The 70,139-nt window shown below is 46.0% G+C and overlaps 7 protein-coding genes across 10 annotated transcripts; 3 read left to right on the top strand and 4 right to left on the bottom strand.

Moving 5' to 3' along the window:
• Nucleotides 1-5,047: 5,047 nt before the first annotated feature.
• Nucleotides 5,048-5,995, top strand: LOC110255251 (olfactory receptor 56A3-like). Its single transcript, XM_003129436.5, has one exon. The coding sequence runs from the start codon at nt 5,048-5,050 to the stop codon at nt 5,993-5,995; it is 948 nt and encodes a 315-aa protein (XP_003129484.2).
• Nucleotides 5,996-17,016: 11,021 nt separating this feature from the next.
• Nucleotides 17,017-17,958, top strand: LOC100514479 (olfactory receptor 56A3). Its single transcript, XM_003129435.5, has one exon. The coding sequence runs from the start codon at nt 17,017-17,019 to the stop codon at nt 17,956-17,958; it is 942 nt and encodes a 313-aa protein (XP_003129483.3).
• Nucleotides 17,959-20,696: 2,738 nt separating this feature from the next.
• Nucleotides 20,697-28,827, bottom strand: LOC100520924 (olfactory receptor 56A3-like). Of its 2 annotated transcripts, none has more exons than XM_084978179.1 (2): nt 28,450-28,827; nt 20,697-23,960 (listed from the first exon to the last, which is right to left on the bottom strand). In XM_084978179.1, the coding sequence occupies exon 2, from the start codon at nt 22,946-22,948 to the stop codon at nt 22,277-22,279; it is 672 nt and encodes a 223-aa protein (XP_084834305.1). In that variant the 5' UTR covers nt 22,949-23,960; nt 28,450-28,827; the 3' UTR covers nt 20,697-22,276. The 2 variants fall into 2 exon arrangements, with proteins under 2 accessions (XP_084834305.1, XP_020958317.2); XM_021102658.2 differs by lacking the exon at nt 28,450-28,827 and having other exon boundaries at nt 22,206-22,972; nt 23,688-23,936.
• A 4,096-nt stretch (nt 28,828-32,923) lies between these two features.
• Nucleotides 32,924-33,865, bottom strand: LOC100520757 (olfactory receptor 56A4-like). Its single transcript, XM_021102719.2, has one exon. It carries the CDS (start codon nt 33,863-33,865, stop codon nt 32,924-32,926), a length of 942 nt encoding a protein of 313 aa, XP_020958378.2.
• A 5,871-nt stretch (nt 33,866-39,736) lies between these two features.
• On the bottom strand, nt 39,737-46,759 carry LOC100520396 (olfactory receptor 56A4-like). Of its 3 annotated transcripts, XM_084974979.1 has the most exons (3): nt 46,531-46,759; nt 44,311-44,361; nt 39,737-41,355 (listed from the first exon to the last, which is right to left on the bottom strand). In XM_084974979.1, the coding sequence occupies exon 3, from the start codon at nt 41,318-41,320 to the stop codon at nt 40,379-40,381; it is 942 nt and encodes a 313-aa protein (XP_084831105.1). In that variant the 5' UTR covers nt 41,321-41,355; nt 44,311-44,361; nt 46,531-46,759; the 3' UTR covers nt 39,737-40,378. The 3 variants fall into 3 exon arrangements, 2 of the variants coding, with proteins under 2 accessions (XP_084831105.1, XP_084831106.1); XM_084974980.1 differs by lacking the exon at nt 44,311-44,361 and having other exon boundaries at nt 46,531-46,718; XR_014814517.1 differs by lacking the exons at nt 39,737-41,355; nt 46,531-46,759 and adding an exon at nt 44,467-44,638.
• Nucleotides 46,760-52,119: 5,360 nt separating this feature from the next.
• On the bottom strand, nt 52,120-58,260 carry OR56A1 (olfactory receptor family 56 subfamily A member 1). Its single transcript, XM_005667068.4, has 2 exons — nt 58,042-58,260; nt 52,120-56,031 (listed from the first exon to the last, which is right to left on the bottom strand). The coding sequence occupies exon 2, from the start codon at nt 53,062-53,064 to the stop codon at nt 52,120-52,122; it is 945 nt and encodes a 314-aa protein (XP_005667125.2). The 5' UTR covers nt 53,065-56,031; nt 58,042-58,260.
• Nucleotides 58,261-63,739: 5,479 nt separating this feature from the next.
• Nucleotides 63,740-64,735, top strand: LOC100520039 (olfactory receptor 56B4). Its single transcript, XM_003129465.4, has one exon. The coding sequence runs from the start codon at nt 63,740-63,742 to the stop codon at nt 64,733-64,735; it is 996 nt and encodes a 331-aa protein (XP_003129513.3).
• Nucleotides 64,736-70,139: the final 5,404 nt, after the last annotated feature.

The following is a 70,139-nucleotide window of genomic DNA, read 5'->3' as shown; positions in this document are numbered from 1 at the left end:
ATAATAAAAGATAAGTTAATGCCAAGCCACTCAATTGCATGATTTTGGATGTCCCTATCTATTAAGCATGTGCAAGAAAATGTGACAACTTCTCAGTGAGTTTACAGGCTCCGTGGACAGTGTCAGGTGTGTACATGCAAACAGGTATGAACATGTAAGGATGCAGGTAAGACACTCACAACCAGGAAACGGACTGCCTGCAGAGCACATGTCAAAGTAGGGCTGAATTCCCAAAAGGTCCTTTCTCTTTTTTTGGCTTTTTGCCTTTTCTAGGGCCACTCCTGCGGCATGTGGAAGTGCCCAGGCCAGGGGTCCAATCAGAGCCGCAGCCACCGGCCTACGCCAGAGTCACAGCAACGCGGGATCTGAGCCGCAGCTGCAACATGCACCACAGCTCACGGCAACACCGTATCCCAAACCCACCGGGCAAGGCCAGGGATCGAACCCGCAACCTCATGGTCCCTAGTCAGATTCCTTAACCACTGAGCCACGACGGGAACTCCGGTCCTTTCTTTCAGCGAGAAAGACAATCATTTTCTTTCACCATCTGCCAGCCTGTGTGAACTCCGATGGCCTTTGGGGCCTAAGGGAGCGGGTGAAGAGGAGTTCCCAAAGGGCAGAGCCCCTGAGGCCCTGCAGTTATAACCACCCGGGTAGTCAGCAACTTTGCAAGCTCCAGTGTGAGTAGAGCCAGACCCCCATCTTCACATCCTCGGCGAGTGAGTCTGGGTGACGGGTGCCCGGGAGGCAGCTATTCTGAGATTGACCAGGAGGCAGGAGGGACCTGCCTCATCCCTGGAGATCTGTGTCCTTCTCCACTGCTGAGTCAGTGCTGCTGAGACCATCTGCAGGCGGGATTTTGGATACTGCTTCCTACCTCAGGCGAGTGGGCACGGGGTGAAGCCTGTGTTCAGAGAATTCTCTGACCCTTTGCTCGGTGGTGACAGAGATGCAGAGGAGCGGGAGTTTGTCTGTGGGAGATTAGCGGGTGGGGGGAGCTGAAAGTGCCTCATCTGGAGCCCAGGCATGAAAATATGGGCATTTCTATGAGGAACACGGAAACTGGGGGCAAAGCCTTTGCCCGCAAATGCTGGGCTCCTGGGGCGGGAATGGAGTCTGTTGCACATAACATAGCAGGTTGAAGATAGAGTGCACACCCGGGGACCGTGGCAAGTCAGAAAGAAGATCCTCAGATTTCGGCTCAGTCTAAATCATTTCCAAAAAGCCACAGCTGCCCCAGCCAGAAAACGATGTCAGAAGATCAATGAGGCACCTGTCTGGATGCCCTTGGTCACATGTCTAACTGCCCTTTGGAGAGGTGTCTGACAGGTCTGTCTGAGTCTGGGGAGGTAGTTGGTCCCTAACAAGCTTCCGCTTCTTAAAGCAGAGCTTCCCAGTGCTGCGCTGTGGGCCAACCTGCCGGGGAAAAGCTTGGCGGCTGGGTCTCCGCCTCAGCCTTGGACCATCCGCCTTCTCGGGCTTCGTCCTCACCTGGCTGGAACCAGTAACAATTGGCTCCAGGTCCTCAGCCCCAGGGCTACCACTGGCAAGTTCTGACTGCAAACAAAGATGGAAAGAGGAGAAGGGAGAGCTTGATGCTTCCTTCCTCGACCTCGGAGGCTGAGTAGGTGGTGCAAGGCTTCTTGAATGACCCATGGATGGAAGAGCTTTTAGGAACAAACATTCCAGAGAAAAGCAGAGTCGGTGAGTGGGGGAGAGAGACCAAACAATCCTCTAGCATTGTTCTTAGAAATTTCACTCTCCAGTTAGAAGCCATTATCCCCAAACTCTTCTAGAAACCGAATCATGCCTCTTCGCCAGGCTCCCCCGTGGATACACGCACGTCTGAACCACCAGTTGGCTGTACCCTCTGAAGGTCATTCCAAGCTTTTCCCTGCTCTGTGCAGAGAATTCTTATTTCTTTCGGGATGTCCTTTGAAATCCCTAAATGATAAAGCTTCTCGAGGGTAGTGAGATTTGGGACCATGACTTGTAAGACTTAAATGTGACACTTTTGCAGAGTAAGATCAGAGGATGAGATGAGCAAAGGCCAACTGACAAAAAAAGGCAGGAGGTGGTGTTTAAAGGGGACTTTAGGAATTCCACAGCCTGAAGTTGTACAAGGTGTGGATACAGCAAAGCTCACAGGACTTCCATCACTGCAGCAAGTGGTGGGCTTCGTGGGTTTTATGCCTCGAATGTAGAAGCCAATGAATGCATTCCAAGAGGAAGAGGGAGAGCAAAGTGAGTTGAATGCACGGAGTGCCCAGAACATGGAGAAGGTCCTTTGGCCACAGCTCAACACTGGAAGTTGTATTTCTATGGACTCTTATCTTAATGACACCCTGTACTTTCATTAACGCTCACTCTTGGTGGGCAACTCCACCCGGCAAATCCCTGAACTGCTAGACAAGATGAACTAAGTTGCGATGAAGAGGGTGAGGTATGAATTAGGGGGAAAAAAACAGAAAAAATGTGACCATGAAAGTTGCTTTAGAACTTTTATTGACTCCTGAGGGGTTGCCACTTAGAGGGCAAACCCAAGAAAACAGTAATAAGAGTCACTACATGAGTCATAAAGGACAGAACCTCTAAAATTCATCCCCAAACTGTCAACGTCATTGCTAAGTGTATTCTGCTATGAGCAAGAGAAGAAGAATTGGAAGACCACCTGAATCTCTTCTGAAGGTCCGGTGGGCAGGCCGTGCCAGGCAGGCACCAGCTGGACAGGACGCTTTGCCTGGGGAAGCTGAGGACCAGGAGACTGGGGGCGGCCCGCCTCCCTCCTCTGAGAGCCAGCCCAGGCTCCTAACCGGGACCCTCTGAGGAGGAGCCTCCGGGAGCTGCTGGATGAGCAGGGCTGGAACTGCATTGGGACCACAGAAATCGGAACTGGAAACGAAAACACGATTTGAACCTCAACAAAAACAAAGTAGGTTCCTACTGGCATGAACATAGCGCTCAGTTCTGGGCCCGCGGTGGCATTAAAGCCTCCTTTCCATCGTCCCCCTGCCTCCCCCCAGAGCTCTCTCTCCTCCACCAGTTCGAGTCTCAGAACTAGTAATTTTGTCATGAGTAAGGTTTGTTTTTTAAAGAATAATTTTGCGGAGGAAAGCTCGTCATCATAGAATTAGCTATGAGCGCCAGAGCGAACCTCGAGCCTAGAAGTCACGCAAATCTAACACACTGGATTAGAATTACACAGGACTAGGGTGAGCCTAATGCTGTATGAAAGGTTATGATTTTGAAAATCAGTTCTCTTGTTTGTAACGTGGTGATAATATTTAATCTCCCAGGAAGGTGAACGATTACAGGCAATGAAGCCCTAGATGTTAGGGAACAATTCCCACGAGGTGGTAGGAGTTCAGAAACTACACCGCATGTTATTTTATATCATGTTAGCGAACCTGGTGGGACATAAAGAGGGCAGTTCCTAAACGCCTGAGAAAAGTTTCTAAACTCATGAGACAGCACTTTAACAGAGACCCCCGGTCAGTGTAGACAGATTTGAATGCAGTGGGCCACGCGATTGAAGGACCCCAGGACGACCTGACCTGTGCGTTCTGCCAGGCTACAGCCTTCTTTGGACTCCGTCACGACTCAGGCGGAGGAGAGCCTTAGATCCTTCCTCTAGTGTAAATGAGGGCACCACATCCCTTTATCCACAATTCTTTTCTCCAGACTCTTCTCCCCCTCAGCCAGTCAGCCTGGCCCACACTCTCACGACAGTTTGGGCGAGACCCTGCGGTTGCCTGCAGTCCTTGGTATTATTACCTGCTATCCCCAGAAGGGCTCTGGTTTTACCTCCTTCAGAGTTAAAGGACAGGTCTCAATTCAGTTATCTGACCCTGGTACCTGACAGCATGTGGTGGGGGCGGGGGCGGGGGGAGGGGTGGGGTGTTGGGGGGTGGGGGTTACATCATGAGAACAATGGCAACCTTGAACTACTGCCTGGAAGGCTGGGGGGAGTGTGTACCTGGATCTCTATACAGAAGATGGGAAGGGGAGCCAGAAAGGAGAAGGCAGGGCTTGACAGGTGGACTTCACCACTCTCCCACTGACGGAATTGGGAGAGTCAACTTTCATCCTCTTCAATAATAGGTATCCGTACAGCATAGCTGGGTGGGCGTTGCTCATTCTCCTTTTAAAGTTGGCTCTTCCAGCAGGTAGGAATGCTACCAACATGAAAAGCTAGAAATAGAGCAAGCATAAAGCAATCTTTAGGTAGAATCCATACGTGCTCAATCAAACAACTTTGTAGATAAAATGCAAAGTAACCAACGCTGCTTTCAGTTGATAATGTTTAAACATCTATATTTAAAGCAAAATAAATACAGCTGAAAGCTCAGATTGGTGTGGCTGGGGGTCTGGGGCCATTTGTCTGGTGCCTAGTTTGTGCCGGGCTCTGCTACTTATTTGCGGGTGTTGTTATAGTTAAGTTGTAGATACGGTAGTCCATGTCTTCATTTTTTTTTAATGAAGAAGGACCATGAGTACAAATTTAGAGACGCCCCTGGTGTAAACAGCTCTCTAAGTAAGCTCCTCTTAATTTCTGTAAAGTTTCAACTACTCTACCAAAAATTAACCTTGAAGTCAAATATTTATAAAGAAATCATATCACCTGATCCTTCTACATTTGTTTGTTTGCTTGTTTTCTGTTTTGGTCGCCCCACGGCATATGGAGTTCCCGGGCCAGGGGTCAGCTCTGAGCTGCTGTTGCTACCTATGCCACAGCTGTGACAGCACTGGTACATTTAAACCATTGTGCCGAGCTGGTGATCAAACCTGTGTCTTGGTGCTGCAGAGACACCAAAGAGCCCATCACGCCAGGGTAAGAACTCCATCCTTTTGCACTGTTTTAAGATAATAAGAGTAGGGCACAAAGAGTAGACAAATGATTTCACTTCGTGCTGGAGACTCTGCTAAAATCCACAAGTTTCACCTAAGTAAAGGCAACTTCTTCTGTCTTCGTGACACTTGAATCAGTAACTAATTTCATCCTTTCTACAGATCACTAAAAGGAACCTGCAGGAATATTTGACACAATATGACAGCCCACCAAAATGGCACCATCGCCACTGAGGTTTCACACTTCCTCCTGAATTGTTTTGTCAGGTCCCCCAGCTGGCAGCTCTGGCTGTCCCTGCCCCTCAGCCTCCTCTTGCTCCTGGCCCTGGGGGCCAACGCCACCCTCCTGGTCACCATCCGGCTGGAGGAATCTCTGCACGAGCCCATGTACTACCTGCTCAGCCTCATAGCCATACTGGACATGGTGCTCTGTCTCACCGTCATCCCCAAGGTCCTGGCCATCTTCTGGTTTGACCTCAGGGCCGTCAGCTTCTCTGCCTGCTTCCTCCAGATGTTCATCATGAATTGTTTCTTTGCCATGGAGTCCTGCACCTTCATGGTCATGGCCTACGACCGCTATGTGGCCATCTGCCACCCTCTGAGGTACCCATCCATCATCACTGACCAGTTTGTCGCCAAGGCAGCCATCTTTATTTTGGCCAGAAATTTCATTTTGACACTGCCCATCCCCATCCTCTCTGCTCGACTCCATTACTGTGGCAGAAATGTCATTGAGAACTGCATCTGTGCCAACATGTCTGTCTCCAGGCTCTCCTATGATGATATTACTATCAATCGCCTCTACCAGTTTGCTTTAAGCTGGACTATGCTGGGCTCTGACCTCATCCTCATCTTCGCCTCCTACACCCTCATCCTGCGGGCCGTGCTCAGACTCAAGGCAGAAGGTGCCGTGGCCAAGGCCCTGGGCACCTGTGGCTCCCACTTCATCCTCATCCTCTTCTTCAGCACCGTCCTTCTGGTTTTTATCTTCACTCTGCTTGTAAAGAAGAAGGTGCCCCCGGATGTGCCCGTCCTGCTCAATGTCCTCCACCATGTCGTCCCGGCCGCCCTCAACCCCATCGTTTATGGGGTGCGAACCCAGGAGATCAAGCAAGGAATCCAGAGGTTGCTGAAGAAAGGGTGGTGATGAGCACAGCTGAGGCTCTGCCCCCCACAGTAGGAGGAGTTTTGGATCCATAATGGATGAGTGGCTTTCTAGGCCTGTAAGTCTGTTTGAGTTTTTCAAGTATGCTCATTTGTACCTTTTTTTTAAGATTTCACATGCAAGCGATATCATGTGATATTTGTCTTTGTCTGGCTTAATTCACCTGAAAAGCGAACTTGTGGTTACCAAAGGGGAATGGTGGGGGAGGGATAAATTAGGAGTTTGGGGTTAATTTATTCACACTACTGTATATAACATTGATAGCCAACAAGGACCTACTGTAGAGCACGGGGAATTCTACTCAACGTTTTGTAACAACCTGTTAGCGAAAAGAATCTGCAAAAGAATAGATGGTGATTGATAGACAGACAGACAGACGGATATAAAGTTGAATCACTGTGCTGTACACCTGCTGAAACGAACACAACATTGGACTTCATGTTTTAAGAAAAGAAAATATAAAAGGAAATATAATGAATGAGTGAGCTGAAATTTCTATCTGTGAGTTTTAATCTCAAACTGGATAAACTGGATCCTGTGTTCTCTTCAGGACAACGTCAGTTTCATTTTAAGTCTCTTCCTCTCAGCCTTCATCAGGCATCTCCTTAACCCTTTCTCCTTTTCTCCCAGACATGTAATCCAAAATTGCCCAAAACCTGAGACTCCTGGGCACATGCTAAAGTTGGACATTTCTACAACTGTTAATCTGTCAAGAGTCTTATATTCCTGAATACACAGCTTTGCAGATTATGTGGGCTGCGTGGTGCGATGTGTTCTTACCCTTGTTTCGACAGAGGGTCCTGAATGGGGGAAAGTTGCAAATGGTGGGAAATTGACTCTTTTTCTCTCACCCTCGACCACCTCATCCGCAGACCTGGTGATCTTTTGTAATGTGCATGGCAAGAGGACAGGATTTTTCCTGCAACAATTAGCAGAGTTTTACTAGATTTATGTACTTATTTTTTTGTCTTTTTGTGGCACGTGCAAGTTCCCAGGTTAGGGGTCGAATCCGAGCTGTTGCTGCCGGCCTACACCACAGGCACAGCAACCCCAGATAAAAGCTGCATCTGTGACCTACACCACAGCTCATGGCAACGCTGAATCCTTAACTCACTGAGCGAGGCCAGGGATCCAATCCTCATCCTCATAGAAAATAGTCAGGTTCGTTAACCACCGAGCCACACGGAAACTCCGAGTTTTACTAGATTTAAGAGACTCCCAATTCTCCTCCCCAGTAGATCTGTGCTTTGGACTTTTGTCTTTTGGATTCAGAGTGTCACAGTTTATCGTATGCAAACACCTCCGCCAATGTGTTAAAAGAGTGTAAGGATTGTTATATGTGATCCAGGAATGATACTAACATATGCATTAGACTATCTGAAGGTTGCTTTTTTATTCTATACACAGATTCTAAGCACATTTTGTATCTTGGGAGTTCTGAAGCTCTTAACACAAAAATGAATAGGAGGTTGTTACCCTCAGAAGCTCACATCTTGATTAGGATAAATACAAATCTGATTTTCCTTGTAACAGGAGATAAGAACGGTACCTGCGGGGCAGAAAGACACAGCAACATAGGAAAGCAGTGGCTAGAGAGTTAGAAGGCTGAGGTGTAAGCCTTGCAACCCCCCCACAAAGGGTTCTTGGGGAAAAGAGGTGTTTCACATACTCACCATCTGTAACCTGAGAACAGCGAACAATTACTTTTAGAAGATCTTTTCTCAATACGAGCTTTTGTGCCTCCACAACAGCTTCTAAGGAAGATCTCTCCATGGTCCAAACCAAGACTGTCTCCAAAGCCTGAGCCCCTCCCTCTTCATTGGAAGCACTTGCAATACATCCTTGGTGGACTTAAGCCTTCATTCTGCCAAGCTCTGCCCATTTCGTCTTCTTCTTCATCTCACAGTAAAGAATAACAGACTGTGATTTAAATTACTGCCCCTTCATAACACTGGGAAGTACTACCTGAAAAACGAGCAGGTGCTCACATTTAAAAAAAATAATTAATGGTACATAATTCATACTTTAATTGGGGTTAATACATTTCTCAAAAGTGAAAAAACAGTCTGTCAAGATCCAAGTTCACACAACAGATAAGCTTTTTCTCTGTTACTTGAAGAGAAACTCCCCCAAATCTCATTCTCGCAAATATTTGACATAAGAAGAATGGTTTGGTTTAAATGTGCATGAATGGATACTGACGGGGGTCCTACAAATAGAAAGATGTGTTTCCAAGGTAAATGTAAGCTGCTCTCTCTTAGGAAATACAAATCGTCCACAAGTTTTCGCACTATTGTGTATAAACACCTACTCATCGAGGGCCCCCAAATTGGGAGCCACCCTCTGTACCAGGGTCACCCCGCTTGTTTATCAAACCCAGATCTTTCAAATTAGCTGCGAGATGAAACATGAATGTAAAAAGGGGCACACTGGGGATTTAGAGCCCATACCCCCACCCTCCCAGGACTGAGGAAATTTTATACAAGCTTTGTCTTCCAAGGAATACTGATAGTTACATTTTTAAAAATACTCGTTTGATGGCTTTGCATCTTTTTTTGCAACTTTTACACAGATAGAGGACCCATATCAGAGCATTACTGATAGAGTCATCTGATAAACAAGGTGAGCAGGTTAACAATGGCTTTAGTCCACAAAAATTAAGAATTTCCTCTGAAACAGTCCTCTCCATAAAAACCCACATATTTTTAAACTTTCACATGACCAAATTTAAAAAAAAGAAAGCATTCAATTATTTCCATAATGCATTTTATTTAATCTAGTATACCTAAAATATTATTTCAACAAAGAATACATGTAAGATCATTTAATAACAAATACTGTGCATGCTTTTGCTGTGTGCTGGGTCTCTGAAATCCAGTGTGTATTTTACATTTGAAGGATGTTTCCCTTGGGACTGCCTGTTTTGAGGACTCAATCACCACGTGTGGCCACTGGCTGCTATATTGATCAGTGCAACACTGAACGTTTGCTTTTCAAAGGCAAATAAAAAATGGGTAGGAGAGTAATTGGGTTGGGGAAAAATGTACCCTTCTTGGGAAAGAGTTACAGCTGCATTCTTTTTTCTTGGCTGGGATCTTGCCCTCTTTTTTATGTCTCACTGTGTGGAAAAAAGGAAAGGAGGATTTTAGAAGAGGCGTGATGACGTCTTTGCCTTAGAACGCCGGCTGACGTGAGCCTCAACCCCAGACCTCCATGTGTGAAGACGAAATGAAGAGAGTGTTCATTTATTGGGTGTTTACAACCTGCAGTCTTCAAATCTTGCAGTGACAGAGCTGAAATGGAGCTTTGGCAGTCACAGAACTTAGTGAAAGATGTAAACAGAAACTTTACTCATGATTAAGTGAAAGCTAATAGCGCTTAGAGTAAACAATGGATGTTACCGTCAAAGGTTTATCAGAAGGTAGATGATAGTAATCATAATTTGTACTTTTTCAACTTCTCTTTATGCTCTTTTGTTTCCATAAAACATATGTTCTATGAAATATTTAATAGTGAGATTATTATAATTTATTACAAACATGTGAGCAGAGGGAGTTCCTGTTGAGGCTCAGTGGGTTAAGGACCCGACATGGTGTCCATGAGGATGCAGGTTCGATCCCTGGCCCCGCTCACTGGGTTAATGACCCAGCACTGCCACAAGCTGCCCCATATATCGCAGATGTGACTTGGATCTGGCATTGCTGTGGCTACAGCGTAGGCTGGCAGCTGCTGCTTCAATTTGACCCCTAGCCCAGGAACGTCCATATGCCGTGGCTGTGGCCTTAAAAAGGAAAAATAAAAAGCACATAAGCAGGAAACCTGTCTCTTTAAACCAAATCGCCATTATCTATAAAATGTCAAATCTCAGATTGGGTTGGTGGACCCTTGCCGTCGGCTCACACATTACCCATATTTAGACACTTCCTCCTTTATCCAGAAAGATTAAGACAGACGTTTGCGAGAAGACCCAGCCGGCCCTGGACGTTGGGCTGGGAGAGCACATACAGGGAATGGTCATGACCCTTGAGGCCAGTATTTAGCACCATGTCACCCCCCACATCTGCTTTGACATCTCGTGGCGAGAGATCCTCGTTTGCTCCTAAGGTTTGAGCAACGAGTAAATGGGCAAGGTCCGTGTTTACAAGTGCAAAAGCCCTGAACCTGGAAGAGGTGGAAGTCCAAGAACATCCATGGGTAGGAAAGACGTAGCCAAGGAGAGTCGAAGGCAGGGATCCAAGAGGGTCACCGCTTGGAAAAGAAAACATTATGAACAATCTTATGCCAATAAATTTGACAAACGTTTGGCAACGAAACAAAATGAACAGATTCTTGAGAGACACAAAGTATTACAACTGAGTATGGTAACTAATTTTATGTGTCAAATTGTCTGGGCCTCGAGATGCCCAGGTATTTGGCCAAGTATAACCCACCCTGAGTGTTACTCTAGGTGTCTCTGTGCAGGTGTTTTCGAGGAGATTAATATTTAAATCAGTGGACTTTGAGCGAAGCAGTTCACAGTGCAGGTGGGCTTCACCTAATCAGGTGAAGGCATGCCTGGACCAGAAGGTCGGCTCTCACCTTGAGCAGGAGAAAATTCTTCAGCTGACGGTCCCAACTTCATCTGCAGCCTTGGCTCTTCCTGATTCTACCTGAGATGCTCATCATGGAACATTAGCCCTCCGGGGTCTCCAGCCTCATCACCCTGTCGGTTTTGGAAATGCCAGCCTCCATATTCATGTGAGCCAATTATTTTATTAATATACACTATATACAAAATACTGTATGTATTTTATGTATAGTATAGATTATATAGATATGTATGTGTGTTCCACACATTTGCACACATACATAAGTGTCCATAAATATATACATTATATATACAATATGTAAATAATATCCCATTGGTTTTGTTGCGCCAAAGACCCTTGGCTGATACACTGACATGAGGAGAAATAGAGGATGTGAATAGAGGAGTTCCTGCTGTGGTGCAGTGGGTTAAGAATATGAATGCAAAGGTTCTGGATCTGGGGAGGTGCAGGTTTGATCCCTGGAGCAACGCAGTGGGCTAAAGGAGCCAGCACTGGCACAGCTGCAGTGTAGGTCCTGGCTCAGAAACTTCCATATGCCATGGGTGTGGCCATTAAAAAAAGAGAGAAAGAGAAGAAGATCTGAGTGGAATTCCCTCTACTAAAAAATTCTATTTGATAACCTTTCCATAAAGAAAAGCCTGCATGTGACTTCCATGATGCATTCTAGTAAACCTTTAAGGACAAAATAATAGTCCTCCTTCAACAACTTAGAAAAGAAAATCATTCTTAAGTCATTTGATGAGACCAGATTTACCCTGATAACAAAACAAGAGTTCCCATCATGGCTCAGTGTTAACAAATCCAAGGAGGAACCATGAGGTTGGGGGTTCGATCCCTGGCCTCGCTCAGTGGGTTAAGGATTCAGCATTGCCATGAGCTGTGGTGTAGGTCGCAGACGGAGCTTGGATCTGGCATTGCTGTGGCTGTGGTGTAGGCCGGCAGCTGTAGCTCCAATTCGACCCCTAGCCTGGGAACCTCCATATGCTGCGGGAGCGGCCCTAGAAAAGACAAAAAAAAAAAAAAAAATGCTAGCATAAAGCTACATCAGGATCATGATATTAATATGCCACAATGTGAAGTGTGCAGGTTCCTCAACTCTGGGCACCAGACATCCCAAAAGAAAACAAACAAATAAAGGAAAACTCCATTTTCCATAACAATTATCAACTCAAGATCAAACGGCACTTTGTAATCTTTCATTGTAGCAAAAATACCTCTGCCTGAGTAGCCTCTTTGAAAAATGCATTTCATTTCTCAGTAACTAAGTTTTTGTTTGTTTCATTTCACTGTTATCACTATAATGTCACAGTTCAGTCATAGCAAGTGGTCACTGTCCATATTCAATAACGTTCATGCACGATACCCGTTCTCCCATGAGAATGAGCTTGATGCCCACAAGAACACGTGAATGCAATTATTGCAGCCTTGGAGGGACGTGAAAGCAATACTGCCTGTACATGTGTGAATATTCGGTTCTATATGTAAGTTCTTGGTCTCCAGAGAAACGACGCCCTCACAGCAAGGCTTGGAGACAACGTAGCACCTCGGAGGGCTGGGCTCCCAAAAGCTCTTTCTCTCGGCTCAGACACCACCATCCTTTTCCCTGAAAGAGTACATCCCAGTGGTCCCCAAAGGGCCATAAGTGCTTCCTTGTCTTGATTTCCACCTCCTCTCGAGGGAGTAGGGTGGGCAGTGTCCCCCAGGGCAGGGTCCCTGAGGCCATGGAGGTTATAACAGTCTCAGCTTATGTGGGTTACAGCTCCAGCATCAGCGGAGACCATCCCGGTGCGACTGCATCCTCTGAAAGTGAGTCGGGGAAGGAGATCGTGGGGAGGGGCCTGAGGGGCACGGGGAGATTCGCCAGGAGGCCGAGGGGCCCTCTGTCTTCAGCCCAGACCTGTATCCCCGAGCTTCTGCCAGCCAGGCGTGCTTGCGCGGTCTGAGCAGAGGTGGCAGAATCAGTGTCCTGTGTGACAAGAGGAGTCTTCCTGACTGCCTCGGCCCCAGCTGGGGGGTCGTGCACCATACCGGGGTACACGTTAAGCTGGGGCTTGTCCTGGGAAAACGAACGGATGTCTCGGGAGAGCTGAGGAATAGGACCTAGTGGAATGAATTGGGCGCTTTCAGTCTGAGGTCTGGAAATTTAGAGATTTCCCTGCAAGAGAAAATCTGTGAATACACACTTGGTGAATCAGGGGGAGGAATAAACTCGCTGTGGTGACCCATCAGAAAACAAAGATGTGTGTGTGAGGGCAAGGGGAGGGAGAAGCGAACTCAGTTCATCGAAAGCATTTCTAGAAGCCGAAATGCTAGTACTAGAACGATCTGCCAGGGGGGAAAAAAAGTACTTTTTTTGTCTCTATATCCAGTCTGTAAGGTTAATAGACAGACTGGTGGCTTGTAAGTCAAATATACTCTGATAAATTTTTAAAAATACAAAACGCATTGGGGGAGGGAAGAATTGGGAGGGCAGGAATAACACATACGCCCTCCTGTATAAAATAGACGATTAATAGAAGCTACTACAGGATTGCACAGGAAAAGCAACTCAGAAGTCTGCATCACCATATAAGGGGGAAAAGAATGGCTGTATTTACATATATGCCTGATGCACTTTGCTGCACACCTGAAGCAAATACAACATCGTAAGTCAACTACCCTCTAATAAAAGAACATTGGAAATAAATAAAATAAAATCAGCTTTAAAAAAAGGAAAAAACAAAAATAAGAGACAGACTGGTGGGACGGCTTCACATTTAACCAAACAGCATGGGGCAGTGTCCTGGCAGTGGTTGTGTCTCCTGGTCAGCTTTGGCCAGGCACGTCTGGCCCCTGGTCCCCCACTTCTCCAGGTGTCTGGCACCAGCCCATCTCTGAGCTGCCTCTCACTATCCTTGCTCAGTTTCCCAGCTCTTCGATTTCCTGGGTAAGCAACCCCTAGTACTAAGTTCCTTTTCCCAAAAAAAAAAAAATCTTAGGTTTCTATTTTCAAGCTTAGAACCTGACTGATATATTCAAAATATCAGGGACACGGTATATGCATCATATGAGAGAATAAAATGTTGAATTCACCATTGATGAATCGAGTAAAATAAAAATTTTAATAAGAAAAATAGCATGAGGCTAAGCAATCCTTTTCATCCCTTCCACATCTCAGTCTGTGCTTCCAGGGTGCTGTGACATAGCTCCGTCCTGGACCCTAGGCATGAATTCGTTCCCCGCATTGGTCTCCAGCTTCACCTGGCTTCCTCAGCTTGACCCTGATGAACACAAGAAATAATTAGCTCTGAGGGCTCAGTCCTGCTCTTGCCATCAACTGTCTCTGATTACAGAGGGCGACTGAAAAAGGCAGAGAAAAATATACACACACATCCAAGTCATCCAAGTGCTTTAGCCCCACAGATGATAGATTCTCATTGTTTACTGGAAATTATTGTCTGAAGAAAGAAAAGAGAAAAAGGCCAAAAATATTCTTTAAAAAAAAATGGAAAATAAGATGGACAGTTTTTCGCTTCTACTCCCCAGAAATTCTACCCTAGTGCTGGAATAATCTTTCCAAGACGCTCCAGGAATTTTTAAAATATTTTATTTCTTTTAGGTTTCCTTATGGATCCTCTTTTCCGACAGGTGCTTCCCTGTGGCCGGGTCCTCCAGAAATCAGGCAGGGGTCTTTCATCCAGCCTAATCACGGTGAGATTTGGGATTCTGCTAAGAGCAAAGTGCTGGAATGTTACGGCAGTGGACGAGTGGAGGAGGAGCTGAAATGCCAAGTGAAGTGCAAATGGCAAAGTCCTGATGGAAGGAAGGTGTGTCAGAATTTGACGCCGAAATCTGCATGTGCTGTGACAAAACTAGCTGGTACGACGGCACCTCTTGCATTGGCACAGATGAGACCATTTTAAAGCCACTTAGAAGTTTACCAAGGCATGCTTAACATGCGCTATTTCTAACAACACGAAAAGAACTGAGAGGTAACATACACCCCTGGGGTGTCTTGAACCCATTTTTGCTTCCAGGGAGAAGGGCAGTTCCTGGCAGACCCTGATAAGACAGGACTCCCTGGATTTTTATTTTTTATTTATTTATTTATTTATTTATTTTGTCTTTTTAGGGCCACACCTGCAGCATATGGAGGTTCCCAGGCTAGGGGTCTAATCAGAGCTGTAGCCGCCGGCCTACACCACAGCCACTGCCACAGCCACACGGGATCTGAGCCGCATCTGCGACCTACATCACAGCTCACAGCAACGCCGGATCCTTAACCCACTGAGCGAGGCCAGGGATCAAACTCGCAACCTCATGGTTCCTAGTCAGATTCGTTTCCGCCGCGCCACAATGGGAGCTCCCTCCCTTGATTTTTAAAGCTAAACCTCAAACACGATGGAGGATGATGTGGGAAAAAGAATATATGTATCTGTATATCTGGGTCACTTCGCTGTACAGTAGAAATGGACAGAACACTCTAAATCAACTATAATGCAGAAAACAAAAGTTGGAAAAAAATAAAATAAAATAAAGCAGGACATCAAAAGGAAGGAAGAGAAGAATTGGGGAAGAGGAAGATCATGCCCGCTAGCTTTTGCCGACCCAGCCATTCCCAAGGCCACTTGGTAGGAAGGCTGCGGTCTAAGAAAGACCCAAGGGCACAGGCCTGGAAGTGTGGCATCGAGGCCGCACATTAGACGGGGGGATGGGTCATTTTAAAGTTACATCAGATTAGGGATTTTGTGCTTGAGAAATCATTTCAGATTCTTACTTCTATTAAAAATCCTTTCCTGACCACGTAACTTCTATCTAGCCCCATCCCATTCCAGAATTACTTCTCTACCACTGTGTTTAAGTTTCAAAAGCTGTCATGACCCTCGAGGGGCAGATCTGTTCTCTTTTCAGAGGAACCAGATACAGTATGGTAGCGTGATAGGGCTCCGAGGAATCCTGAGGTCCAGCCAGGGCCCCTTAGCTAATTAATGTACCGCAGCCGAGGTGACAGAGGTTGCGGTTTAAAATCAGTAGGATTTTGCCTCTCGATGGAAAGTTCTGCTCTCTGTGTGATCTTGGAATTTTCTCAAACGTCCTCTATCTCGTTTCCCTCATTTGTAAAGTCACAGAAGACGTATTTCCCAGGGTCGTTTTAATAATGGAGTTAACGCTCCTCGTACACGTTAGCACAGTGTCTGGTGAGTCCATTTAATACACCGCAGTCATGTTCACAGTTTACCAGCCAGCCAAACAGATGCAAAAGGGTGACAGTTTTGTTTTGGGGAGGGGGGGTGTTGGTTTTGGTTTGTTTGGTTGCTTGTTTCTGTTTTTTGCTTTGCTTTTTAGAGCTGCACCCTCAGCATATGGAAGTTCCCAGGCTAGATACCAAATTAGAGCTACAGCTGCCAGAGGCCCACATCATAGCCACAGGCAACACCAGATCCAAGCCCGAGCTGCATCTATGATCTACACCACAGCTCATGGCAATGCTGGATCCTAAACCTACGGAGTGAGGCCAGGGATTGAACTCGCACCCTTATGGATACGAGCCAGATTCTTAACCCACCGATCCACTACGGGAACTCCAAACAGGGAAGTTTAAATAGGGATGACTCAATTTATACTCATGGAATGACACCCAGGCCAACAGCCATACAAAGTAGAGAGATCTAGGACTTTACCCAAAATGATTTTAAAGATTCCAGAAATTCTGATCTCAAACGTCGCGTAGGCATCTCTCACTGCAGAGGAAATGCATGTTTCGCAGGCTTCTTTGTACCTGCCTTTCAAATCTAGCAGGAGGGTGGTCCTGGGAGCATTTTACTTTCATGTGCATGAAGTTAGTGCTCACTGACACTCAAAATATTCTGCACATGGCTCTGTCCTTATCTTACTGCTTTGTCTTACAATCGACCATCCCCGGGGAAGGTGCACATCCTTGAGAACAAGGATTATACTTAATCGTTGTGTTCCCTCTATGTAAAGAGTAAATAAAAGGTAAATAAGAAGAAAGGAGTGGCAGCATTTAACAGGATCTGATGTGGATGTTGGTGACATTATCCGGGCACCTGGGCAAAGAGATTCAGAGTGGACTCACGGAAGACACCCATTGAAACCACAGGACCTATTTTTATCCCAACCCTCCACCAAAAGGACATATCCTATAGCTAATTGTTTAAAACTCATGCTCTTTCTAAGATTTTTTTTATTCGAAAATTAGAAAGAGTTCACAAATGGGGAGACATAAAAAATGCAAAAGATTGAAGTGAATTTATTTTCTGTAGTAACATGCAAAATCTTCAATTAAAGAAAAAATGACCAGCTAAAAACCGAAGATTACTCCCGATTAAGTTGAATGATTCTTCCTTTGTTAGCACACTCAGAGGTTAATTTTTTAGATCATAAAAGGGCATCTGTAAAAACAAAATCCCCAAGATGACACCTCACAGAAATGTCTCCACTGAGGTTTCAGACTTCCTTCTGAATTGTTTTGTCAGGTCCCCCAGCTGGCAGCTCTGGCTGTCCCTGCCCCTCAGCCTCCTCTTCCTCCTGGCCATGGGGGCCAACGCCACCCTCCTGGTCACCATCCGGCTGGAGGCCTCTCTGCACCAGCCCATGTACTACCTGCTCAGCCTCCTCTCCCTGCTGGACATGGTGCTCTGTCTCACCGTCATCCCCAAGGTCCTGGCCATCTTCTGGTTTGACCTCAGGGCCATCAGCTTCTTTGCCTGCTTTCTTCAGATGTACATCATGAACAGCTTCCTTGCCATGGAGTCCTGCACCTTCATGGTCATGGCCTACGACCGCTATGTGGCCATCTGCCACCCTCTGAGGTACCCATCCATCATCACTGACCAGTTTGTCGCCAAGGCAGCCATCTTTATTTTGGCCAGAAATTTCATTTTGACACTGCCCATCCCCATCCTCTCTGCTCGACTCCATTACTGTGGCAGAAATGTCATTGAGAACTGCATCTGTGCCAACATGTCTGTCTCCAGGCTCTCCTATGATGATATTACTATCAATCACCTCTACCAGTTTGCTGGGGGCTGGACTATGCTGAGCTCTGACCTCATCCTCATCTTCGCCTCCTACACCCTCATCCTGCGGGCCGTGCTCAGACTCAAGGCAGAAGGTGCCGTGGCCAAGGCCCTGGGCACCTGTGGCTCCCACTTCATCCTCATCCTCTTCTTCAGCACCATCCTCCTGGTCTTCGTCCTCACTCATGTGGCGAAGAAGAAGGTGCCCCCGGATGTGCCCGTCCTGCTCAATGTCCTCCACCATGTCGTCCCGGCCGCCCTCAACCCCATCGTTTATGGGGTGCGGACCCAGGAGATCAAGCAAGGAATCCAGAGGTTGCTGAAGAAAGGGTGGTGATGAGCACAGCTGAGGCTCTGCCCCCCACAGTAGGAGGAGTTATAAACCAGCTCATTAGAAATTGGCCGAAATCCATTGCTTAGAGATATAAGAGCAGAAAATATGTTTAAGTCTGAAGCAATTTCCTGACTTTATCCTTCTTCTTCAAACCTCAGTGCTTGCTGCTAAATGCCTGACACTTCTGAGACTTTTAAAATGTTTTCCCAATACTTACTACTTTGCTGTGTCTAATATGAGAACATATGGAGGAGAAACTCTACAGTGGAGAAATAAATCTCAGTTAATACTGTATTTACTATGTCTGCATGTGCACTTTTTAAAATTATATATAATTAGGGATATAAATATCTTTGCGTGTCCTTACTATTGTCAACTTGTTGTTATTAATTCAGTGACATAATGCAGTTGCGAGAAGATCACAGTATTTTAAATGTCAGCCCTAAATGAAGAAAAGTAGCTAGAGTCTCTATGTGCATCTCTTTCACTTGCCTCCAACCAGGTCCTCCTACTCTTTGTATCAAGCAAAGCCTGTATCTTGTTATCAGGTGCAAGCCTCCAAAGGACAGAGCTCTTGCAAGAACTGCTCACATGTGAAGAAATGGGACTTCCTGTGTTTAGGAGAAGGAGTTGTACAAGGCTTCTTCCTCAGTGTCTTGGCACCATTGTCTACACTCGAAGCTGCCTTTTTAGGATTCAAAATGAATCCGTTTGTGATGTGTACACCGAGCTCTGCTTTAGGGTACTAACATGTCACAATGTCAGAAGATGTTCCAGGAATGACACTGAAATATACTACGGCTTATTATTAACTGAAGAAAGATGTTCCATTCAACGGCTGTGGTGCAGGAACTCAAGGGAACGAAGATGCGTAGAATGAACATGCAATCACTGAGGAACTCACATGTTGTCCAAATGGAATTAAAGCAGTCTAGACCCTACAATGCTGAAGGAGTGTTTTCTTCTACGTAGAAGGGAGTAGAAAGAATGAGGGGGAGGTCCCATTGTGACTCCTCGGGTTAAAAGCCCAACACAGTGTCCATAAGGATAGGTATATATGTATACCTATATATGTGTGTGTGAATATATATAAGTATATATAGGTGTATATATATAGGTGTATATAGGTATACATACATAGGTATATAGGTGTGTGTGTGTGTATGTGTTCGATCCCTGGCCTTGCTCAGCTTCCAGCATCACCCCAAGCTGTGGTGTAGGTCAAAGATGCAGCTCAGGTCTGGCATTGCTGTAGCTGTGGCATAGGCCATCATGGCAGCTCCGATTGACCCCCAGCCTGGGATCTTCCATGTACTACAGGTGCATCCATAAAAAAGAAAAAAAAAAGAGAAAAAACAAGATAGAAATACAGTAATTCGAAACAAGAGAAAAGCCTGAGACCATGCCTTAGATGGTCTTCTGCGTTCTGGGCCTTGCAAACCACAAATAAGACATGTGACCAGGAAGAAATCAGCAGCCTCGCTGAATTTCAGGGTCCTCATCTGTTGCATAAAGACAAAGAACCAGTTGTTTTAAAACCCATATCTAGTTCTAATAATCCCTGAAAGCGTGCCCTGCTTTCAGACAAGCATGACTCATATCGTTGAGTCTCTTTTCCACACTTCTCCCCTCTAAGCCATTGGGGTGGACCTTCCCACATTCCGTCATGATAAGTGGAGACTGACCTAAGAATAGATTTCAGAACTCCACAGGGCATGGCGGTGGCCATACACACCAAATTTTGGCAACATTTTTCCCTTATCTAATATGTATTCAACACCAGCAATATGCCAGATATAGCAAGATCTAGGATTTGAGGATAGCCTCGCGAGCAAAAGAGACTTAGATCAAAGTACATTTCAAGGGAAATTCAATTATTAAATAAATAAATAGCTTTAGCAAGTGATAAGTTCTACAAAGAAAAAAGACGGCACAGCGTTAGAGTGATCTAACAGAAGGAAGCTACTTTGGGTGTAATTATTAAGGAACCTCCGTGCAGGTGATTTTTGAATTGAGATCATAAATGTTAACAAGTTCATCATTTGAACATAAGGGTAAGATTGTTCCAATCAGATGCAACAATGACTATGGTGGCTTAAAGCCGAGAACAAGCAGAAGTCCAAGAAGCAGTGGACATCCCAGCAGGTGTGTGGGATACAGCGATGGGGAGGGGAAGGCAGAGCTTACAGGGGAGATCTGACAGCAGGTAGCAGAACCTCTAGCTCCAAACAGACAAAGAAGGGCTGGCAATGGGAAGATGGCTATCACTTTAAGCCTGGCAATAGACTGGAGGTCCATGCAGAATAAGAGAAAGGGAACTCAGCTCAGAACCAAAGCGGGAACCCAACCCTACAAACCAGAGACATACCAAGAAGAGGCTGGGATTTAAAGGTCAGATCCTATTGTCATAACGGTACCAGAGAGGGAACGTTACAACAGAGACCTTATATCCTGGGCAAGTTTAGCTGGAATGGTGCTCAGCACTAAGGCGTCTTCTAATATTGATGGATGATGTAATTTCATCCTCATTACTCCAGGACTGGATGCAACTGGAGGCAGAACTGAGCCACATTGTAGAAGATAATTGAATCTGGCTGGAGTAGCTGTAAACAAAAAGGCTTAAACCAATCGCCTTCCCCATGCACTTTGTCAGGGATTCCAGGATCTGCGACAAGGTGGTGGGCGGGGTGCACAGGTTTCAAGTTTTCCCTCTGTTGACGAAGTATTCAGTAACATCCTGCTGGTTGCATCTCTTTTTTATTTTTTATTGAGGTCTAATCGACATATAACACGTTAGTTTTAGGAGTATAACCTAATAATTCAACACTTGTATATACTGAGAAATTATCACTACACTAAGTCTAGTTAACATGTATCATCATATACAGTTATACCTTTTTCTCGTGATAAGAACTTTCAAGATCCACTCTCTTAGCAACTTTCAAAATGCAATAAAGTGTCATTAAGTAGAGTCTCCATGCTATACATTGCATTCCCCATGACTTATTCATTTTTAAAATGGAATTTAAGTACCATCTATACTCTGATAACTCAAACGCCTGTCCCCATTGTGGATCTGGCCCCTGAAAAGTGCCAGTCGCTTACTTTTATTTCTGTTTGGATATTTAATAGTCACTTCAAAAGTAGAGTCAAGGTTAAGAATCCGGTGTTGTCACTGCTGTGACATGGGTTTGATCCTTGGCCCTGGAACTTCTGCATGACGTGGGCACAGCCAAAAAACAGTAACAAAAACAAAATACATCATTTTTTAAAAGTAGAGTCAAGGAGTTCCCACCGTGGCTCAGTGGAAATGAACCTGACTTGTATCTATAAGGACACGGGTTCTATCCCTGGCTTCACTCAGTGGGTTAAGGATCTGCTGTTGCCCTGAGCTGTGGTGTAGGTTGCAGACATGGCTCAGATACTGCATGGCTGTGGCTGTGGTGTAGGCTGGCAGCTGTAGCTCCGATTGGACCCCTAGCCTGGGAACTTCCATAGCTGCACGTGTGGCTCTAAGAGAAAAATTTTTTTTAAAAAAAGAATCCGTTGTAGAAATAGAGTTCAGTGTGTTTAAAGTCAGACTTTTGATATCACATATAAAGGTAGATAGTCAGTTAACGTCACTCCTCTTTTCCGGTGTTCCAGATACTCCTGAAAAATACCTTAGTGTCATCATTTCTCCTCCATCTTTTATGCCTACAGAGTAACTCCCAGCAAATCTTGGGACCGATGACTTCAGTTTCCACTCATCGCCTTAGTCCAAGCCATGACCCCTTTTCACCAGAATGGTTGAAATAAAGTCCTCATTGGTTTCCCCAGTCCTGCCCACCCCCCATGTCCTGTCTGAAGCACTGTCCATCCCTGCCCTGTGAACTAATTTATTCATTTTTTGGCTGCACCCGTCACATACAGAAGTTTCCAGGCCAGGAATTGAACTGAAGTCACTGTAGCAACCCGAGCCACAGCAGTGACAATGCTGGATCCTTAACCCACTGAGCCACACGGGAACGCCCACCCTGTGAAGTAAACGTGAGAGGCATTCAGAATGTCAATACTGAGAAGTATGTGAAAGCTACTAAATACTTATTTAATGAACGAGTAATTGAGGAACCACAGTAGCAGGGAGTCAGAATGAAGAAAATAATGGATACCAAAACATGGATTTGATGAAGATTTGAGGAGGGGGCAGTAGTTAAGGGAGGTTTAAATTCAAGATGAGGACAGCAGCATGGACGTTACATTGTGTTCCTTGTGGGCATGCCGTTGAAACATCACTAAAATGCTCACACTTCCATAATCCCTCTTCTTTGACTCACGTCTCTCAGCGATGGTACTTGAGTAGCTTGATGATCCCTTGCTTGATTTCTTGGGTTCGTACTCCATAAACAATGGGGTTCAGGGCTGGTGGGATGAGGTGGTGCAAAACATTGAGGAGGATGGGCACCTCCGGGGGCACCTTCTTGCCTGCCTTGTTTGTGAAGATGAAGACAAGCAGCAAGGTGTAGAAGAAAAGTATGAGGATGAGATGAGAACCACAAGTGCTCAAGGCCTTGGTGGCTGCACCCCCCGACTGCAGATGCATAACAGCCCTCAGGATGAAGCAGTAGGATAGCAAGATGAGGACCAGATCAGAACCCAGAAGGCACCAAACACTCACGAACTGGTAGAGCTTGTTTAGGTGAATATCCCCACAGGAGAGCTTGGCTACAGAAATGTTGGCACAGATACAGTTCTCCACCACATTGCTGGCACAGTAGTTGAGCCTGGCGGCCAGAACCGGGGTAGGCAGAGTAGCCACCAAATTGCGGAAGACGATGAAGAGGGCCGCGTTGATGACAAACCGTTCGGTGACGATGGACGGGTAGCGCAGTGGGTGGCAGATGGCCACATAGCGGTCATAGGCCATGGCCAGAAAAGTGGAGGACTCCATGGGAAGGAATGTGTTCATGATGAACATCTGCAGGAAGCACCCCGCAAAGCTGATGGGTTTCATGTTGAACCAGAAGATGAGCAGGACCTGCCGGGATTAATACTACTCTCAAAAATCGTGCGTCTGTTCCCATCCTGGGGTGAACCCTGGGAGAGCCCTTAGATGCCTTTAATCATCCATATCCCCAAACCACAGCCCCATAATCCGAGCTGGGACAGCGTCCTCACTTCAGACACCTTCCTTCTATGGGCATCCCAACCTCCAAAGCCTGGTTTCTACCCTTTGCTCTCCAACCAAGGATCACACCTTTTGTTTCAAAAGGTTTACTTCTAGCCTGTTTTCTCTTGATCTCTAGAGTTCTTACCCAAACTCCAGCTGGACGCATCTGCCCATCCAAATGTAACCCAAGGCCATCAAGCCCAGTAAGTCCAATCCCTAGATTTGGACACCCTCCGACATCTCCCTGCACATAAGAAACTTCTTCCAAGTATGCTTCCTATCCCAGTGCATCAGTTACATTTTAGAAAGAAATCTCTAGAGCCCTTGGGCATAAGGTTGGGGTGATCTCCCTAGAAGTATAGAGAAAATCAAAACTTGGAACCACTAACTCAGACAATGAGAGAGGGCCTGTAAGTTTGGGGGAGGAAATGAAACTTTAAAAGGAAATCACGGGCCTTGAGAATAAGAGGGACTCATCTGGGAACTGTGATGGCCCCAGGGTGATAGTGCAGGACTGTTCACAGCATCGAAACAAGGTACCGTTTGACTGAGTGCCTGGGAGTAAATCCAGGGCAGGTCTGACCTTGGGGATGACGGTGAGGCAGAGGATGAGGTCCAGCGCAGAGAGAATGGCAAGCAGGTAGTACATGGGCTCGTGCAGAGAGGCCTCCTGCCAGATGGCAAGCAGTAGCACAAAGTTGGCCCCGAGGGCCAAAACCAGGAGAGGAGCCAAGACAGTAGACAGCCAGTGCTGTGTATCCTGCATGCCTGGAAAGCAGATCATCAGAAACTCAGTCACCTGGGTCCCCGTGTCGTTGAGAGATAACACCATGATGCCAGGTGGGCCTGAAACTGGCTGAAAGAAAAGAGATGTGAATTCAGGGTTTGATTGCTTCATTAACCTCATAACTGACTGATCTGCCTCCACTCTAGGCTGTCAGCTTTCTCCTCAATTCTACTGAAATGAAATCTGTCTAAAATTAAATTGGACCATGTCACTCAGCATTCGCAGCTTTATGAAGAATGACTTCCTTCCCGTGGTATGTTCCAGATCCACACACATCGACCCAGCCCCATAGGGCGTGCCTGGCTTTGTCTCGCTTCTGTGTGTTTACATGCGTTACATCCTTCTAGAATCAACTCTCTTGCCATCAACTAACTACCTTCTGCTAACCCCGTCCTATTTGTACCAAGTCACACCTCTTAGAAACTGAAAGGGAAAAATCTTTTTTTTTTCTTGTTACTCTTCTCATTTTGTTTTTATTATTATTATTTTTTTGTCATTTCAGAGCCATGCTCGCAGCATCTGGAGGTTCACAGACTAGGAGTCGAATCAGAGCCGCAGCTGCCAGCCTACACCACAGCCACAGCCATAACCACAGCAACACAGGATCCAAGCCACATTCTGTGACCTACACCACAGCTCATGGCAACACCGGATCCTTAACCCACTGAGCGAGGCCAGGGATCGAACCCACGTCCTCATGCACACCAGTCGGGTTTGCTACCACTGAACCACGATGGGAACTCCTGTTACTCTTTTTACGCACACAGTTAGATGCTTCTTTGTCCCACTGTTTCTCCATGATCCTTAAATAGCCTGATCATGCGGCTCAACAAAACACCCCTGTGTTCCTTGATGTTTCCTAGTTGTCTTCCAAAAAGTCTGTGTTCCCTCTGCCAGCAATGCCGTCTCCTCTCTTCATTATAGCGCAGAGAAAAATGCCCCATACATGTTAATGTAACAGGCTCTCAACAAGTACAGCTCAGAGGCAGGAGACTGACTGATTGTGGAAAGCATCACAATGCCTTGAACTAATTTCACTTACTGTCTCCCTATCTTTCGCTACCATCAGTCACTGGCCCTCTTGCTTAACACTCAGGAAAAAGCGGAACAAAGCAGAAGAGGTAAAAATACTTTAGTGCTGAGGGGGAAAATAAACAACCCAGCGGTGAGAACAATAAATACAAGAGATACCCGCGTGGTGTCTTTTTTGCATGTGTATCTGGTAAGTGTTTAAAGCAAACAAATCACATAACGTTTTCCCAGGCAAAGGAGAGGAATTAAGGAAATGAGGCTGTTCAGACAAGGGAAGGACCGAGGAACACTTAAACATGTCCCAGGATAAGCTGTCTCAGACTGGACCTCCAGCTCCCTTGGAGTGTCTTCTTAACCACCCAGGATTCTGATGCTGAAGAAGTTGCCAGATTCTGCTGTGTTCTCCTCCAAAGCAAGGAAAGATCGTTTTCTGTAGGTGGATTCGGGGCAGGTTGTGGAAGCATCCCTAAAAAAGTATCTCCCCACCAAGGTTTGGAGCTGTGTGGTGTTCCTTGGCTGTAGAGTGTGGGCTTCTCATCAGGATTCGCGTTTGTCTAGACCAGTGGTTCTCCAGGGTGAGTGCGGCTCAGAATCACCCGGAGACTTGTTGACCCACATACTGCAGAGTTACCGGTTCTGCAGGTCTGGAGGGAAGCCTGAGAACTTGCCTTTCCAGCCAGTTGCTGGGTAATGCAGATGCTGCTCTTCCAAGGACAGTACTTGGGGAATGACAGAATTGGGATAACTGACCTAACCTCTAATCGAGACGAACTGTAACCCAAGACTGCTGTCTCCGTTTAGCCAGCCCTGGTCACGCTCTGCTCAGCTTTAAACATCACACTGACGGCTTCTTCCATGATTTTCAGTTATTTAGTACCATTGGGGACCATCGCCCTTCTCCCAGTTTCTAAGTCATCTCCCTCTCGTGGACTCTCTGGGAATTCCATAGGTTCTTTCTCACAGTTTCATCTCTCTCTGCCTGACCCTATAGTTCTTAGCCACCTCTCCTGGTGGCTCATAAAGCTCCCTAAGGTCATTAAGATCAAGGACACGATATGCTTCTTTCTTGGGTGTGGTAGTGGCTCAAATCCAGACACTTACCCTATGCCTCTGATTAATAGTCTAATAATAAAGAATGCACTCCCGTCCGCCTCCCAGCCAGAGACAGACCTGAGCTGACCTTCTGCGAGCGCGGCTGACCCACATTCTAATGTGTTCGTGCTCCTCTGGTGTCCGTGACCTTGGGGGTCTTCACATACTAACATCTGAGGCTGCAAAAACATCCTCTGAAGTGAGCAGCGAGTAAGCTGAGCACCAAACTCAAAGTGTCACTTACGCTTGACTTTCCAGTACACGGCTCCCAAAGTTACTTACAGGGAGAGTCTTACAGTGTGGCCACCCGGCTGCTTCCAGGCAAGCTGTGACTTCTCTGCCTGTCCTTCTGCTGGTGGCTTCAGCCCTGGACGGCTGCACGAAGATGCTGTGTCTATTACAGCCACTCTCCTGTGTCCAGAATCATGAAGAGCTGATTTGGAAAAATCTTGCCCCCGTGGGACCCTCCCTCCCTGCAGGCACATACCCACTTCTAAGGTAAAGAGAGAGAGCTCTGTGTATAACCGCAGATGGAATAAAAGAGCAGTCACTAGTTTATGGTTTCTCTTGAGGTGTCTGAAAGTTACATAAACCGAGAGGAATTATTTGTCATGGAAAGGAATACCATTTGGGGACTTGGCGGATGTGTGTAAGACAGCTCTCAAGAAGACAGATGTCATTAGACTTATGAAATGACTTCACGTTATATATTAACTGCATTCTAGAAAAATCATTTCAAAACAATTAAAACCACTCTGAAATTTTTAAAAATTGTATTTAAAGTGAGTACTTAGTGATGATTTATTTTATCATTAATTTTTAGTTATGGTTTTAGAAATAGCTTCACACAGGAAAATAATGTCACTTAAATGAAAACAAATGTATGCAATTCTTTTTTTTAATGTATGCAATTCTGAACAGTAAAGTACATACATTTGATTAGGACACAGGGTTTTAGTTCAAGGATTAGCACCAAAACAAAAAAATAGTAAAAAAAAAAAAAATTACATAAAAACTTCACTAACCAAAGAGCCCAGATGGGGAAAAAAAAAAAAAAAATATATATATATATATATATATAATTCAGCCATTAACAAAGAAGAAACTCTGTCATTTGTGAAAATGTGGTTAGATCTTGAGGGCATTATGGTAAATGAAATAAATCAGACAGAGAAAGACAAATACTTATGATCTCACTTCGATATGGAATTTAAAATAACAACGACAAGCTAATAGATACAGAAGACACAGTCTCATAGATACGGAAGAGAGATTGGGTGGGAATATGAGAGAAATGGTTGAAGAAGGTCAAAATTTACACACTAACAGTATAAAATATTGTCGGGGGATTTAATATACAGCATGATGATTCTAATTAATAACACTCTACTGCCTATTTGGAAGTTGCTAGTGAGTAGATCTTAAGAATTCTCGGAGTTCCTGGCGTGGTGCAGTGGTTAACGAATCCGACTAGGAACCATGAGGTTGAGGGTTCGGTCCTTGCCCTTGCTCAGTGGGTTAAGGATCCGGCATTGCCGTTGCCGTGAGCTGTGGTGTAGGTTGCAGACTCGGCTCGGATCCCGCATTGCTGTGGCTCTGGAGTAGGCCAGTGGCTACAGCTCCGATTAAACCCCTAGCCTGGAACTTCCATATGCCGCAGAAGCGGCCCAAAGAAATAGCAAAAAGATAAAAAAAAAAAAAAAAAAAAAAAAAAAAAGGAATTCTCATCACAAGAAAAAAAAAGTTCTGTAACTGTGTACGGTGAGAGACATTAATTAGACTTATAAATAAAGCAAAATTAACAGCAACAAAAGAAGAAATAAATCCACAAGTGTGGTAAAAGACTTCAGCATACCTGTCCTAAAAGATGATAAAACAATCCAATAGAAAGAAAATCCATATAGGTCTGAAAGATCAGATTACATAGACAGAACGTGGCACACGATAAAAACAGGATTAATGTTATTTCCAAGTGTATAACCAACTAAATGCTCAAACATAAAAAAAAAAATCTCAACTAATTTCAAACAAGTGGCATTGCTCAGAATATGTTCTCTGATCACAGTGAAATTAAAGCAGGAAGCAACATTCATGTACTTTTAAAACCCATTCTTCATAAAAACTAAATGTGCACCTCTAAATAACCTATGGGTCCACAAAAAATCAAAATGGAAATTAGGAAATCCTTTACACGGATGAAATTGCTCCAGTTATAACATTGCCTCTCCATTAAGCCCTAAGACGCAGAGATGCTTTGGGTTTCCTGTCTTCCTGGTCACTGAATACTCTCTGAAGCATTACATCCCATATGAACACACCTGCCTACCTTGCCATGCACACATAGCCACCCAAACTACGCACCTGCAAAGGTGAAGGGGGGATGTATGCATTTAGGTACAAAGAGAAAGAGAAAACAAAGGCTTATGGCACTTACCCCAGAGCATCTTGAAACTCCATCCGTTTGAGTATTTGTTTGTAAAAGAGAGAGATGACAGATACTGAGTCCCATATTCCATTACCGTATGTACTGTACCCATGTTCCATTTTACTGTATACTTCATTCCATAGTCCATATTTCACTCCTTTCTCCATTTTACTGCATCCCACATTTTATTAACATATCTCATAAACATTTGCTAAATATCTTTCAGGCGTTTGGTGTTTTGCATGGCTCAGCAGGAAATGCAAAAGCTGGTGAACAAATTTTGACTTAACTAGGATTTGTAAGAGACAGCGCATTAAAGAGAAATGCGAATTGACTTGGAAGGAAGGAGTACGCCTCTCTGAGAGCCATCCAGCCCACAAGCTTATCAAAAGAACCATGTGAAACATTGTAAAACTGGTACTGGAATTCTAATTCACCCGAAAGTGTTTCCACATGAACCCAAGGAAGAAATTGCAAGCAAACGAGAGGAATTTTTAAAAATCCCAAACAGAAACAAAGGTATACTGTCTCAAGTGCTAAAAGGTGGTTTTTAGAGGCATTTAAGCAAATCTTGGATGCATGTTGACCAAATATTCTTTATTGAGAATTTCGAGAGAACTACAGATTTGATAACTTGAAAACCTCTGTGGATATGAAATTTTAGCCAGAAATAAGAAAAGTGATTGACGATGTGAAAAATCTAAGTGTTTTTGTGTGCTTCAAGAGGTAAATTGCAAAGAATTTGAAAGTTTCTCTTCTCCGGTTTCAGGACATTGCCGCCCCACCCACCCCAAATGAAAGAGCACTGGAAATAGGACCCTTCATCAGGACACATGCAGTGAATCTGTGAGCAAATACCCCTCACGGGCTGACTTGAGATCCCCGTTTTCTGCTCTCTCTTTATGAACTACCTACAGTCTCTCCTTGGAAAGAGCAGTGCTTGCAGTCTGAGTCCATCCCAACCTGTCTGTTAGCCAACCGCGGCGTCTGATACGAGGCAGCAGGACCAAGACTTCCACAGATGACATAGCACAAGGAACGGCTTAGTGTGCCTCAGCACAACACCATGAGCTTCAAGTAAGGAAAGGATTTTATAAGTCAGGAAGACCCAGTGATTGATAAATTACACCGCGGCTGAGAAGGACACGCAGGGTGGCGGGAACACCGTATAAATAATGAAGGACAACATCTAAAGACCTTAGAGAAAGCAGCGTGCAGAGGAAAATAACAAAGGGAGGTCCCATTTATAAATTACGAGCATATTTTGAGCTCTGACTGAAAAACTTTCCATAGGAGCTCCCACTGTGGCTCAGTGGTAAGGAACGCTGTGAGTAGCCATAAGGATGTGGGTCCAACCCCAGGCCTCACTCAGTGGGTTAAGGATCTGGCATTGCTGTGAGCTATGGTGTAGGTGACAGATGAAGTTCGGACACTGTGTCACCGTGGCTATGGTTTAGGCTAGCGGCTGCAGCTCTGATTCAACCCCTAGCCTGGGAACTTCCCTATGCCGTGGGTGCAGCCCTAAAAAAGCAGGAAAAAAAAAAAGAAAGAAGGAAAATCTTCCCATAAATGAAGTCATCCAACAACCTGGTAATTCACACAATCAGAGACAATTTTCCCTCTTCTTAAATTAGGAAACTAGAGCTCAGATTGGAGAGTGAAGAGTTAACATCTAGGAGTGCCCATTGTGGCGCAGTGGAAACAAATCTGACTGAGAACCATGAGGTTGCGGGTTCAATCCCTGCCCTGGCTCAGCGGGTTAAGGATCTGGCGTTGCCGTGAGCTGTGGTGTAAGTCGCAGACGCAGCCCGGATCCCACATTGCTGTGGCTGTGGTGTAGGCAGGCAGCAACAGCTCCAATTAGACCCCTAGCCTGGGAACCTCCATATGCCATAGGTGTGGCCCTCAAAAGACAAAAGACAAAAAAAAAAAGTTACACATCTAACCAGTGGCCAAAGTGGTGAACCTGGACCTAAGTAAGAGTCCTTCGCATCTCATTCCAAGATAAGCAGCCTTAGCTTCTATAGTACATAAAAGTGCTTTGAACAGTGAGTTATATAAGGCTTTCTGTAAAGTGTTTCAGAGCATTCATTGTATTCACAGCTTGATGCTTTCCCTGGGAAGATTTCAGAGGAAAGAGAAAACAGGGAGGCGGGTATGAATTATTCACTTTCCTTCAACAGGAAGAAGCACAATAAGCAAAGACTTGTATTAGCAGCTCTAAAATATGTAAAGTTTAGAAGAACAGGTTTTGCCAGATTCAGAGGAATTTATCATCTAGTGTCAGAGCGAGACACACACGTGGCCCAAGAAAAGTCAGAAGGATTCCGCCGGGTAAATACAGGAAGGGGTTGTGCAGGGGGACAGGTTTAAACTGAGACGCGGGCAATGGTCGTGGTTTGGCAAATGAAGACGCTAGTGTTGGGTGTTCCGTGTGGAAGAAGATGTTTGAGCATAGACGTTAAGGAAAAGTACAGAAGGCGTAATCTGAAAATAATGAGTTTACGGACCCACAGGGGCAACTAGAATGGTTGAGAATGTCCGAGCAGCTTTGTACTTGGGCTAGAATCAGTCTTTGGCGTTGTGAAACGGAAGAGAGCAGATGAAAGCTTTGATGGAAGACAACACCGTGGAAACAATAAATGATCTTGTAAGTTCTTAAGAATGGCCAGCTTCATCATAGACCAGCTATGTTAGAGACTGTTCTCTACTGACTCATGCAACAGCATGTTTGAAATATATCAAAAAGGGATCTAGTCACGGATGTAACTTAATCCTGGGAAACACTGGCAATATCTGGGCCCCCACCATTTTTAGGGCACGGTCAGGAAGGGAACTGGAAAGTGTAAAATGCGCTTATCTTTGTTGGACCAACACATAAATTCAGACGCCTGGATCCTATGGGAAGATAGGCTGGTGCTGGCCCAGGATACGAGAACTGACCCGGCAGGGCTGAAAGCAGAATGAGAAAGTCAATTCAGATTTATCTAAGATAAGCAACAGAGAATGAGGGGTTTAGAGGGCGCCCAAAATCTGAGAGAAAAGTCAGGGAGGACGGAATGAAGTCAGAAGTTGGCAAAACACATCTGAAAAAAAGGACGAACATTTTCATTTTCAAAGTGTGCATACATGCACAAAGGAGTCATCACTAAACTTTTTTTATTTCATTAAAAAGAAAGAAAGTGCTGCAGGATGTTCATAATCCAGAAAAGTGACATTAGAAAATTAACAAGATCTGGCAGGGCTAAAGGAGCCAGCCCTATTCACTCAACTCTAAGAATCAAAGTTCTGGAGCCAACCTCTGAATTACCACAAGAGATTCTTTTATGGCACAAACCAGTTCGACCTGTGCCAGCTGGAACCAAAACCTCTAATGCATAGCAAAGTATTAAGCAACTAAAGAAATGGAGAGACACTGAAAATGATTAGAATAATGTTTATTCTCTTTTTATTAGAGATAACATACAATACCATATTACAACATAATGATTTGCTATTTTTACATATTACAAATGACCGCCACACTAAGTCTAGTTACCATCTGTTACCCTGCAGAGTTAATACAACATTATTGGCTGTATTTCCTACGTAGTACATTATATCCCCATGGCTTGTGTTATAGCTGGAATTTCTTACCTCTTAATCTTCTTCACCTATTTCATCTGTCTCTAGCCCTCCACACACACCCTGCTCAAACCCTCTGGCTATTACCAAAAAGACAAGAAACAAGTGTTGGTGAGGATGTGGAGGAAAGGGAACCCTCTGTCCTCTTAGTGAGAATGTAAATTGGTGGAAGAGGCTCAGAAAGCAAAAAAATAGAACTATCGTACGATCCAGCAATTCCACTTCTGGATATTTATCCAAAGGAAATGAAAACACTATCGTGAAAAGATATATGTACCCCATGTACACAGCAACACTTCTTACAATAGCCAAGATAGGGAAGCACCCTAAGTGTCCATCCATACATGAATAGATAAAGAAAATGTGGTATTTATAAATCATGAACTATTACTCTGGCATTTTTTAAAAAGAATAAAAATTTGCATTTTTGGCAAGAATAGACATAGAGGATATCATGCCAAATTAAATAAGTCAGACAAAGACAGATGCTGCGTGATCTCACAAGTGAAATATAAAAAACAAATAAAATATAAACAGACCATAGAAACACTTATTCTTTATTTGAAAAACAATATAACTTTAATTACGTTTCTGTCATTACGGCTTGATAAGTCCCTCTTACCCAGATGAGGCCAAGAGAAACATCAAGGTAACTCCAAAATGCAAAAAACTCCTGTAGCAGTAAGTGCAATAGAGAACAGGAGCCATGTTATGGAGATTCTCAGGATCCACAGAAACTTGGGGAAAGCAAAATCCAAACCTATTCCTAGAGTAACTATTGAAATTTCCTATGCATCATGAAAAAAATTCCCCATTACCAATTTTTGTTCCCAAGGTAAGTTCTCACCCATTTTACTGCTTATAACCTGCTCAGCAGCTTCTGGATTCCCTGCTTGACCTCCTTGGTCCTCACCCCGTAAACAATGGGGTTCAGCGCTGGGGGGATGAGGTGGTGCAGGATGTTGAGCAGGATGGGGACGTCCGGGGGAATCCTCTTCCTGGCCAGGTTGGTGATGACCAGGACCAGCAGGATTGTGCTGAAGAAGAGGATGAGGATGAGGTGGGAACCACAGGTGCTCAGGGCCTTGGCGGCTGCTCCCTCAGCCCTGAGCCTCAGCACAGCTTTCAGGATGAAGGAGTAAGAGAGGACAATAAGGACGAGGTCAGAGCCCAGAAGGGTCCAGCCGGCCACGAACTGGTAGAGCCGATTGAAGGTGATGTCATCACAGGAGAGCTTGGACACGGAGAGGTTAGTGCAGATGCAGTTCTGGATGACCTTCTCTGCACAGTATCTGAGTCGCGAAGAAAGGATGGGGATTGGCATCGTAAGAAGGCCATTCCGGGCCACAACAAAGATGGCGGCTCTGGCGACAAACTGGTCAGTGATGATGGATGGGTACCTCAGAGGGTGGCAGATGGCCACATAGCGGTCGTAGGCCATGACCATGAAGGTGCAGGACTCCATGGGGAGGAAGCTGTTCACGATGAACATCTGGAGGAAGCAGGCAGAGAAGCTGATGGCCCTGAGGTCAAACCAGAAGATGGCCAGGACCTTGGGGATGACGGTGAGACAGAGCACCATGTCCAGTATGGCTATGAGGCTGAGCAGGTAGTACATGGGCTGGTGCAGAGATTCCTCCAGCCAGATGGTGACCAGGAGGGTGGCGTTGGCCCCCAGGGCCAGGAGGAAGAGGAGGCTGAAGGGCAGGGACAGCCAGTGCTGCCAGCTCTGGTAGTTAGGGAAGCAGAAGAGGAGGAATTCGGAGACTGGAGCAGAGGAGTAGTTGCTGGCGGATGCCATGCAAAAATTCCGGTCACAACTGACACTTCAGAAAAGCTTGAAGGGTAAGACAAAAATAAATCCATTCAAACAATTTGAATACCGATGGGGAAGTAGCTCATTTTCCAAAGAGTCACTGGAAAATAATAACAGCAAAGAGAGTATTTTATAAGTATGAACCCATACATTCTGTCCTAAGTACTTGAATACTGTGAACCCATGCCCTCTGTGAAAAATCCTGCAGGCAGTGTGGTGGTAGGAGGATCGTGTTTCCTCTTTAGTCTGGACAATGCCCATTTTTTGCCCCTCTCGTGGTCTCCCACCTCCTTGATAAACTGCATAACTTTCCTCCTTACAGGGAAATACGTGGTGATTCCAACCTTACAGATGAGGAGACAAAATCCAAGGTAAGTCATGTCATATTGTTAACATCACAGGGGTGACGCCGTGACGTAGGAAACCCGAACCTACAGCTAAAGCGCTCAGCCTCTACCTTGTCTGCCTCTGTCACCTCAACATGCAGGCCCTGCTGCCAGAGTAGATCAGCCACAGGGCCATTCACACACGCCTGTGCCTGCCCTTCCACCAAAAGAGGGTGACACGGGCAAGGGAGAAATCCAGCCTATGAGCATCACCAGAAAGCTCCTGGAGACTCGAGAGGTATGACTGTCATTTGTACAGGAAAGCGCTCCTTAGCGCAGTCTGAAAAGGAAAACTTTGCAATAAGCACATATGAAAAAGTCTCCTAATGTCTTGGGCAAGCTGTTGAGATAAGGCCAAGAAATAGCAGGAGTCAGTACGTCGGGTCTTACTGTCCTATCGTAGGAGAGTGATGGCAAGGGCAGCTGTCTTTATCTGACTGCACACGGACTCCCCATCAGTCACAAACCCAGAGTAACCAGATTCCCGTAGGTGCCTGGTCCCAGGCACCAGAACCAGTCAGGAACATATTTAAGACACTTAGGAGATGGCCTTGCCCGCAGCCGCCGTGCTCAAGCTTTCACCGCAGAATGCTGGCTGCTGGCTGCTCTGCCACAGGGACACTATTTGCTGTCGATGCTCCGAGGAAGCCCAGCCTCCACCTGTTTTTCTCAACAATGCAGCAGTTCCCGTGAGTTCTGAGGCTTCTAGAGTCAGCTCCCTTTTCTCTCCTGAGAAGATGGCATCCTGTCCTCAAAGCCGAGAAGTTTAAGCACGAATATTTGAAGGCAAGTTTCCATGTTGGAAGAAGCAAATTTCCTACTTTGCCTCATTATTGTCACTTTCCAGATAATCTATACCAGAACTTCCAACAGAAATATAATGTGAGCCACATACCCAATTTTAAATTTGTAGGAGCTACCTTAAAAAGTAAAAGGGAACGTGTGAAGTTAATTTTAATAATAGATGTGATTTTATTTAATAATAGATGAGATTTTCAACGTCTCAAAATATTACTGCTTTAAGACGTAATAAACATTAAAAACTGTTGAAAGAGCTATTTTGCATCCTTTTTTGGGTTTTGTTTTTGTACAGTTTACACTCACAGCACGTCTCAATTCTGACTACGGCCACATTTCCAGGGCCCCATGGCCCCATGTGGTCACTGGCTATGGGATTGGACACCACCAGTCTAGAGTTTGGGGAAAACTAGACATTTCTCTTTTTATGTTGCATCGGGTATGCGTTTGCTCTCGGGGCGGGCCACACGGCATTCGTGGATTATATATGGCAAGTCCTTTACTTTGGCTCTACTTCTGGGTCAGCTCACAATTGCAGTTTTAACTTTCTCTTTCAATACTGCCCATCGAGCTTCCCTTGGCGATTTCTTAGTAAAGTGATCTTTCAAGCTTCAGGATGCGAACACCCCCTTTAGGACAGAGATAATCAACCCACCCAGAACTCCTAACTTGGAAAACAGACACCACTGGCGGAGACTGTCGAGCAATCCCAGCTTCCTTGACTCAGACTAGATTACACCTCCACCCCCACCTCCCTACACCAGTGTAGCTGCTTAATTGGTTTTCAAATCAATGTCACTATTCAGTAAAACATGCCCAAATGTCCAGTTATCACCACCTGCAGTCATAGGAACGCCATTCCTTCACATAAGATATATTTGGAAGCTGGAACTGGGCTTTGTCAACAACGGGTGGCCGCAGAGCTAAGGTTTAAAAGGTAGGATTGGAATTAGAAAGCAACTGAAGCTTCAGACATCAATCCAGATAAAAGTGATTTCTTCTGTTAGACAAGACGAACTCACCTGTGGCCAGAGTCCGCTTATCTGGAGTAAATAAATCGATTTCTATAAACTCATCCTCTGTGTTTGCAGTTAGGGAAGCTGGTTATTGCATCCTTCCCCCTGGATCAGTGAAGGGGAAATAAAGTGTTGACTCTACACACAGTCTCAGATCTTCGGGAGAGCATGACGGCCTGAGCAAAAGAAATATGCTCTTCCGTCTCAGCTGGAGAAGTAAGGACAAGGAGGAAACAGGACGGCAGGGAGGGGTGGTCAAGGCAGCTGGGATTCCAGGCACCCTGTCTCCCCGGCGCTTCTCCAGCAGGGGCTGAACTGCAGGTGAAAATATAAACCCCCTGGCCTGCAGTTGCCACGGGCAATAATGAAGGTGTGGCATTCATTCAAGAGCACTCACTGGGAACCTCTCGGCTTTTCTAGGTGAACAGCATACAGTCGACACAGGAAAACCTGGCTCCCAGGGGAAACGAGTGATGCTCCAGCTTTGGGGGAACCCTGTGTAGACTCTGAACATGCGGAACCGGACCCGCTTTAGTCCTACCCAGAGAATTTCTTCTCTCTGCTTGTATTGAATACCCGGAACCCTTGATGCCCCATCCCGCCCCTCTTCCTAGTTGTTCTGGCTCTAACCCAGACCTACCTGCTTGAGGAGACGAGACGGCCCAGGATGACTGTTCCTTCTGTTTACTGCACCATCTGGCCCAGCCCCTCAGAGGCTATTTTTATGGCCCTGAACTTCCCGCTGTCCCTCCCCGCCCCCCAGCCCACAGGGGCTAAGAGCCGTTTAGACACCTGAACCCTGGGCACAGGCCCATTCCTCTGAGGCGGGAGGAAGGATGGGGAGGAGAGAGAAGCAGTGAGGGAGGCGCGGGAGGAAAGAAGGGGAAAGAGCGGAGCAGAGAAAACACAGAGAATGGAATCCAATATGGGATTTGTGATGAATTCAGAGTGTTCAACCAGGAAAACCCGGCGGGGAAGGGATGGGGTGGGGGGAGGGGGGACAGAGGCATCTACGAGAGCAGGGTATGTAAGTTTGAAAAATAAATATTTCTAGACTTAAGACAGAGAGAAATTTATTTCGGCCATGAAGTGTACACTTCAAATTACGTTTCAATAACAATTTAGTATTATCCTTAAAAGCGGTCTTTTCCTTATGCTGAATGCATCCGAAAAGGCCAAGAAGTGTAACGTGCTGTAGAGACCTCATTTCCCTTATTACCCACAATGCAGTGGCGTGGTGAGAAATAGGAATGAACAAGTGAAACGTTTAATGTTCGTGATAGGACATGATAAGAGCATCACTCATGGATACGAATAGGTTTCATCTGAATACAGGCGGAAGTAAAGGGGAAATGCCTTAGAAAGCTTCTGGGGATGAGACATAGGTGTGAGGGGGCTGCAGAGGCTGCTGAGGCACGGTGCCCTGTCTCTCCCACCCCCAAGGTCTGGGTCCCAGGACTGGGGCTGCAGGTGCGGTCCAGAGGGTGGGGCGGAGCTACGCAGAGACTCTCTCTCTCGTGCTTGGGACATCTCCATGTCTTCTGAAGGGAAACTTGGGTTGGAGAGCAAGTTTCTTGCCCCATCGGGACAAGCTAGTCCTGACCATAGGTAATACCCAAAGGCAGAGATAATCCTGCTGTACGTATCCTTCCACCTCTGGCACCTCTTTCTGCTGCCTGTTCTATGTCTGGTCGTGGCGCCAGAAGCAAAGACAGAGAACTCTCAGGAAGAGTCTAAACTGGGAAGGGTAACCAGTCAAAGAAAGCGAACCGTGGCAGGCAAGACAGAGGTCGACCAAGGCGGTGGCACCAGCGAACGAAACCATCCCTCTCTTCCCCAGAGAACATTTCAGAAGCAGAGACTGAGAACACAGCAGCTTTTCCCAGCTGAAGGGCCACGTCAAGGCTGGTTCCGAGAGAAGCTGCAGGAGCCCAGAAGGAAACCTGGGATAAAATTAGGACTCCATGGAATCGGAGAGGAATGATAGATACCTAGCGTCATGGGCTCTATTTATGTCTCTGGTTATGTTACAGGTAAAATAGAGAGTGATATTCCTTTGTGCTGGCCGGGGCTGAGTTTGCAAAGCAGCCAAGCCCCTGCACATAAGTCAATAAGATGAGATACTAAGACTGCTGCCTGGGTGGGCTGAGGGCAGACTGCTGCTTCATGGCTGGTGTGTCCGAACCTGCCTTGCTCCAAGTAATAGTAGAACCCAGAGAGCTTCAAAGGGTGTGAGTGTTGGGGTGGTACCAAGGCCACTCATCACCAGTGGCCATCATTTGGAGTCCCAGAAGATACGCTTGTAGGGGGCTGTTGCGAGACATGTTTTTATAATATTTTCTTAGCCTCTTTGCTGAAAACTCCATCTTGTCCTTCCTTACTTTGTCCCATCTTCCTGTTTGAGAAACAGTCAGGGTGCTGGTAAATGACTTAAGCTTAAGAACAAAGACCTAAGGGCATGGGTTATTCGCGGGGTCAGCTGAATGAGGACATAATACATTGGTCTAGGCATGCCTGACCTGTGCAGATTGGCACGCCATTTGCACAAGCATGATATGTCCTGTAAAGAATAAGAGAAAGAGGAACCTCATGGCCAAGTGGTTTATGAGTGGTCATTAACAGAATATGCATTAGAAAAGAGAACCAAGGTGCAAACCTAGGCACCCAGGGTTGCCACAAGTAAGCATGTCTTTTGCAGAAGCACAGTGAGCATTCTCTGAAATGCTATGCATAGATAGCTCACTCAAATGCTAATGATTCTTAAATGCCTAAAGCTTAGAGTAAAAGGTTTAACCATTTACCAGCTAAGTGACTTTTGAAATTAAAAAAAAAAAAAAAAAAGGAGTTCCCGCGTGGCGCAGTGGTTAACGAATCCGACTAGGAACCATGAGGTTGCGGGTTCGGTCCCTGCCCTTGCTCAGTGGGTTAAAGATCCGGCGTAGCCGTGAGCTGTGGTGTAGGTTGCAGACGTGGCTCAGATCCCACGTTGCTGTGGCTCTGGCGTAGGCCAGCGGCTACAGCTCTGATTAGACCCCTAGCCTGGGAACCTCCATATGCCGCGGGAGCGGCCCAAGAAATAGCAACAACAACAAAAGACAAAAAAAAAAAAAAAAAAAAAAAAAAACCCTATATCCTGCACCTACAACGCCCTTTTCCCTTGAGGTCATCCTCCAGAGCACAGTAAAAGCAGTGTGGTCTCTTGAGGCAGGGCTCCTGGTCCCTGAGACCTTGAGCACCCTGGTTCCCACCTTAACTTAAAATAAATGTCTCTGCCTCTTGTTTCATGTTAACTTTTTTCCTTAAGTTCCATAGCACCCAATCTTCATCCCCATCCTGCTGAGCTGGTCTCAGAAGGGGGCCTCATGACACACCCAGACTGAAACAGATATGAATAGAAAACATGCAGTTGACCGTTTCTTGGGGCATCCAGTAGTTTGAACACTCGCAAACACACACTTTTCTCAAGAGAATAAACTAGAAGTCAAAAGGACCACAGGGACAGAGCAGGACGAAAACGGCATGCCTGGGAGAGAGTGATCTGCCTCCTAGTCAGAGGGCAGCAGGAAGCAGTGGGCTTAGGAGAATGATAACAACCACCATGCAGTGACTGTCGAGATAATTTGGTGTGTGTACTGAAAGAAAGTACTGAAAAAAGAAAATGTTCGTGCTGTAGTTTATTCATCCTTTAAAATGACAACAAGAAGTAAGGAGAGGGTGCAGAGACGGAAAGTCTTCACAAGCATCTGGGAGGATCTGAGAGCCAGAAAATGGCATGTCTACACAGGCGCCAGAGAGGAGAGTCAGGGGTGTTTAGGGTATAGCTCTCCACCCCAAGACCAGGGTTCTGGAGTAAACGTCTACACTCCACCCAATTCACCTTCCCCAGTGAAAAAGCCACATGGGGCTCTGCCAGGCTGAGTCGGGAGACAGGCGAGGAAATGGGGTCCTAGTAAATCGGGGGACAAGAAGGGGTTTGGAAGGTTATGCATATATTCTGTTTCTCAGGGGTCAAACGCTCCCACTCGAATCCACTCCATTGGGCTAAGGGTTGGGAGACCCTCAGTCAAGGCTTTGGTAGGGAAAAGATTCCCAAATAACCACAGACTCCAGGAGAGGGAGGTTCTCCTCTGGAACCACGGGAAGCAAAGATGCACGGAAGAAGGTTTTCATTAAGAATATTAAGACGAGGTGAATCCGAATTCATTCCAGGATTAAAAAGGGAAAGGTCTTTTCCAACATACAAATAAGTCCTGACCTGCACTGACAACCCCAGAGGTGGATGTGCGCTGAGGTACCTCTCAGAACCTGCTCAGCAGCTTCTGGATTCCCTGCTTGACCTCCTTGGTCCTCACCCCGTAAACAATGGGGTTCAGCGCTGGGGGGATGAGGTGGTGCAGGATGTTGAGCAGGATGGGGACGTCCGGGGGAATCCTCTTCCTGGCCAGGTTGGTGATGACCAGGACCAGCAGCACCGTGCTGAAGAAGAGGATGAGGATGAGGTGGGAACCACAGGTGCTCAGGGCCTTGGCGGCTGCTCCCTCAGCCCTGAGCCTCAGCACAGCTTTCAGGATGAAGGAGTAAGAGAGGACAATAAGGACGAGGTCAGAGCCCAGAAGGGTCCAGCCGGCCACGAACTGGTAGAGCCGATTGAAGGTGATGTCATCACAGGAGAGCTTGGACACGGAGAGGTTAGTGCAGATGCAGTTCTGGATGACCTTCTCTGCACAGTATCTGAGTCGCGAAGAAAGGATGGGGATTGGCATCGTAAGAAGGCCATTCCGGGCCACAACAAAGATGGCGGCTCTGGCGACAAACTGGTCAGTGATGATGGATGGGTACCTCAGAGGGTGGCAGATGGCCACATAGCGGTCGTAGGCCATGACCATGAAGGTGCAGGACTCCATGGCAAGGAAGCAATTCATGATGAACATCTGGAGGAAGCAGGCAGAGAAGCTGACGGCCCTGAGGTCAAACCAGAAGATGGCCAGGACCTTGGGGATGACGGTGAGACAGAGCACAATGTCCAGTATGGCTATGAGGCTGAGCAGGTAGTACATGGGCTGGTGCAGAGAGGCCTCCAGCCGGATGGTGACCAGGAGGGTGGCGTTGGCCCCCATGGCCAGGAGGAAGAGGAGGCTGAGGGGCAGGGACAGCCAGTGCTGCCAGCTCTGGTAGTTAGGGAAGCAGATGAGGAGGAATTCGGAGACCGGAGCAGAGGAGTAGTTGCCGGGTGATGCCATGTAATGGACCCTGATCACGCTGGAAATTCAGAGTCCTTAAAATGCAGGACAGAATGTGTCACCATGGAGAGTGTGCATTATAAACACAATAGAACTCGAGTTTCCACTGTGACTCTTAACTTGTCCCCACGAAATTTTTAAATCACCAATATCATTAATCATTGGGGAGCACCACCACCACCACTCTGTGTACTAAGCATTGCGTTGACTGTGTATATTCATCATCTCATGTCATCCTTTTAAAAAGAGTTAACAATTGTTACCATTGTTACCCTATTTTCACAAATCATGAAAGGGTAGAGATAAAGGGAGCAGAATAGTTTGATCAAAATTAGAGATCCCAAATTTAATAGTGGTCAAAATTAGACAGCCAGAGCATAGTGAAGCCAAGACGGAGAACCAGGGACTCTGACTCTAGAGGCCCTGCTTCCACCCCTGCACACGATGCAGCCTCAGCAAGCACAGTGACTTCACCAAGCCCCCCCGTCCCTCAGAGTTTAGAAGGGACAGCTGTGTAGAGACCCGTGCTCGGCTGACTCTAGAAAAGCCCAGCCCTCTGCTCTGTGCCACTGGACAGCGACTGACTTCACGAGCCTCTCTTTCCACTACTGAGGAAACATGAGATTAGAGGGGGAGCAGCCCCTGACCCCCAAGGACAACACTTTCTTCCAGCCCCAAAGAGGATTCCACTTTAAAGGCACAAGGTTTATCATTCCCTTCCTGGATTATTTGCTCTTGTTTCTCCTGGTGACGCCTCAAGGGGCTTTCTTTGGTTTGAGTCCTTTAGAAAGAATTGAGAATTTCCTCTTGCGGTGACAGAGGCCGTCGATACTGTGGATACACCAGGAGGTTCATCAAAGGTACAATAGAAGCTAGCTAGGGAGTGAGTTTTAGGCATGTAAGCTTCCGTGGGAATCCATTTACCTGTTCTGTTAAATTAGCCATGATTCCTAGTGGCCAGGATCTAATTATTCCAGCACATGGAATCTGTGCTCTGTAATCTCATGTGCTGTGATTCTGGTTGTTTCCTGTGTTGGGTACTGTCTTATTTCCCTGACTCCTGAACAGAGAGCAGAATGCTCTAGTAGCAGGAAGGTTGACAGCCACGGCTGCAACCGCCAAAGAGCCGGAAGAGCCAGGGGGTCATGGGGTGGCGGGGGGAGGGGATAGAGGGGACCAGGAGGCCTGTAGCCAGTAGGGTTGGGGTTGCTAATGCTGCTCACCTGTCCCATCCAACCAGGGAGGGTGAAGTGTGGGCAAGGGGGTGTCAGACTCTGGCTCCAGAGAAGATGAGAAGTGAGAACTTCCACTGTGAATGTCCCCGACTTTCCAAACACAGGTTCTAGCACACACATGCACGCGCACACACAGTCTACCCACTGTAAGGCTTGAAGACAAACCAAGGATTCAAGCAGGGCAATCAGGTAGCAGCTTGTCCTCTATCCCCATTTGCAATTAAGAAAATTACCCCATGTGAATCAGAGAAATAAGAAGGATGGCAAACATACCCCCTTTTCTGAAAAGGCTTTTCCTTTCCAACAACCTCAAGTTCTGGATCCTCAGAGCAACCTGACCCGTTTGAACAAAATGAGAAAATAGCCAGTGCCTGCTCAGCACCTGGTTCTAATGTTAGGCATAAAACGTGCAACCCGGATTAAGCAAAAATGGCCATCTTCTGGGAACTTGCTTAAGAGAGGAGAATTGACTTACCTCATAATATGGTACAGTGGTGGCTCTAATAAAGACGAGCTTACAAACAGTGGGAAAGAGACAAAACTCTATGAATGAAATGATGAACCATGCTCGAAAACTTGGCCGTAGGTGGACATGAACTCCACGTCTGGCTCTTATACTCCTTGCATGACCTTGTATGACAGCTGTTTAACCGCTGTGGTACCCAGATTTCTCATACATGAAATAGATACATGATATTTAGCTTCGGGTGATGCTGAGGGGATGGAAAGGGGTTTTCATTTCCTGAGATCCTGTTAACACAAGGGACGTGACACGCTTCAGAGCATCAGAGAAGGACACAAAAGAGGTAAGGTTCACCTGGGGGCAGTGGGAGGGTTAGCTTTGCAGGCAATGGCGAGAGAAGGAAGGTCCGCCTACGCGGATGTGCGGTCCTGCCTGAGGATGAGGTGTTAGGGGTTGGTGGATGCTGCATTCTCTGCGGGGAGGAGTTAGGAGACAGGAGTGTCAGGGGACAGTGGGTAAAGGCCTGCGGGAGCGTATGCAGCTGGGCAAGGTGTTTGCTGTGCACTGCAAGGAATCAGAAAAATTGACACTGGAAAGGGTGATGCTCCAGATGGGACAGAAGAGAAGCCCACAGACGGTGGGCTGGCCTTTTAGACAGTCCCCAGGGGTCCAGAGGAAGGGAACCAAGATCTGAGCCCAGGCTGTGCACGTGCTGCAGACCTCCTGGGACCCCGACATATGAGAGGAATATACTTGCTGCTCTGTTTTGGAGCCGCTTTAAATCCCTTAATCACCGGGACCATTTTCTCTTCCTGCACATTTTCTCCTCAATGAAGCGGAGGAGGCCTCCTGCTCTGGGAAATGAGGGACCCTTGGCCATCAGGGGCGTTGCTTTGCCCTTGGATACCCCCACTCCTTAGTTTGCACCCCCAGACCGATATTTACAAAAGGGTAGTTGCAGCAGCTCCTTGCGCAAGGGCTCATGAGCAAACCGTGATCTCTGACCCGGAGAGAGAGAGTCTAGAAAGACAAGCCTTAAATAACCAAAATGACAACAGGACATCCAAGCCCAGCTACCATTGCCCAGAAGCAGGAGGGATCCTCTCGGCTCACAGATGGGTTTAGACAAGGCAGGAAGGAGGAGTCTCACCCAGCAGGCCCAGAGCCTTGACCTTCCAGCCATGCAATGGGGAGGAGTCTTTGAGCCTATTCCAGAAGTTTGGTGCCCACAAACCTTGCATGGCACAGAAGGACTCAGCCTCAGCGCTGAGTGAATCACAGCTGCCACTCACCCTTGTACCAGGAGCTCAGCATCTCGGCTGGGTCGGCCTCCACACCAGGCCCTGTTCAAAGAGGCTCAGCTCATTTTCGTTCCAGCCGCCTGGACTCGCCTCCTCCCCTCGCTGTCTCCTTCCTCACAAAGTTCCTGGCCCCAGCTCGAGATTTACCAGCTTCAGAAGTTTGTGCAGCTGCTCTTTCTGGCTCTTGGCAAGAGCACCGAACTGGCCCTGCCAGAGGCTGTGGAGGCTGCTTTTATGGACTCTGATTCCACGAGGCTCCTTCCAACCCCACTGCTCACAGGGGTGGGTGTTCTGGTTAGACATCTGGACCTGAAGCCCTAAGGTCTATTTCTCCAGAGAGTACATTATAAAAGGCTTAATTCGCAGGAGAGGTCAAAGGCTCTTGGGGTCTAAAGAAAGAACTCCCCTGCCAAGAAGGAGGGTAAGGGGGTGTTCCTGTTGTGGCTCAGCAGGTTATGAATCTGCCTGGTGTTAAAGAGGACGTGGGTTTGATCCCTGGCCTCACTCGCTGGGTTAAGGATCCAGCATTGCAGTGAGCTCTGGCATAGGTCGTAGTTGCAGCTTGGATCCTGCGTTGCTGTGACTGTGGCGTAGGCCGGCAGCTATATCTCTGATTCAACCCCTAGCCTGGGAGCTTCCATATGCTGCGGGTGCTGACCTAAAAAGAAAAAAAAAAAAAAAGATGAAGAAGGGTGAGGAAACTGAATGATGCGAATCTTCTTAGGAGGACTGTTAGGGATGCGCCTTTGGGGAAGGAACTGAATGAACCCCCCGCAGCGCTGTAACTGCGGAGGAGGTGGCAGGAGATTGTCCCCGGGGATCCATGGAGCAGGGACCTCCAAGAAGCAAGGACCATGGACACGGCAGGGGCAGGAGTCACTTTCCCGGGGAGCCCATCTGCTGCGATGGGCCCATCACTGATCTGGACCCAAGCAAATACCTGGGAGGGGCCCTGTTTACACAGTGGTTTCCTGTCCAGGACTTTACTGCAGGGCTGCTCTTCGTCTAAACCATTACCTAAGTATGGTTGCGGAAAATGCTGCTATTAGCAATACTCGCCTTACACAGAGCAATAGTTAGCATGGCTTTCCTGGGAAAACAAGTGTGACGGTCCCCGGGATGGCCCCCACTGAACAGATGCAAACGGGACCTATGCAATAGCCTCTCTTGAGACGCTCTCATGAAGCGTCTCAGGAGAGGGACACAGAGGCTAAAAGCAGGTCTTTGGGGCTCAGTGCACAGAGATCACAGAGGGAGGAGAGCAAGGGGGCAGCATCTGGAGCATGCTGAAATTCCCAGGCCCGGGATCAAACTGGAGCCACAGCAGCAACAATGCCAGATCCTTAACCCACTGAGCCACCAGGGAGCTCCTGGGTGTGATTCTAGGGCTCACACTTTCCTACCTAGAACTGCTGGAGAAGGAGACATCGGGGCGAGGAAAAAAAGGAGCAGAGAAAAAGAGGAAGGAAGGAAGAAAGAAAAAAAGGGAAGGGGGGAGAGGAAGTCTGGAGATAAACAAGGAAAAAGGACAAATCTACTGAGTGACCACAGTTAATGTTTTTATGTATATGATTGGATTTAGAAAATCACACAGTTAAAAAATTGCTCTTGTCCATACCTGTGAGAAAATAAAACTAAAATATGGATGGTTTACGTGATCTGCCCGGGTGATCTAGTGGATAGGACTCTAATGAGGCCCGGGTTCAATCCCTGCTCTGGGGAACTGAGATCCCACATAAAGAAGCTGCATGCCATGGCCAAAAAAAAAAAAAAAAAAAAAAAAAAAAGACATACATGAACATGCCCATGCGCGTGTGTGTGTTTAAATAAGGAGCCCCTTCCCAGTTATGTCCCACCAACAGCATCTCCTGACAAATAGCAAACTGCCTACACTCAAAGGCTCAGCAGACAATCATAGCTCGCTTGTTTGAATCAAACACTGGCCTCCCGCTGTCGCCGTAGCAGAATGGCGAGGCAGGGCTCAGAATCCATTTAGAGGGCCCGGGGCTAGAGGCTGGGTCTGGGTAGGATTCAAACCCCTGCATCCTTCCTGAACGTCTATGCCTGAGCTGCAGCTCCGCCGAGGTTCCACCCAGTGCCCCTCTTCCTCCTGCCTCGGATGACGGGAGGACCCGAAACATGGAAGGGCCCCAGCTGTGGCCCTTCCTTCTCTCTCTTACGAGCCTAAAGTAAACATGACGCGTTACTTACCAAAGCATCTGGGAGGGCTCTTGGGCGGACAGTGTCTCAGGGACCAGGGGCCACAGAACTCGCCAGAGGTTCCTGCTACGTCTCATCGTTCTTACTCCACAACGTGGATTTCAGCTTGACAACAAATTAATATAAATGACAGAGACCAGGGTAGGTTTCCAAACAGAGTTCTTTTTCCTCCTAAACACAACGAAATGCCCATCCCCCAGGCATATCTACAACTGAGTGGGGCTATAAAACTAAATCCGGGCAAGGGAATGGCAGGCACCTCTTCCAGGAATGGCTTTTACAACGTCCTTGGTGTCCTCTCCTCTCCGTCTCTTCCTCCTCCTCTGGCCAATTGCATGTAATCCACTGGAAGACAAGGACCCACAGAAAATGGCGGAATCAGGCAATGGAGGAGGCGAGGGCCCTGAGTGACTGTGTGGAGGGGAGCTTTCCCCACCCAGGTGCATTGGGCTGGATACATCAGAAAATAAAATTGTATTGTGTTAAACCACTGACAAAAGGAAGTTGTTTGACAGCTGCCAAGTGATCTTGAATAAGGCTGAAGACAGTGAGAAAATTGACATCCAATGCAAGAATGATCACTTAACAAGGAAAACTGACATGGCTAATAAATGGGAACTCTAGGGGAAATTGTTGGAAGAATTCAAAATAGTAGTTATGTTTGCAATTATTGATTTTATTTGACAAGTTATTATGAGCAATAGATGAGCCTAGCAGAAAGTTAGCTGGTTTTCAAGCAGAAATTAATCATAATAGAGAAAGTCCATAAATACAAAGTCTTGAAGACTTTTCCTGCTGCTTGGGACATCGAAAGTTAAGAGAAAGTTTTAGAATGTCTTTGAGCAGCAAAGACTCCCGGAAACCAGCCCTGAGAAGAGCTGTATGTATGTATAGATGGATGGATGGATGGATGGTTGAACGGATGGACGGATGGATGGAGACAGCTGTTCTACTCAAGCCTGATAGACTTGATAGACACCATAATGTAGAAAAGGGGTGGCCTGGGGGTAGGGGAAAGACAATGAAGAAAGGAAAGAAAAAAATGTTAAATCATGCCTAAGAGAATCCTTTGGGTGTGTGTTTTATGTGGGTCTCAGTCTGTGCGTAATGATACTATTGGCTAGAAATGCCTGGGGGTGCAGGGACCCCCCACAGACATCTTCCCAACCAGAGCCAACTCTTGTCATTATTAGGATCACAAGATGCACCTCAGCCACAACCGACCATCAGGAAACTGGAAAAACAAGGTCTGTTATGCACAAGTCCTGTAAGGTAGACGGCACACCTGAGCCACACAACAAGGTCAGGGGTACAGAAGAGGGAGAGAGAGAGAAGGGACCTGAGGTTCTGACTTATTGGGGTCAAGGTTGAGGTCCCTAGATTTTCACAGGTTCACTCTTCATTGCTGAATTTAAAACAGAGTGGGAATTAAAGCAAAAGAAGGGAAAAGCAGGGCTATTCAAAAAGAAATGCCTCTTGTGAACCAGAGCTTTCTAAAAAGGGGACTTTCATGCACTGGGTATCCTGGTTCTTCACCTAGTTATGTAGTTGGCGGAGTGTTTATTTGAGATGAATGCCTTTAGAGTGGACGCCTCAGCAGTGGAAAGCTTGATGTCAGGTATTTACACGACAATAAAAGAAGCTAATTGTTGGGGGCATAAGGTATGTGTGATTCTAGCACAAGGAACTGACCTAATACATCAGAAATCTGTTAGGTATTTGAGGTTCATTGCCAAAGAAACATGAACTTGGCTTTTAAAGAAAGCTTTTCACTAAGGATTAAAATAAGCATTGATCCTCATATTCTATGCGCAGGAAGAAGGCTCCAGTGTGGTATCTACGGAAGAAGCCACAGGCTCCAATACCTGCTTCATTTAGTGTCATTCGGGACGTTGAAGAAGGCACAGCCCCCCAAGAGCAGAACAAGGGGCCCCAGAAAACAGTGGCCAGGAGAATCCTTCCCGGAGAAGGTAACCAGTGTCTAGTCAGGGAATTGCCTCACCATCTGGAGATGCAAGCATTGCAGTGCCTGCCCCCAAAGTATCCAGCCATTACCCCTGACAGTTCCTGCTAAATATACCCCATGGTGCATCTCCACCTGGGAGTCTTTAAGGCTGGTAGTTGGTTTCTGCAGCATCATTAAATACGTGCCGGGAGAAGGAAGATGCTGGTCCAGGGGGAACCACATCAGGATGTGGTGATGACACCCCCTCCTGGAGGTCTCAGACTCTGTGCTAGATGAGAGTTCGTTTCACCTCACTTGGGAAGAGGCTAATTATATGTTATATGTGAGAATCTCTCTCTTTTTTTTCTTTTTTTTTCTTTTTTTACAGCCATACCTGTGGCATATGGAAGTTCCCAGGCTAGGGATCAAATCGGAGCTGCAGTTGCCAGCCTACACCACAGCCACAGCAACACGGGATCCAAGCCACATATGCAACCTGCACTGGATACTTAACTCACTGAGTGAGGCCAGGGATCGAACCTGCGTCCTCACAGACACTATGTCCGGTTCTTATCCCGCTGAGCCACAAGGGGAACTCTGAGAGTCTCTTAAGACTCTTAAGACTAAGAATGAATATGACTATTGTGAAAACCAAGAGACACAGTTCCTCCTGTAGACAGCTGGACATTTGTGAGGAGTCTGGCCAATGGAATGATGGAGAAAATGATGGAAGCCGCTCTCGGATTGAGCCCCTAAAACCTTCTCCAAGATCTGCACATCCTCTGCCTTCGCTGTGTGACAGCCAGATTCAGAAGCACCAGCGCAAGCCCCGAAGGGCTCAGAACGTGGAATAACCACATGTGACAGAAGCATGGGTCCTTAAAGGTTGGCATGAAGCAAAGCCTCCGGGCAGTGGAATCAGGATGTGGATTAGAAGTAAATTTATATCGTGTCAAATTCTTATGGTATCTTTATGGTAGGGTCTAACTTTACCTGCAATTTACTAGTTCAATATATGATGGCTTTTGATGGGCACTGCCTTTGCTGTCTATAATCTGGAGCATGAAAAACTTCAGAAAACTACAAATCTATCTAGCTGAAGTAGAAATATATATATATTTTTCAACTCCCAATAAGCAGGAAGCGACTCACTCCCCTTCCTCCTGCATGTTGGAGAACGCAGAAGTTTTTCAAGAGTTTGCAATCCGCTTTCAAAAACAAGCCAACACTGAGAACTGCAAACGCACCCCACCATGGCTGTTCCTATGTATGGCCACAGGGGGGCACTGTTGACAAGTCCACATGGAAGCGTTTATTTACTCTGCAGTAAAGCCATCTGGTTCAGGATCCCCGGCTGCACAGCCTTGATGTTCCACAGTCGGCTCTCATGGTTCACGCTCACATGCTTAGAATCTATCCCAAAGCACCACAGAGAGCCAGAGACTACCAACCCCACGGTGGCAAACCTAGTTTTGTTCCCTCCACGATATTTTAGGTGTTCATTTCCAGTGTTGGTCCCCAGCATGGACGCCCTCTTTCCTCCAGATAATTCAATTCCAGGGAACATGCTGCTCTCTCTTACTGCTGGGTCTTGATTTAAACCCACTCTGTTCCGGAATAGCAGAGTTCAGTGGTTTCAGATCTTCTCTCTCAAAAGGCTGTGTGTTCCTCACGCAGGTGTGACGCACCTACAAACCAGGGAGGGAGGCGGGTGGCCCGGGCAGGTGTCTCCTCTCCACCGTCTCGCGTTCCTGGTACACACCTTGCAGTGCAGTGAACCACCATCAGCCTCTACTAGCAAAGAGACTCTTCACACATCTTCTCAGTTCCACTGAAAAAAAAAATCCATACCCTCCAGTTTATTTTCACTCTGTCTTTCAGTTTTATTGAGATAGAATCGACATACAGCTCCGTATCAGTTTAAGGTGCCCAGCATCATGGCTTAACACATGTGCTGTGAAATGAGTACCACAAAAGTGTAGTTAATATCCAGGGGCTCATGTAGGTACCAAAAGAAAAAGAAAAAAAAGGGGTTTTTTCCTTGTGATGAGATCTTCAAGATTTACCCTTTCAGCAAATTTCGTATATACAGGAGCGTTGACTCTAGGCGTCACGTGGTACCCTGCATCTCCAATGTTGTTTATAACTGGAAGTTTGTACGTTTCTATGCCGCCAGTTTAAAATGCCTCTAGTATATGCTACTTCAGTCTATCCACTCAAGACAGAGTTTAAAGATTTCTGCTGAGCACATTTTTTTTAATGCTATGATAGAATCACAACAGGCGTGTCTGCCCTTCAAGATCAAGCTCTTTGAGTCATCCTGCTCCTCCACGCCCTTTCGCTCTATGCAGATTCACCCCAAAGCCTGTCTTAGGACCACTGTGTCCAGGCCCTTGAACCACTGGCCCTGGGCTTGACAGCTTTGTGAGAACCTGAGGTCCTCTTAACCTCTCTCCTGAGAACCAGAGCAGAGAGCCAACCCCACGTACTGGGCTGGTCTGTTTAGTGCTCTACTGTGAAACAAGATGCACCGCCGACCCTGTCCACACTTCACGCAGCAGCTTCAGCATCAGGAGTAAGGGCATGTTTACGGAGCCCTGGAGGGTCCAAAATTGTGCCAGTTACTGTGAGGAACGAGAACTGCTATGTTGTCCCCACCTCCTGACAGATCCCTCCCATGCGCCAATAGGCTCGACCCCGTGTGCACCCAGTTTGAGTCAAGCCTCTCGTAGCTGTGTTGGCCACTTCACTGATCTGGAGAAGCCTAGTTCAGGAATGAAGATCTGAATTTCAACCCAGCAACCGACTCTTCCTTGAGTCCCTTCTGGGTTCGCAGCTGGGAAAGCACAGCAAAGGCAGAGACCAATAGAGCGGACCAGACGCTTGAAAATAGCCCTGGCAATACTACCATATTCCTTTGAATTATATCGTTTCTGTTAGAACTTTTTTAAAAGCTCATTGTCATAATTCTCCACGGAAGGCTCTTATCAAAGTGAAATGCTCTCATAGACAAACACTGGTATATTGCAAGAGTTCTGAAGATAGAGCTTTTAATTGCCATGTTATTACTATAATTATTATCAATATACAAGGACATCGAGGTTACATTATCATTATGAGCCCTCTTGTCCTGTGGTCCGACAGATGCTGTGTCAGACAGGAACCCCCTGGCAGTCCAAGTAGCAGGTAGAGGCAGGAAACACCTATGCACATCCAGGATGAAGCACAGGCAGAGGAAAGTGGGGTGAAGTCCTGGCCCCCAGCTTCAGTTGCACAGGAAGGGGCATTTCTGTGGAAAGAAAGAAATCTCTAGTCTGGGGTTGACCCTCGGCTCTGTCACATATCTGCCAGACACATGAGCTCCAGCAGCTTGCACTCTTAAAATCCTCTTTTTTCTACCATGCAAAATAGAAGTAATAACACCTACGAGAGTGTTGTAAAGATTAAATTACTTCACTATAATTGCGGAAGCTCAAAGCAATTACTCAAGACAAATGCGTTTCTTGCTCTTGTCTACCCCTCCTTGAACCAGGCCAGGGTAAAGGGAGACACCTGGATGAGGCTTTTCTCTACCTCATGCCTGGGAAGCACCGCTAGGAGGAAGGGGAGAGGGATTAGAAATCGGTCCTACGTATTCACCTCCCTCTCTGCAGCAGTTTCTGAATTCCTTGCTTTATCTCCTTGGTCCGAACCCCATACACAATAGGGTTCAAGGCAGGGGGGATGAGGTGGTGCAGGACATTGAGCAGGATCAGGATGTCCACGGGGACCCTCCTTCTGGCCACGTTCGTCAACACCACGACCAGCAGGATGGTGCTGAAGAAGAGGATGAGGGCGAAGTGGGAGCCGCAGGTGCTCAGAGCCTTGACTGCAGCCCCCTCGGCCTTGAACCTGAGCACGGCTCTCAGGATGAAGATGTAGGAGAGGAAAATGAGGAGGAAATCCGAGCCCAGTAGGGTCCAACCGGCCACGAATTGGTAGATTCTGTTGAGGGTGAAGTTGTCACAGGAGAGCCTGGACACAGACAGGTTGGCACAGATGCAGTTCTCAATGACATTTCTCCCACAATAGCGGAGCCGGGCAGAGAGGATGGGAATGGGTACAGTTAGAAGGGCATTTCGTGTGACAATAAACACACTAGCCTTGGCCACAAACTGCTCAGTGATGATGGATGGGTACCTCAGAGGGTGGCAGATGGCCACATAGCGGTCGTAGGCCATGACCATGAAGGTGCAGGACTCCATGGGGAGGAAACAATTCATGATAAACATCTGGAGGAAGCAGGCAGAGAAGCTGATGGCCCTGAGGTCAAACCAGAAGATGGCCAGGACCTTGGGGATGACGGTGAGACAGAGCACAATGTCCAGCAGGGAGAGGAGGCTGAGCAGGTAGTACATGGGCTGGTGCAGAGAGGCCTCCAGCCGGATGGTGACCAGGAGGGTGGCGTTGGCCCCCATGGCCAGGAGGAAGAGGAGGCTGAGGGGCAGGGACAGCCAGAGCTGCCAGCTCTGGTAGTTAGGGAAGCAGATGAGGAGGAATTCGGAGACCGGAGCAGAGGAGTGGTTGCTGGGTGATGCCATCCCCTGTATCTTGAGCTGAGAATTCTTCTCTCGACTGACTGCGTGGGCAGGTACAAGAGGGGATTTTGCTTAATTGACTTTCACCCTCTAGGACACTGATGGTGCAGAAGAGACTCTTCCCCAAAAAGGAACATTCTAGTCAATACCTTCAGGGTACAGTGGAAGGACCTGACAAGCAATGCTACAGTGTGAGAAATGGCTCAGTGAAAAAATTGACCGTGAGTGTTAGGCTCATAACATTAAAAATGTGCAACAGATGAGGTGAGAAAGCTACCAGTGTAAGAAAGGCAAAATGCTCAATACAGATGGGCTGAAAACACACCTAGTTTACATACCATCTACATACGATGGAGACAACAGACCTATGGTGGCTTCTTCAATAGGTGTTTCGGAGATAATTTCTGTCATTTGGGAGGTGGAGATACCTTCAGTGAGGCCCTCACTTACTGGTACACCCAGTATAATTTGAGATGGATAATTTTGTTTTATCCCTTCCCTCAAACCATGCTCTTCCTTAAAGACCACTGGTTGATCAATTCCAGTTATCTGTTTCCATTCATCACAGGTTCACCCTTTATTTGTGGAAACTCTACCGCCCAAAACTCATCAAGCCCAAGATACTTGCCTTCAGCTACCCATTGTTATCACGTAAGCTCTAAGTCCAGTGTCTTCACTATTTAACCCTGGAGAACAGGCAGGGGGAGAAACTCTGGACTGGGAGAGAAGGAGAAGAGAATAAGTTACAAGATGTTTTAACAGGTGGAAGTGCATACATGCGCACAATAATGTGGTACAGAGAGTAAAAATTAACTTAAGGACTCTAAAGCTGGATTGGCCGTCTGAGCCAGCATATATCAACCATGCTGTATTGCCAGGCAGTCTTCTAAGAGTGTTATATGTATTCGTTTATTTCACAGACGCACTGCATCAAGAACAAAGTGGTTGAGAATCTATCTCCACTCTGTTCTGGTTAACCCACCTGGAGGAGCCTGTCTAATTCAGGCTACTCTCTGTTAAGACGTTCCGCATCAAGGATAATAAAAGACCTTGCTCCCTCTCAGGGAGAGGGGATTCCTTGTCCCAAAGTACAGATGTGAGTCCTGCAAAAACAAGGACATAGTGAGAACTTCAAAATATCTGCATGTTTATCTTGGGGGAAAAGGCAAAACTAGGCCCATCAGAGAAAAACCACAGAAAAACTGGGGTTGGTGAACTCTGAAAGAGCAATTTCTATCATTCTAAAGAAAGTAATTTCTCTCCAGTTTAAACGGCGAGTTGAGGGGTTGCTTCTTCATCCGTACTTTTCCTGAATCCATGTCTGGTGACGTACTAAACTCAGCATCCCTACCCCCCGCCTCCCATTGTAGGGTGTGCAGACCCCATTTCCCTCCTGGGCAGGCGAGAGGAAGCCCGATTCTCTACTTGCGCTTCGTCTCCTGACCAAGCAAGGAGACGGGACCCTCCTCTCGGAAGGCAGAGGGAAGAAAGAAAGCACGGAGCTCCTTACAGACATTTAGGATTTCCAGATGCTAACGCATCCAGGGTCACCACACCTCCCGCCTCCTCATCGCCTTCTTCTTCCTGGTTATTGGAGGTTGCGTATCAGAAAAGGACCCCCATCTTCCTTGTCATTCTTTCTATCTACATCTGGTACAGCCTCTGCTTTCCTCCCTTGGCCCTGGAACTTACAGAAGACCTAAGAGGGTGAGTTCTTCATGATGCGTCAGCTGTAGTAGAAACTGCTTGGACTTGGCTAAATACATCTTGGGAGTTTTATGAGCTCCTGTTCCTCTCCTACCTCCTACTTAGACCCCAGGTGGGAAAAGATGGCTTGGGAAGCTGAGTCTTGATAGATAAAGAGCTGAGTCCTTTGGGACTGAGTCTCGTGGGGCTCCTGCAGGTGGGGAGTTGGGAGGCGAAGGATGGAGTGGTTTGAAACTGAAGTAAGAACTTGCCTAGAAACCAGAAGCCAGGGATCTGGTGCCTAAGCCTGGCACACAACCATGGTTGAAGATACAGGAAAAGAGGCAAAAGGGCCTTGATTACAGTGATAACGCCAAAGTTTTGAATGATTTCTCAGTGACCTAAACTACCTAAGATGTTTTTCTTCATTGAATCATCTCCCTTAGACATGAATGAGCAACGCTTTGAAGTAGGGACTATTACCCCTACTGTGTAGGGGGGAGAGATAGAGAGACGGAGCCTCACCCAGTCACACAGGTAGCCTACGTTCCCAGCCACGTTGATCTGACCCCAATGGCTGTCCTAAATGTCGCCGCTGCTCTGATGATATGACGACAGGCGCTGAAATCCTAGCCCATCGAGTTCAGAAACTGTTACGACTGGTCTAACTGATAAATAAAGGTATCTCCTAAAGAACGCAGAGAGAGTTCAATAGAAGGAAATCTGTCCATCTAACTTGACACATCAAGGTTGTGGATAAGATCATGCAAATGAAATCATTTAAATCACTAGCAGATTTGCATCCTAGCTCTGACATTTGCTATTTGTGTGACCCACCCATTAATCAAATGCTAACTCCCTTCTCTGCTCCACAAATGGTATTAGACCCTGTACACGAGGGTAAGGACGGTAAACACAGCCCTGTCCTCACCTCGTGCTCCTTCTAATCATGGGATTCTTCAAAACCATAGGCATCTCTAAATGTACCTCTTTGAATAACTTCTAAGATATATGGTTTAGCAAAGAAGCAAGAGGCAAATTAGTACACAGAACGCTGCACAAAATCATTTTGGAATGCAATACCAAGAATAGAGAGACTTATTTAGGGTACATACCTGCACATGTTATTACATGTTCTTATGTATAATCAAGTTACCTGAAGAAGGATACGCAGGAAACCTGTAAGAGTAGTTTCTTCGGAGAAAGACAAATGGGTCAAACTTGGCAGACAGGAGCAAGACGGTGTGTTAGAGATGGCTGCTGCTTTGCCCAGATGTCCTGGTTCTTCCTTAGGAACAAAAAGCATTATTTTGCTTGGGTGCCCATGTCCACTGCCAAAATACTATAGCTCTCAGATCAGTAGATGCCACTGGCCAGAGTTTTCAGCAAAACTCTTTAACATGAGCTAACTCAGCTGAGAAATGAAGGTCATTCTCCCTCCCTCCTTCCCCATGGAACAGGCACAGGACTGATGCCCGAATTTTCTCCCTTAAACGTTGAGGGTGAAAGGCAGAGTCTCAGCTTGGCTAAGCCGAAACGGAGAAACTTAGGGATGGTCTGGTTTCATCCCTGGAGGTCCGCCTCTGAAACGCTTTTATGTGGAAGGAAAATGTTTTCTAATTTGTTTAAGGCAGCACTATTTAGGTTTTCTATTATATGCATCAGAAATAATAGTGGTGTAGAGAATGAATCACCTTTACTGAATGCCTTTTTTAACTTAAAATTTTGAATTAAGTGCATATGTTTTCTGTCATTTAATTAAATATGCTTTTAGTTTTATTCTTTGATCATACAGATAAAAGGCAGAAAGCTTTTGATAATTTTAGCAAAGAAAATATACAAAATCCTGTCATCAACAAGCATGACTGCAGGAGCATTACTTTAGTTAGGTTGGATCAAAAAGCCTTAATGAAGAGAAGAAGGAGTGGGAAGAAAAGTACGAGCAGAAGCAGAGAAGTCAGGCAGAAGACTATTACTGCGCAGTCAGGAGATGCTGGTCTGGACCAGACTGATGGCAGAGAGATGGGTTTGAGTAGACAAATTTTCAAAGAGTAGACAAGGACATATGCTGATAAATTAGATGTGAGGTATTCCATGTAGACATCAAATGTAATTCTTAGGTTTCTGCCTTTGATAACCTGGTAGATATGGACTCATTTATTGCAATGGTGTCCCATAGCAGGGCTTCTGGGTACTGTTGAGTTTACATGTGAAGTGAGTGATGATAAACGGAATGTGAAATCAACAAGTTTCTTTACAGGATTTTTTTTTTTTTCTAGAAAGCTCCAGTCTTCCACAGAGGAGACAGATGTGTAGATTTAAACAGCGTTTGCAACTACAGAGGAGGAAGAGAACACAGTAGGTTAGACAATTTCCAAGAGAGTAATTAAATGATGGGCCATAGAATCTAAGCTTGACAAGGAATAAAGTCAAGAAGAGAGGGGGATAAATAATAGAATGGAGGGAATTCTTTCAATGCATTGATAGTCTGATGTCCGCAAATTGTGACTGCACTGGTTAAAATTTGAACCTGAGGTTAGAAGGCGGTAGTCAGAAAGTAGGATGTTTCAAATCTAAGTTTTAGAGGTGGGTCAAGGACAAAAATGAGGTAAGTCAAAAACGGGGTGTTTAACACAACAAAGGTTACTTTTGAGCACAGGCTGAACTAAGCATTCAAGCATTTCCAGTTTCGCAGCAATGGGACGCCCACTGCATGCAAATGACCTTCTGATGAAAAATAAATGCATATAAATGAAGTAATAGATAACTATGGGAGGCTTACATATGGTATAACTTTTTTTTTTGAGCTTTTCAGGGCCACACTCACAGCATATGGAGGTTCCCAGGCTAGGGGTCCAGTTGGAGTTAGAGCTGCCAGCCTACACCAGAGCCGCAGCAACATCAGATCTGAGCCACGTCTGTGACCTACCCCACAGCTCACAGCAATGCCGGAGCCTTCACCCACTGAGGGAGCCCAGGGATGGAACCTGCAACCTCAGGGTTCCTAGTCAGATTCGTTTCCTCTGAGCCACCTCGGGAACTCCTAACTTCTTAAATTAAGGCTAAATCTGAGAAAAGTTTGGAGAAGTTTAAACTTCAAGCAAAAAATACGTTCAACAGAGAAATAATCTGAGATGTGAATTTTTAGCCTGTAGCATGTCCCCCTGATTTAGACACACGATTTCTTAGGCAATAAATAATTTGTTTGATTTCCTTGTTGCGTAGTCTGATGCACCTGTGGACACAATTGCCCAGGAGCCACCACCCTGCGTTAGAAAATGGGCAGACACTCACCGTGCTGCCCTTTGCGACTCTGCCTGGGATCGGGGTAACTGTAGCAGTCTGCTGCTTGTGTGGCGCTTCCCGTGGCTTTGTGTCACCCAGGAGGACTGGGCCCCCCAGTAATAGATACAGTGAGAACAAAGAGATAACAGCTCAGTGAGCAAGCAGGGCAGGAGCTGATCTGCAGGCAGCTTAGCACAGCTCCGTTCCCTGTGCTGCGAGGTGAGCCCTGGATCCCACCCAGGCTGTGCAGAGACAGCACCGGACAAAGATTTCCAAAGGGGGGCTGCCGCCAAGCCCAGAGAGTGGGAAGCGCTGCTGGGTAGCTCCCACTCCTCCCATCCTGATTCGTACTCTTTCCAGCATCCTAGCCGATGACCTTTAAATGAGTCTCTGAATTCACTGATTTCTTACTTTTGCTTTCTCCGTAGAAACACTGACACATTTTTCTCACTCATCCACTACTCACCCCTTGAATTGTCCCTCTGAACAAGACAGCCCCATCAGTGGGAGTTTCTCACTTTTCCTCCAATTACAACATGACACATTGACACGCTAACATTCAAATTATATGATATTGTGTATCATTTAGAGTCCCACTGGAAATAACTGGGATAAAAAAATCTGTCATAGATACTGACTCACAGACTTTGAAAAACTTATGGTTTCCAAAGGACACAGTACGGTGGGTCGGGGGGATGCGCTGGGGGTGTGGGATGGAAATCCTCTAAAACTGGATTGTGATGATCATTGTACAACTATAAATGTAATAAATTCATTGAGTAAAAAATTTTTAAAAAATTAAAAAAATTTTAAAATTCTGTCCTACATTTTTCTTTTTCTTTTTCTCTTTGGCCGTGCCTGTGTCGTGCAGAAGTTCCTGGGCTAGAGATCAAACCCTCGACACAGCAGCACTAGAGCCCCAGCAGTGAATTTCCAGAGGCAGTAGTAGCCTCTCCGCCCACGGAGCAGGTGCAAAATAGACCAGGAGGGCAAAGAGGCGGCACCCAAGAGAGGAAGTATCTTAAATATGTGTCTACATGGGACAGATAACCCGTGAGAAAGGAGGTGGTAAAGGCGAAAGCAGAGAGGGTGTATCTGCTGGGAAGTGGTCCCTGAAGAGGGTGAGAGAAGCATGTGTCTTGGGGGAGGCGCAGGCCTTGAGGGGGTCACGCCGAGGGAGGGAGACCTCCTTCTAAACCTTCAGCAAAACAGAGATGAGCAGGGGCTGTGCTTCCCAGGGGACTGCGGGCTGAGTATTCCTGTTCCTTGGGAGAAGCTGCATATTCCCCTAAAACCATGGAAGGCACTGCCAGGCTGCAATGAACAAACATCACGTTTTGATGCACACGGGGGAAAAATTAGAGCCCGCGGAGGGCCGAGGGAGCAGCATAGACGGTCCAGGGCACCTCGGGGCTCCAATCTGTGCAACATCCCGGGCGCCAGGGAAGAGGAAGATGTGCTCTAGACAGCAAGGCCATAAAAGAGAGGCAGAGCCGGGAGACCAGAAGCCGCTGCGGAGGGCACTTCTCGCGGCTCCCAGCTCCCGTTCCCGCTCTCGGTTCTGGCGGCCGCCCTCTTCCTCCTCCCTCCCGGGTGCTCGCCCTTTCTTTCCTTAGTTTGATCCTTCTGATTCTGGCCCTCTTCTCTCTCAAGATCTGCACCTGTACAGGAGCCTGAGGTCTGGAGAGCAAGTGAAAACAGTGAGCCACTGAACAGACGTCTCACGGAGCCCGAGGCGGGGGAGACGTGGGGTAAATGCTGAAAGGCTGGTGAAGGCGGGAGAGCTTTCCATGGAAATGATAGATCCAAGATCCTGAACAGAGATAGCCATTTAATTCACCTATTTCTGATTTAAAAAAAAAAAAATCAAGGAGTTCCTGTCGTGGCTCAGTGGAAACGAATCTGACTAGCATCCAGGAGGACGCAGGTTCAATCCCTGGCCGCACTCAGTGGGTTAAGGATCCGGCATTGCAGTCAGCTGTGGTGTAAGTCGCAGTCGCAGCTCAGATCCCGCAATTGCTGTGGCTGTGGTGTAGACTGGCGGCTACAGCTCCGATTGGACCCCTAGACTGGGAACCTCCATATGCTTGGGGTGCAGCCCTAAAAAGACAAAAATTAAATTAAATTAAATTAAATTAAATATCAAGAACAAAAATAGACATCAAATTACCCAAACTAGTAAAGATCATTTATCAGAAAAGCGTTAGCAGCACCGCACTGCAGAAGGAGGACCAGAGGCACATTCTGCTTCAAGTCCAGACCCCAGATGAAGGTGTGCACTGTCAATATTTCTTTTTTTTCCCCCTGTTTCTTTCTGTCTTTTTTTTTTTTTTTTTTTGCCTCATCCAAGGCACATGGAAATTCCTGGGCCAGAGATCGAACCCACACCACAGCAGTGACCTAAGCCACTGCAGTGATAACAGATCCTTAACCCACTGTGCCACAAGAGAACTCCAATTTTTTTTAATTGTTTAGAGATTTACAAACATTTCTGAAAGATGCAAAATAAAAATAAGAGCTGATACTATTTACAATTACCATAATAATAATGTGGTAATGCATCTTTTTACCACCTCCCCCCCAAAAAAAGTCCAAGGAGAATTTACTAGTTATTAGCTTAGGAAAGCAGTAGTATAAACCTGCTATATTTAATGAAATGTTTTTAAAGCAATAATCATCAGAAGGGTTTTAAGTCAGAACAGCCAAATAGGAAATGTAAACAAGAAATAAAAAAGTAATAAGGTGAAAAATTATAAAAATACCTATATAATAGAAAAGAAAACATTGGATTTCTAAACGGAGTCAATGAGGAAAAGGTATCAGTTCTTCCATAATTAATTTATTTTTCAATTTAACATTCAAAAGACAAATTGTCTTTTTTTTAATTTAAAAATTATGAAGAATGACTAGTAAAACCGTTCCCTATCACATGGTAAATATACTAATTCAGTTAGTACTGGCCTAAAACAGAGAGGACTGTCTAATCAGGAAATGACCCTTGAATATAAGTTTGAATTTAATATTTGACCATTAAAAAAAAGGACATTGAGAATTAATGGGGAGGGGAAAGTTTATTTACTGAACAGTGCCAGAACAATAATTTAGCTGTTTGTGGGTAGAATTAATTTAGGTACTTACTCCTAAATTGTAGTCAAATTTCAAATTGGCTACAAAGTTAATTTTAAAGTTTTTTTTTGTAAAGAAAATGCAAGTCAACATTTATTAAAATACCAGATTTTACATTATTAAAAGCTTAAAAAGTCATGAAATAATTAATATTAAAAGTGCAATTGTTATGAATACATAAAGGTTTGCTTAGGCTCATGTGTAATTTTTTCAAGAGGATAGTTGAAAATGGGAAAATATTTCCAGAGAATTTATCAGATAGAGGTAATTGTCTTACCACATAATGAAACTCATTAAAAAAGTTAACAAGGTTGTGCTTCCAGACTCCATCCTAAGCACTTGAAAAACATTCTTTCATTTAAGGTCACAGGATGCATTAAAGGAGAAAATTGACTAAGCATATGAATGGGGGGAAAAAAATCTTTGAATTGGTCAAAGTTCAAAAAAAGTCAAAGTTCACAAAATAATGTGAAAGGTAAATCAAAATTGAAATATCAATGTTTACTTATTCTACTTTTTTTTATGGCTGCACCAGCAGCATATGGAAGTTCCCTGGCCAGGGGTTGGGTCCAAGCCACAGCTATAGCCTACATCACAGCTGTGGCGATGCCGGACCCTTTAACTCTCTGTGCCAGGCTGGGGAATCCAAGCAGCACCTCCACAGAGACAGGCCAGATCATCAACCCACTGCAGGAACTCCCTCCTTATTCTATTAACAAAGATTTTTTAATTAAAACTTCCAATTATGGCACAAATGTGGTGAAATAAACACTCATGAACAATTCTGGCTGCATAAAACACTGTGGTGAATCTATGAAGCCACCTTTCAGCGTATGTCAGGAGCATAAGAGCCCCTACTGCCACACAGGGCCAGAAAAACCTCCTAAAAAGACAGGATGGCAATATCAAAAATCATTTTTTCCCCATTTCACACAGCAATTCACTTCCTGGAAAGTATCCTATGGCTGAACCTACATATATGATTAAAGATATATGAACAATTACACTTATTGAATCATTTTTTACAGTAGCAAAATAGTGGAAACTAATCGTACAAAAATATGCAACATAAAACAAGAAGACACATCTACAGCATGATACAGAACAGTCTCCAAGATAATCAAGTTAAAAAGGAAAAGGAAAGAAAAAAAAAATAAGAGGAAGATTAGTATGTTAACACTTGTTTTTTCCTTTATGGGAAAAAAAAAAATATATATATATATAGTCTTATCTGTGCAAAAACTTTCTCTGGAAGAATTCCCAAGAAACTGGTATTACTAGATGCCTCTGGTTCAAAAAAAAAAAAAAGAGAGAGAGAGAGAGAAAGGTTTTAGGAAACCCAAATACAGGTGTCTTATTTTCCACTGTTTTTATTTTTCATTTGATTTGATTTTTTCCCCATGTACATGTAAGACACTTAACACCTTTTTTTTTCCTCTTAGGGGCCACATCTGCAGCATATGGAAGTTCTCAGGCCAGGGATCGAGTTGGAGCTGCAGCTGCCAGCCTGTGCCACAGCCACAGCAATGCGGGATCCAAGCCGTGTCTGCGACCTACACCCCAGCCACAGCAACGCCAGATCCTTAACTCACTGAGCAAGGCCAGGGATCAAACTCGCATCCTCAGGGATACTAGTCAGGTTCGTAACCCACTGACCCACAATGGGAACTCTAAATTACTATAAAGAATGAAACGTTAAGATGGCTATGCCCTTTGCATGTATCACTTTTGCATCATTTTTTGAAATTCTACTCAAAGGAAACAATCTGAAAAGTAAAGTATTGGTGAGTAATTTGTCAAAGAGTCAAATATGGAAATGTGAAGCAGTCATTCAAATTAAGATTTCGCATCACTTTTATTTATTTATTTATTTATTTATTTTTGGTCTTTTGTCTTTTTAGGGCTGCACCCGTGGCATACGGAGGTTCCCAGGCTAGGGGTCTAATAGGAGCTGTAGCTGCTGGCCTACACCACAGCCACAGCAACGCCAGATCCCCAACCCACTGAGTGAGGCCAGGGGTCGAACCCACAACCTCATGGTTCCTAGTCGGACTCGTTTCCGCTGAAAGATAACGGGGACTCCAGATTTTGCAGTGCTTTTAATGAGACTGGGAAATCATGGTTCATTTGTTCATCCATGCAATAAATTTTTACGAGTGCCTATTTTGTGTCTTGGAGCACACTACTGAAAGACAGAGGCTAGATGTAATCTCTCTATATAATGATACAAGCTGCTTGAATACAAAGCCAAAAAAAAATGGAAGTAAACCAAATATTATTTGTTATCTGTTACTGATACTATTATTGCTGATATATTTGGACATGCTTATCAGACCGACAAGTGGTGATGACAAGCAGCTGATCAAACCTTTCCGTTTAGGATTAATTCGGGCTTTCTTTATTGCTCCTCGGTGGTATATTTCCAAGAGCCAAAAAAAAGTTGAGACTCATTCCTGAATAAAAGAAGCTGGGTCACTGGCGGAAGGGAGTCCCTAATCAAGACCCTCAGCTGAAAGTTCAGATGCAAACTCCTTCTTATTTCTGTTTTATGGGCAGTCGCGGAGAACTGGGCACCTATCCCATGGATGCCTCTACCACTGTTACCAACAGCTCCAGCCTCCAGATTTCCCATTTCATGCTGATGGGGCTCCCGGGCATTCATGACTGGCAGCACTGGCTCTCCCTGCCCCTGGCTCTGCTCTACCTTTTAGCCCTCGGTGCCAATCTTCTCATCATGATCACCATCCAGCGTGAGCCTACACTGCATGAGCCCATGTACCATTTTCTGGGCATATTGGCCATCGTGGACATGGGCTTGGCCACTACCATCATGCCTAAGATCCTGGCTATCTTCTGGTTTGATGCCAAGGCCATCAGCCTCCCTGAGTGCTTTGCTCAGATCTATGCCATCCACTTCTTCTTCTGCATGGAGTCTGGTATCTTCCTCTGCCTGGCGGTAGACAGATACATAGCCATATGCCACCCCCTTCGATACCCTTCCATAGTCACAGAAATGTTTCTGGTCAAAGCTACAGGAGTCATGGTGCTCAGAAACAGCCTGTTGCCCATCCCAGTGCCTGCACTAGCTGCCCGGTGCCACTACTGCTCCAAGAATGAAATCGACCACTGCCTGTGCTCCAACTTGGCCGTGATCAGCCTGGCTTGCGATGACATCACCGTGAACAAATTCTACCAACTGATCTTGGCGTGGGTCCTGACAGGGAGTGATATGGCCCTGGTTTTTTCTTCCTACGCTCTAATCCTTCGCTCTGTGCTGAGGCTGAAGTCACCAGAGGCGATGTCAAAGGCTCTGAGCACCTGCAGCTCCCACCTCATTCTCATCCTCTTCTTCTACACGGGCATCGTCGTGGTCTCTGTCACGCACCTGGCAGAGAGGAAGGTGCCCCTCATCCCCGTTCTCCTCAACGTGCTGCACAATGTCATGCCCCCTGCCCTCAACCCCGTGGTGTACGCACTGCGGATGCGTGAACTCAGGCTGGGCTTCCGGAGGCTGCTTGGGTTGGGGGATGATGCGTCCACAAGTGACCCCAGTTTTAGAAGGCCGCTAAGGTGTTAGGAAAGGACAGACGTTTTAACACTCAAAACGTGGATGGGGGGAGTTCCTGTTGTTGTGGCACCATGGAAGTGACTCCGACTAGTATCCATGAGGATGCGGGTTCGATCCCTGGCGTCACTCAGCGGGTCAGGGATCCGGCATTGACTGTGAGCTGTGGTGTGGACTGCAAATTCGCCTTGGATCCTGAGTTGTTGTGGCTGTGGCTGTGGTGTAGGCCGGCAACTACAGCTCCGATGTGACCCCTAGCCTGGGAACTTCCATATGCATGGGTGTGGCCCTAAAAAGCAAAACAAACATCTGCCTTTATCTCTCACTAGGGAGAAAGTGGCCAATAAATTCATGTAACCTGTCAGTCTCACTAATCAAAACATGCACAGGAACATAATAAAAGTTCCTATTACTATCAAATACCAATAAAAAGGAAATTTTTACATTCTCTCCCTGACGACTGATGCCACCCTGTGATTGACAGTCTTCTGCACGGCGAGTAGGACTGACCGTAAATTGGTCCAAAGGGACCCAAAAGCAATTTGACAGAACTTTCAAATGTTCATTAACGTTCAAATTCTTTTACCCAGTAAGTCTGTTTTTAAAACAATATCCAAAAGTAACAGTCTAAATGTAAGCAAACATTCATAAAAAGTTGGTTGTGATATTATTGTTAGCAGAAAATGGAGCCTTTAAAAATTTAATGTAAATTTACTCTGTTACAGATGTATGTGTTTGTCTTAGGTAATTTTCATAACGAGAAAAAATTTTAAATAAATGTGTATTGAGAGGGCAGAGAAAACTTTCATCTTAGTACCAGAAAACCTCAATAATAATAAAAATTATTATTATTAATGAATAGATAACAGGTGCCAAGTACTTCTTATAGGCCAAAAAACTGAGCTGGACATATTATGTATTTTACATATACACACATATATATCATCTGATTTAATACCCCCCATAACAACCCTATCTGGCAGGTACAATGTCATTTGTAATTTACATACCCTGGGGGTTACAGAACGGGCCCCAGCCAGGAGCTTCAAGTGCAAGGGCAGGGATTCAATTCCTTGGGAGTCTGATTATGTAACCTTAGCACCATTCTCTCTCTTAGTCATGCTCTATTCCTGAATTTCTGTATGATTTTGAGCAACTTATGAAACCTTGCTATGCTTCGGTTCTTCAAGTTAAAAGTTGTGATGATCATGACGGTTTGCGGAGCTAAGTCACAGCATCCCGTGGCAACCAAAAGACATGATAAAGAGCACATGCTTTGAGATACGATATACCCATGGAAAGATCGATCCAATGATGTGGCAAAATTTTCTTCCTAGGAAAGGAAAAAAAGTGGTACCAGAAAATGCCCTGGAAAAATAGTTCCAAATACCAATTAATTCAATATAAAGGAAATTGTGCCATTTGCACTTCTAACAAAAATGCACATTTTTGTGTATAAGAACCCTGACCCTTGATCACTTTGTACATTCTCTGAGCCTAGTACAGAATTCTGCACGTGGGAGATGCATAATAAACAATGCAATCGTGATGCAGTCACTCAGGCAGGAGTCACATGGTCCACTGAATCCCAGATACCTAAGAAGACGTCCCGGACTGCAGTCTGGAGAGTGACCTCAGGAAGCATGCCTGCCAGTCCACCTCAGAGAACAGCCCCTGGGAAGACCGTCCTGAGGCTGAAGCATCATCACAAACCATGAGCTCGGCCCACGGGGGAAGTGGGTGCTGGACCACCCAGCAGACCTGCAGGAAGTCAGGGCACAGCATGGGACAGGCCATCCTACACGTATGCCTAGAAACTTACCCAAGGTCAGAGGCTTTCAACTTCCTCCAAAAAGGGGCTGCTGCTTCACCCTTCCGGTCAGTGACCGCACATCCTGACCAAGGGCAATTCCCCAGGAAGAAAAGGCAAAGAGGCAACAGCGGAAAAGAACCTGAACTTCAGCCAACTTCCTGTTTCCACCCCAAAGGAGATGAGTAACAACAACATCTAACCTTGAACTTCGCTTTACAGTTTGCCAAAGGCTTTCCCACAATGAATCGACGGATTTCATGTAAATTTCACAGCACCCCTCTTCGGGAGGAAGCATCACTGTTCATCCTTTCTCACCAAGAAACAGGCGCTCAGGCAGATCCATTACGCAAGTTGATCCGCTGGTAAATCGCAGCGCTAAGTCATCCTCAAGGTGCCTCTAAACTTTCATTGACACATATGTCACATGGTTTGTGACGTTCTCATTCATCTATTCCTTCAAAACACAGAGGGCGAGTCTCTGTGTAGCAGCCCAGAGGGCAGACAGTGCCGACAGCTGTGGAGGGGTGTCTTTCAGTGCTTTTGAAAATATGTGAGCATCCAACATCCAACCTAGAGACTCACAAAAATTCTGACACGAGAGAAAGATCACAGCAGTTGATTTTTCTCTCTGCGCTATGAGCCGTGTGTATAAAAAGCAGCGTTCCTTCTGTTTCATCTTAACCAACTATTCCTCTTTGCCGCATGTATGATATGCACTGGTTTCACTTTATATAATTTTAATACCATCACGCTATTTTATTTTAATTGCCTATTTATCTTTTCTCACACATTTATTTTCATATCCAGTTGATGGTTTAATTTGGGCCTGTCTTCTCAAAACGGCTCTCGCTGTGTCTCTCTTACTTAACCTAACCTGAAGAACGTATCCTTTGAGCAGGGCGGTTCAATCTATCCACAGTTATCACAATGCCATCTTGGTATCGGCCTTTATCATCTTATTTGTTTTTATTACATTTTCTTGTGTTTTTTTAAACTTCCAACTGTTGCTGAATTGATCCATTTCATAGGTTTCCCCATGTGCTCACTTTTTTGACTAGCAAGTTTTATTGAATATGCCTATTGGACAAATTGCTCTATTCATAAATTTATGAATACATTCAACCTTATATTTCTTTATTCTCTTCCCAAATTATATAATAGTGATTCCATATTTTTTCCTTTTAATTCCAAGCTCAGGATGAGAACTTGAAGCACTTTTCATGGCCCTTTTGTTTCCTATCAAACATCTCACTGGGTATGGCCTGTTCCAGAGGTGAGCACGACATCTGCAACCCTCAGGCTCTTTTTCAGTGTAATATGGGAAATTTCCCATCGAGAAGTTGAATCTAATTCCCCTCCCCTTTTAATTTGAGCTGGCCTTATTCACTCATTCTTATTCACCATAGAATGTGGCAGAAATCTAGGCCAGGAAAACCCATCCAGGAGTTCCCCTGTGGTGCAATGGGATTGGAGGCATCTCTGGAGAGCTGGGATGCAGGTTCAGGTTCAATGGGTACAGTGGATCAAGGATCTGGCATTGCCTCAGCATAGGCATGGGCTGCAACTAGGGCTCAGATCTGATCCCTGGCCCAGGGACTCTATATGCTGAGGGAATGGCCAACAAGAAAAAAAGAAAAGAAAAACAAAAAAAGAAAAATGCATCGAGCATCCACCTGTGTCTCTTGTTATGTTTTGTTCCCTGGATTCTCCCACTGAAAACCCAGCTGCCCTGCAATGAGGTGTCTCAGCCACATGAAGGGACCGTGGGTAGCTGCTCTAGTCCGAAGTCCCAACGGAGCTCAGCGTTGAAATCATACCATTCCAGGAGCCAGCCACATGAGTGAAGATACCTCCGGTCCCTGGCCATGCGATCACCCCGTCTACGTGCATCTTCTGAGTTGAGGCTGCCGACATGCGGAGTGAAAATAAGCCGTCTCCACTGCACTCTTCTTGAACTCCTCATCCCCGGAATCTGTGACTAATGAAAGAGGCGTTGTTTTACTCTCGTGTTTAGGATGGTTTGCGCCAAGCTTGGATAACTGGAACACTGGATTCTGCCGAAATCATTTGGGCTTTTAGGTCCAAGTCATTGTTGAGATTTATTTAAAGTGTGTCTCCTCTAGATCAGAAGTATTTGGGGACTTTTCGTATCACTCACAATTACACGACCCAAATTCATTTCGGTTTCACTGTGGAGCTTGCCCGAAGTCATCATTCACAGCCATTTCTCGTAAACGTTTCCCCAGTGCATCCTTCTACGTATCAATCAGGAGAGGAAAGCCACATCTTTTGAACAGAAAACATTTAATGTAAATAGATATCCGCTATAACAAGGCATTGAAATACCAAGGGATTGGCTCATGTGCAGAGAGCGTCCTAAAGAATAAAGAATTGCAGATATGAGAAGCAGCCACTACCACTAGAGACGGCATAGAGCTGGCCAAGAAAGCTCCACCTGGCTGAGATCCAGGCCCCGATGACAAGGGCACAGGCTGGTACACTGAACAGGAGAGTGGCTGTGATGCTGTGCCAGCTGAACTTGCTGGAAATCCAACTTCCAGGGTGCCAGACTAAGCTGTTCACAGGAACAGAGGCACTACCAGAGGCATTGGGCTACACAACCAGGCCAGGGAGTTGCTGGGGGTCAGGGGCAGGGGGCTGCTGACCACCGGACGCTGCTGGCACCACACACACAGAAGCTGTGCTGAAGAAACTGTTCACGCTACCACAAAGCCTGAAGGCACTTGAAAAAGTGACCGAATCTCTGTAGGAGAGCTTTGTAGCATTTTAACTTACCCAGGCTCCATCCTTCCCTCCCTGGCTTGGTGACATTCTTAAAACCCGCAGCCTATGTTCCCTGCGTGGGCTTATGGTGCTGCAGGAAGCAGGGCAGAACTTGTTCTCAAAGAATTGTTATTTTTTTAATCTGTCTGGTGGCTCATGGAAGACCTCATTCAGAACTCTCCCAGGATAGAGTGGGGGTTACTTGGGGGCATTTGGCAAAAATTCTTTTTTTTTTTTTTTTTTTTGTCTTTTTGCCATTTCTTGGGCCACTCCCACGGCACATGGAGGTTCCCAGGCTAGGGGTCCAATCGGAGCCGTAGCCACCAGCCTACGCCAGAGCCACAACAACGCAGGATCTGAGCCAAATCTGCAACCTACACCACAGCTCACAGCAACACCAGATCCTTAACCCACTGAGCAAGGGCAGGGACCGAACCTTCAACCTCATGGTTCCTAGTCAGATTCGTTAACCACTGTGCCACGATGGGAACTCCGGCAAAAATTCTTAAAGGGAAATGTGTTAGCCTCTGCTACTTGGGTAAGAATGACAGTCAAAGCAGACAATAGATACACCAGAAACTCGGGACAAAAGGCTGAGGTGTGTTGGTGAATAAGAGCTTCGAAGAGCTCCCACAGATTGCTGGGGATCTAAAAGGCCCCAAGTGTGCCCGGGCTGGGTGCACAGCTGGAAAGACCAAGAAGAAAAGAGAGAAGACTCAAAGTACTAGAATTAAATATGAACATGGGAACACTACTACTGACCCCACAGAGGGAAAAGGATTGTAAGAGAATACTAGGAAAAATTGTACATCAGCACAT

Source organism: Sus scrofa, chromosome 9 (assembly GCF_054392235.1).
Source record: "Sus scrofa isolate SSC_HxYL_T2T_F1_AM1 chromosome 9, Sscrofa_HxYL_maternal_Yorkshire_Landrace_v2.0, whole genome shotgun sequence".
Classification (NCBI taxonomy): Eukaryota; Metazoa; Chordata; class Mammalia; order Artiodactyla; family Suidae; genus Sus; species Sus scrofa.
This window is presented reverse-complemented; position numbering and strand designations above follow the sequence as displayed.

Bases quoted from the DNA above. Each gene is read 5' to 3' on its own strand.
- LOC100520757 (XM_021102719.2), bottom strand. From the start codon at position 33,865: ATGGCATCCGCCAGCAACTACTCCTCTGCTCCAGTCTCCGAATTCCTC.
- LOC100520039 (XM_003129465.4), top strand. From the start codon at position 63,740: ATGGATGCCTCTACCACTGTTACCAACAGCTCCAGCCTCCAGATTTCC.
- LOC100520924 (XM_021102658.2), bottom strand. From the start codon at position 23,936: ATGGTGTTATCTCTCAACGACACGGGGACCCAGGTGACTGAGTTTCTG. The intron at 22,973-23,687 runs GTCAGACCTGCC...TAATCCCGGCAG, and splicing joins GCCTCACCGTCATCCCCAAG to GTCCTGCTCATCTTCTGGTT.
- LOC100514479 (XM_003129435.5), top strand. From the start codon at position 17,017: ATGACACCTCACAGAAATGTCTCCACTGAGGTTTCAGACTTCCTTCTG.
- LOC110255251 (XM_003129436.5), top strand. From the start codon at position 5,048: ATGACAGCCCACCAAAATGGCACCATCGCCACTGAGGTTTCACACTTC.
- LOC100520396 (XM_084974979.1), bottom strand. From the start codon at position 41,320: ATGGCATCACCCGGCAACTACTCCTCTGCTCCGGTCTCCGAATTCCTC.
- OR56A1 (XM_005667068.4), bottom strand. From the start codon at position 53,064: ATGGCATCACCCAGCAACCACTCCTCTGCTCCGGTCTCCGAATTCCTC.